The following is a 70,851-nucleotide window of genomic DNA, read 5'->3' as shown; positions in this document are numbered from 1 at the left end:
AACAAAGGAGGTATATACCCTGTGGACTACACAACACACTAACCCTGACCCAATGCTGGCCAACCCTGTATAAGCTTCCCACAGAGAAGCGCACAGCTGATCTGCAGTGGAGGATTATCACCGGGGCCATCGTTACTAACAGACACGTGGCACACCTGGATCCGACAGTGGGGAGGGAATGTCTTTTTTGTAATCAAGTTCAAGTATTTTATTGTCAGATACACAGAACAACACAGGGTCAGACTGGGCACTGAAATTATTTGGATAAGACAACGCAAAGCAACATGGCATAACATGAAATATAAGTACTCAGAACATATGTTACACTTATAAAATCAGGATGAGGATGTTAGGCATCTTTTTAGCCAGTGTTCCAGGTTACAAAGCCTGTTTCAGGTGCTGCAGGCATGGTGTAGGAGGCTTGGGGGGGAGTTTTCAGTGTCGCTGTTTATAGGGGGACCCAGGTACACAATGCAGGAGAAGATGAGATCTCTCTCTTTCCTGCTCTCCCTCCTGCTCTCTCTCTCCTGCTCTCTCTCTCTCCTGCTCTCTCCTGCTCTCCCTCCTGCTCTCTCCCTCCTGCTCTCTCTCTCCTGCTCTCTCTCTCCTGCTCTCTCTCTCTCCTGCTCTCTCCTGCTCTCTCTCTCCTGCTCTCTCTCTCTCCTGCTCTCTCCTGCTCTCCCTCCTGCTCTCTCCCTCCTGCTCTCTCCCTCCTGCTCTCTCTCTCCTGCTCTCTCTCTCTCCTGCTCTCTCCTGCTCTCTCTCTCCTGCTCTCTCTTTCTCCTGCTCTCCCTCCTGCTCTCTCCCTCCTGCTCTCTCTCTCCTGCTCTCTCTCTCTCCTGCTCTCTCTCTCTCCTGCTCTCTCCTGCTCTCCCTCCTGCTCTCTCCCTCCTGCTCTCTCCCTCCTGCTCTCTCTCTCTCCTGCTCTCTCCTGCTCTCTCCTGCTCTCTCCTGCTCTCTCCTGCTCTCTCCTGCGCTCTCCTGCTCTCTCCTGCTCTCCTTCCTGCTCTCTCCCTCCTGCTCTCTCTCTCTCTCTCCTGCTTCCTCTGTGTTTATGGATTTTTCCCGCTCTCTCTTTTCTCTTTTTTTCCTTCACTCTCTGACCATACACCCCCACACTCTCTCTCTGACCATACACCCCCACACTCTCTCTCTGACCATACACCCCCACACTCTCTCTCTGACCATACACCCCCACACTCTCTCTCTGACCATACACCCCCACACTCTCTCTCTGACCATACACCCCCACACTCTCTCTCTGACCATACACCCCCACACTCTCTCTCTGACCATACACCCCCACACTCTCTCTCTGACCATACACCCCCACACTCTCTCTCTGACCATACACCCCCACACTCTCTCTCTGACCATACACCCCCACACTCTCTCTCTGACCATACACCCCCACACTCTCTCTCTGACCATACACCCCCACACTCTCTCTCTGACCATACACCCCCACACTCTCTCTCTGACCATACACCCCCACACTCTCTCTCTGACCATACACCCCCACACTCTCTCTCTGACCATACACCCCCACACTCTCTCTCTGACCATACACCCCCACACTCTCTCTCTGACCATACACCCCCACACTCTCTCTCTGACCATACACCCCCACACTCTCTCTCTGACCATACACCCCCACACTCTCTCTCTGACCATACACCCCCACACTCTCTCTCTGACCATACACCCCCACACTCTCCCCCACTCTCAATTTCATGTCTCCTCTTTCTAGTTCTCTCTCCCCTTCGCTGCTCATCCTCCCATCATTCCAGATCTCTCCTCTGGACTTCCTTCTCCTCCTCCTCTGTTATGGTATCCTGTCAGGGGTGAGTCGGTCCACTTAGAGGCCCTAACCTCCAACAGTGTTCTCTGATGTTGCACTTTGACCAATTCACTTTCTCCAGGGCCCCACACCCAGCCCTGAAAGACAGGATAGATTTTCCTGGCTCATGCTCCTGCTGGTTGTCCATTACAGCAGCCACAGTAATGGGTGGAAAACGCCCATCATCCTCCACCCATCCCTGATCCAGCTGTCCTGGGTCTTGAAGCAACTGTATGTACGATCAGGGTGAGGCCCACCGAACCCTCTCCAGAATGTTCTGTAATAGCCGGAGAGACCTGATGGCTGTAGCTGCCACTAGCAGGAGAGAGAAAGACTTGAGAGAGAGGGAGACTGGAGAGAGCAGGAGAGACAGGGAGACTGGAGAGAGAGGGAGACTGGAGAGAGCAGGAGAGAGAGAGCAGGAGAGTGAGAGAGCAGGAGAGAGCAGGAGAGAGAGAGCAGGAGAGTGAGAGAGCAGGAGAAAGAGGGAGATTTGAGAGAGAGGGAGACTGGAGAGAGCAGGAGAGACAGGGAGACTGGAGAGACCAGGAGAGACTGGAGAGAGAGAGATAGAGAGAGCAGGAGAGAGCAGGAGAGAGAGCAGGAGAGACTGGAGAGAGCAGGAGAGAGAGGGAGACTGGAGAGAGAGGGAGAATGGAGAGAGAGGGAGATAGAGAGAGCAGGAGAGAGCAGGAGAGAGAGAGCAGGAGAGTGAGAGAGCAGGAGAGAGAGAGCAGGAAAGAGAGAGCAGGAGAGAAAGAGAGACTGGGGAGAGCAGGAGTGAGAGAGCAGGAGAGTGAGAGAGCAGGAGAGAGAGCAGGAGTGAGAGAGAGCAGGAGAGAGCAGGAGATAGAGAGAGCAGGAGAGAGCAGGAGAGAGAGCAGGAGAGTGAGAGAGCAGGAGAGAGAGAGAGCAGGAAAGAGAGAGCAGGAGAGAAAGCAGGAGAAAGAGAGAGCAGGAAAGAGAGAGCATGAGAGAGAGAGCAGGAGAGAGAGAGAGACTGGAGAGAGAGACTGGAGAGAGAAAGAGAGAGACAGGAGAGAGCAGGAGAGAGCAAGAGCAGGAGAGAGAGAGCAGGAGAGAGAGAGAGAGAACAGGAGAGAGCAGGAGAGAAAGAGCTGAAGGGAAAGCAGGAGAGACACTGCGTCTCATTAGTCATGCTGTTCATCTCTCCTCCCACACCTCCACAGCCCCCAGCCCGGCTGCCAGCCAGGCCCTCCCCCTCTCTCCTTCCCTCCCTCCCCCATGCATCCCCTTCCAGCCCCTATAATCACGCCTGCAATCACAGCCACTAATTAGGTTAATTAATTTGTCTTGGGCCTTGTAGGGACTTGGCTGATGAGGCAGCCATAATAGCCGCAGCACTGGGGCCCCTCGTAAAAGAGAGAAGGGGGGAGAAAGAGAAAATAGAGAGGAGAGAAGGGAGACAAGAGACAAGGGGGGAGAGAAGGGAGACAAGAGACAAGGGGGGAGAGAAGGGAGACAAGAGACAAGGGGGGAGAGAAGGGAGACAAGAGACAAGGGGGGAGAGAAGGGAGACAAGAGACAAGGGGGAGAGAAAGGAGACAAGAGAGAAGGGGGAGAGAAAGGAGACAAGAGACAAGGGGGAGAGAAAGGAGACAAGAGAGAAGGGGGGAGAGAAAGGAGACAAGAGACAAGGGGGGAGAGGGGAAAGAGTAAAAGGAGGGTGTCTGTCCCACCCTAAAACAGGCAGGACCAGAAAACAAGAAATCCCTGCTCACCCCTCCTCCTCTCTTCCCCTCTACTTCCTCTTCCTCCCTCTTCCTCCTCTCTTCCCCTCTACTTCCTCTTCCTCCCTCCTCCTCCTCTCTTCCCGTCTACTTCCTCTTCCTCCCCTCCTCACCCATCTTCTCCTCCTCTCGCCCCCTCTTCCTCCTCTCCTTTCCTCTAATCCTCCTCTGAAACTGTAGAAAGGTTTAAGAGGAGGAGGGGTATTAAAGGCTGGAGAGGGGGTATTAGAGGCTGGAGAGGGGGTATTAGAGGCTGGAGAGGGGGTATTAGAGGCTGGAGAGGGGGTATTAGAGGCTGGAGAGGGGGTATCAGAGGCTGGAAAGGGGGTATTAGAGGCTGGAGAGGGGATATTAGAAGTTGGAGAGGGGATATTAGAGGCTGGAGAGGGGGTATTAGAGGCTGGAGAGGGGGTATGAGAGGCTGGAGAGGGGGTATTAGAGGCTGGAGAGGGGACATTAGAGGCTGGAGAGTGGGTATTAGAAGTTGGAGAGGGGATATTAGAGGCTGGAGAGGGGGTATGAGAGGCTGGAGAGGGGATATTAGAGGCTGGAGAGGGGGTATGAGAGGCTGGAGAGGGGATATTAGAGGCTGGAAAGGGGGTATTAGAGGCTGGAGAGGGGATATTACAGGCTGGAGAGGAGATATTAGAGGCTGGAAAGGGGGTATTAGAGGCTGGAGAGGGGATATTACAGGCTGGAGAGGAGATATTAGAGGCTGGAGAGGAGATATTAGAGGCTGGAGAGGGGGTATTAGAAGTTGGAGAGAATGTAGAATCATCACATCACAATCAACTATCCATAAGAAGAGATGAACCCACTCTGATTAACACTGGGATCTGATTACAGCAATCACCCAGAGTACACCCTGGCCTGACACACACACACACCACACACACACACACACACCACACACACACACCACACACACACACACCACATACACAAACATGAATACACACACACATACACACACCACTTACACAAACACACACATGAATACACACACACATACCACATGCACATACACGCATCACATGCACAAACACACACATACATACATACACACACCACATACACAAACAAGACAGAAAGACAGAGAGTGAAGGAGAGAGAGATTACCAGGTGTAAAGTGAGAATTACCATATTTTTGGGAAATAAATCCGCGGCCTGTACCCCGATTTTACAGTTTTCTTGTGGTTGTACGGCTTATATTTTAAAGCGGTATATAGCCCGGTTTTAGAAAAAAAAAGTGACTTATTTACTGTGTCGTCTCAGTTACACTATCTGGGCTTGGAAATACAGTGACTTGCTTAAGTAGGCAAATGGCTAGTAGAAAATAACACTTCATAATAATTTCAGTAAATCAAACAGCTGCAAGACCCAGTGAAATGTTACATACAACTAGCAAACTAACGTAGCTAGCATGGCTAACGACATTGGCTTATACAACTTCGGTAGTGTTACCAAGCTCTTTGTAGGTTAGTTTTAGATATAATCGTATATGATCTTGTGGACAATAAGACACAGACGCGGTCTCTTTTCACAACTTGTATTTTCCCACTGCTCTTCTTGACATCGCCATTTGAACAGCCCTCACTGACTTCACGTAATGCTAACATCAGCATCATGCCTTCGTCAACTTCCAAGGGACAAAACACCTTTATCCGTTAAACATTCAAAGTTCTGCTACAGTAGGCTATCCTCAGGATTTGCAAGCTAGCTAAACTTATACTATATCTAAAATAATGTTGTAGACATAACAATGGATGTTGCCACTAAATGAGTGACTTGGCTTTCTTTCTGGACATACTATCCACAACTAGCCTGGCTGCCAGCCCAACTTAGCCCCGCCCACAAAAAAATTGCTAGTGAAGTTGGGTCTGGGATCGCTAGTTTTGGGAAAAGGTATGTCCGAACATGAGCTGTTCGGATCAATCAAATTGTCAAGGCGGGCTTTATACGATGATGGACAGATGATCAACAGTAACGTAATCAACCATGTCACCAAAGAGCGCTTGGGTTGAATTAGTTTTCAACAAACAACATATTACGTTGCACTGATTGGTTGTACGTCTATCCAATTTAGCGAAGAGGCATTTTTTTCCGGGTTCGGTTGAAACACGCCCCATACTCACAGCCCAACGGAGCGGTTTCAGACTCATATGCTAACTAGAATTATGAGTATGACAACGTCAGGCTAATCCACAACCGAAGTGTGCTACACAATGCTGTCCAATGTGAAAATTATCCTGGGTGGGTAAATAAACAGTGGGTCTAGATTTAAGGCCGATTTATACTTCTGCGTCTCCGTTAACGGACAGACGCACGCACGGAGTCGCACGGAGTCGCACGGAGTCGCACGGAGTCGCACGGAGTCGCACGGAGTCGCACGGAGTCGCACGGATTGGTTGAATTTATATTACTCCGACGGCTCTGCGTGCTGAAAGCAATTCACCGCCAGAACAGTAGATAGCGCTGCACTGCGATGCTAGCTAGGTTATCAAAAAGTCAGAACAAATTTACAAATTAGCCGCTTCATCAATAAAATAAGCACATTCTTAGCAACTACACTGCCCATTTCTCGTCACATATTAATTCAGATGCTGTTTTACATGTACTGTTTAGCTGAAATATGAATTGAAAAAAACTTACAACAATGGCGGTCAAAGGATTCTGTTCTCTTGTTGGTCACGGCAACCGCGCCCCCACCCCTGACGCAAACGGTTCTTAATATGGACCAATCACAGCCAAGGGGCATCCGTAAAATGACGGACTGACGGACGGATAGTCAGGAAAATCAGGAGGTGCACGCAGAGCTCTGCGAGGGGTTCGGAGAGGGCACGGAGAGGGCACGGAGAGGGCACGGAGAGGGCGTTCCTTGACGGAGAGGGCGCTCCCTGACGGAGAGGGCACGGAGAGGGAGTTCCCTGACGGAGAGGGTGTTCCTTGACGGAGAGGGCGTTCCCTGTGTGCGTGGGTGTAAAAACGCAGAAGTATAAATCGGCCAAACAAACTAAGTTCCCAGTCTGGTGGGATACGGCTTACAGAAAATGCGGCCTATTTTCTGTGAAATACGGTAACCAGCCAGACTGGAGGAGGGGCAGAGTGTGTGTGTGTGTGTGTGTGTGTGTAACCCAGGTTAAAATCTGATATCCATGAATTTTATTTAAAAACTATTAGTATTTGATGTTAGTCTAAAGTGGAGTGATGTTTTGATTTAGTTTTAAAAGAAAATAAATACAAATACCTATTTTATATAATATTTTCCAATTGGTCAGCATAAGTTAGTAGAACGAATCAGAAACCCCCAATTCAACAACCAATCAGAAACAGGTCCCTAATAAAACCTGCGTGTGCTCGTTCTTCCTTCTTTCATACTGAGACGAGGATGAGAGCAGCCACGCTGGTCAACAGATCGATTAACATAAAATCATTCAAACAACAGAGTTAAAGAATACGTTTTACGTTCATTTCGGTTATTATCGGAGTAAGATTGCGAGTATCGTGGAGAGTCTGCAGTCGTATTTATGTTAACTTACCGCATTGGTAAGGAATGCCGTTGCTGGTATTTTAAGTCATAACCTAGCTGTGAAATGTATGTCACTCAAACGGTGAACATGTTAAGTCATGTACAACATTTTCCTGATGTTTTATTTGACTTAGAGGAACGATGTTTTGTTAAGTTATGCCTTAAACTTTTGAGATGTTTTATTTGAATTTGTTTGACATTAGGCACTTTCCAAACTATCGGTATCGGCATTTATAATGGGCGATAAAAAATAAAGAACAGCTCTGGTAGGTAAAGGACAGGTCTGGTAGGTAAAGGACAGGTCAGGTAGGTAAAGGACAGATCTGGTAGGTAAAGGACAGGTCTGGTAGGTAAAGGACAGGCCAGGTAAAGGACAGCTCAGGTAGGTAAAGGACAGGTCAGGTAAAGGACAGGTCAGGTAGGTAAAGGACAGGTCAGGTAGGTAAAGGACAGATCTGGTAGGTAAAGGACAGGTCTGGTAGGTAAAGGACAGGTCTGGTAAAGGACAGGTCAGGTAGGTAAAGGACAGGTCAGGTAGGTAAAGGACAGGTCTGGTAGGTAAAGTGATTTCACCCTCACCCCCCTACACACCCCCTCTCACCCCCCTACACACCCCTCTACCCCCCTACACACCCCCTCTCACCCCCCTACACACCCCCTCTCACCCCCCTACACACCCCTCTACCCCCCTACACACCCCCTCTCACCCCCCTACACACCCCCTCTCACCCCCCTACACACCCCCTCTCACCCCCCTACACACCCCCTCTCACCCCCCTAAACACCCCTTTACCCCCCTACACACCCCTCTACCCCCCTACACACCCCCTCTCACCCCCCTACACACCCCCTCTCACCCCCCTACACACCCCCTCTACCCCCCACATTTCATCCACCTCACACTAATCCTCACATCCTTCAATACCACTATCTCACCACACCCATCTAACCCCCATCTACCCCACCCCACCTATTTCTACCCCCCTCACCCCCACCCCCCGGCTCCCCTGGGCCATCCTGCCCCATGCAGTGCTGCCCCCTAACCCCCTGTAGGTTTGCTGGTTGAGTAGGGGAGCTGTGTGTGTGTGCATTGGGTTGGGTGAGGGCCCCATCATGATTTAGGCTCCCATGCTAATTTAATCAATTCTAGTACCAGCCCTGTGGCTCATTAGAGGCAATTTGAAGGGGGCTCAGTGATCCTACCTCGAAACATAGATACACACACACATGCACAATAACATACACACACACACATTCATGCACAATCACATACACACGCACACACACACAATCACATGCACACACACACACACACAATCACATGCACACACACACACACATGCCATCCACATCCTTTAGTGGAAACACAGACACATTCTTATACCCAAACACACACACAGTAACACACATACACAGTCACAGATGCACACAGCCACACATACATACACACACACACAATCACATGCACACACACAATCACATGCACACACATACACACACACCCACAGACACAATCACATGCACACACTCACACGAATACATACACAATCGCACACACACATACACAATTGCACAAACACACCAGATAGGCCCAGATCCATATCCTTGATCCATATCCTTGGAAACACACATTCTTATACCCAAACACATACACACACATTCCACACACACCCCCATTCTTATACCCAAACACACACACAGAAACAGATACACACACAGATACACACACACACAGACACATCAGGGGCACTGTCAGGGTTGTAAAGATTTTCCTTCAGATGTCTTCCCCCTGGCATGAAGACAAAGACCTCCCCTCCCCCTCCATCTCTCCCCTCCCTCTCTCCTCTCCTCCCTCCATCTCTCCCCTCATCCCTCCATCTCCCCCTTCCTCCATTCATCTCCCCTCCATCTCTCCCCTCCATCTCTCCCCTCATCCCTCCATCTCTCCCCTCATCCTTCTCCTCCATCCCTCATCCTTCCCTCCATCTCTCCCTTCCACCTCAACCAAACAAGTTAAGCGAAGAGATTAGAGGGTTCTACATCAGACGGCCTCTCCTTCTTTCCTCTCCTCCTCTCCTCTCCTTCTCTCCTGTCCTCTCCTCCTGTCCTCTCCTTCTCTCCTCCTGTCCTCTCCTCCTCCCCTCTCCTTCTCTTCTCCTCTGCTCTCCTCCTCCCCTCTCCTCCTCTCCTCTGCTCTCCTCCTCCCCTCTCCTCTCCTTCTCTCCTCTGCTCTCCTCCTCCCCTCTCCTCTCCTTCTCTCCTCTGCTCTCCTCCCCTCTCCTTCTCTCCTCTGCTCTCCTCCTCCCCTCTCCTCTCCTCTCCTCTGCTCTCCTCCTCCCCTCTCCTCTCCTCTCCTCTGCTCTCCTCCTCCCCTCTCCTCTCCTCTCCTCTGCTCTCCTCCTCCCCTCTCCTCTCCTTCTCTCCTCTGCTCTCCTCCTGTCCTCTCCTCTCCTTCTCTCCTGTCCTCTCCTTCTCTCCTCCTGTCCTCTGCCCTCCTTCTCTCCTCCTGTCCTCTGCCCTCCTTCTCTCCTCCTGTCCTCTCCTTCTCTCCTCTGCTCTCCTCCTCCCCTCTCCTCTCCTTCTCTCCTCTGCTCTCCTCCTCCCCTCTCCTCTCCTTCTCTCCTCTGCTCTCCTCCTGTCCTCTCCTCTCCTTCTCTCCTGTCCTCTCCTTCTCTCCTCCTGTCCTCTGCCCTCCTTCTCTCCTCCTGTCCTCTCCTTCTCTCCTCTGCTCTCCTCCTCCCCTCTCCTCTCCTTCTCTTCTCTCTTCTGCTCTCCTCCTGTCCTCTCTCATGTTAAAGTCACTCCTCTGGTAACCTTCTGTGTTCATGTTTATGTAAATAGGAACAGAGAGCATTTAACCAGGCTGAGGGTCAGAGTCACACCCTGCAGCCATGACACACACACACACACACACACACACACACACTGACTGGTGACCCTGAGGTTCCTATGGGTTTGGTGATGGGGGTGGGGCGGCAGAAGGGTTGATGGGCGGGGGACAGGGGGGGGCAGGATGCCCTGTGAACGTCAGCAAAACCCCTCAGACTCAAACAGATGAATTTGTGTCTATATCTTAAAAATCAGAGGGTCACCCAGCCTCGGCCCCTGCCCCTGCCCCCGCCCCCGCCCCCGCCCGCCAGCCCCCTCATGAAGGAGCAGGGGAACAGAGGCCTGACTGTCTCCGGCCGGACAGAGAAAGTCCCGGATCTACGCACACAGACCTCTGACCCCTCGACCTCCTCACCCGCCCCCCCCACGCACACGCACACAGGAAGGAGCACGCAGGATTCTGTGTGACGCACAAAGAGGGAGGGAGGTCACTGTGTAGAACAGCTCCAGGACCTGGATGTGGTGTGTTTATAAGCTTGATCTGGATGTGGTGTATCCCATGTCACCATACACACTGTGACACAGTGTTGTATTCCTTAAAGATCCCATGACATGCTGTTTTTGGATGCTTTTCTTGCTCACCTCTCTCCAGCCTGTCTTCTCCTCCACCTCTCTCCAGCCTGTCCCCTCCACCTCTCTCCAGCCTGTCCCCTCCACCTCTCTCCAGCCTGTCCCCTCCACCTCTCTCCAGCCTGTCCCCTCCACCTCTCTCCAGCCTGTCTTCTCCTCCACCTCTCTCCAGCCTGTCCCCTCCACCTCTCTCCAGCCTGTCCCCTCCACCTCTCTCCAGCCTGTCCCCTCCACCTCTCTCCAGCCTGTCCCCTCCACCTCTCTCCAGCCTGTTCCCTCCACCTCTCTCCAGCCTGTCCCCTCCACCTCTCTCCAGCCTGTCCCCTCCACCTCTCTCCAGCCTGTCCCCTCCACCTCTCTCCAGCCTGTCCCCCCCTCCACCTCTCTCCAGCCTGTCCCCTCCTCCACCTCTCTCCAGCCTGTTCCCTCCTCCAACTCTCTCCATACCCTCTCCCACCCCTCTATAGCCCCTCCTCCATCTCTCTCTCTCTCTCTCTCTCTCTCTCTCTCTCTCCAGCCCCTCTCCCCTCCTCCACCTCTCTCTCTCCAGCCCCTCTCCCCTCCTCCACCTCTCTCTCCAGCCCCTCTCCCCTCCTCCACCTCTCTCTCTCTCCAGCCCCTCTCCCCTCCTCCACCTCTCTCTCTCTCCAGCCCCTCTCCCCTCCTCCACCTCTCTCTCTCCATCCCTCTCCCCTCCTCCACCTTTCTCTCTCCAGCCCCTCTCCCACCTCTCTCTCTCCATCCCTCTCCCCTCCTCCACCTTTCTCTCTCCAGCCCCTCTCCCCTCCTCCACCTCTCTCTCTCCAGCCCCTCTCCCCTCCTCCACCTCTCTCTCTCTCCAACCCCTCTCCCCTCCTCCACTTCTCTCTCTCCAGCCCCTCTCCCCTCCTCCTCCTCCACCTCTCTCTCCAGCACCTCTCCCCTCCTTCACCTCTCTGTCCAGACCCGTCTCCCCCAACACCTCTCTCTAGGTTCTGTGACATTTCAGCCTCCCTCCCTGGCTCCCCCTCCTGCAGCTCCCAGGGGAGTCTGATGGATGGGGGCTGTTTATGAAGCTGCTGCCACCAGAGTGATCCATCAAGCCTGCCTTCCTGTGATCTGGCTCCCAGCCTGCAGTCTGCTCTGGACGGGGTCCTGAGACACACGCACACACCTGATCACCTACACACACTCACACACACACCTGATCACCTACACACACTCACACACACACCTGATCACCTACACACTCACACACCTGATCACCTACACACACACACACCTGATCACCTACACACACACACACACACACACCTGATCACCTACACACTAGACACACACACTATGTGTGTAATCATCAGAGTCAGCGTAGCTGCACTCAGGGCGTTCACCGCGTACCTGATACTGGGGAAGTACGTGTTGGCTACTCTGGAGAGTTGGAGCAAACACCTTATACTGTGATAATTAGGTGTACGTATAAACAAGCGTAAATTGTGCATATTATATTTGATAAGGCGTGCGTACAGGCAGGGATATGAACACCTGCGTACACCTGGCCGCCTAGACGTGAGCCCTTTAGGCATGGGTCAGCCTACATCAAAGGATCACTGTTTCCAAATTCATTATTTGCCACAATGAACATCCTCAACACAAAAAGCGCAGAGCCAGTTTTCTCTACTCATCCGAAAATTAACTTTCCTTGGGCCAATCTGTCATCCATGTTCGGTTGGTTAGTCGGTGATTATTGCCGACTAAAATGTTTGCATGATGGATGCAGGTCCAGCCATGGATTGATTGTTTAACCCGAGCGACTGGAAACTACAAAGAATCACAAAGTAACCTTCAACTTCTCCCACTTGTCTCTTTCCCCAGCAGGTCTGTCTTCCCCAGCAAGTCTCTCTTTCCCCAGCAAGTCTCTCTTCCCCAGCAGGTCTCTCTTTCTCCAGCAGGTCTCTCTTTCCCACAGCAGGTCTCTCTTCCCCATCAGGTCTCTCTTTCACCAGCAGGTCTCTCTTTCCCCCAGCAGGTCTCTCTTTCCCCCAGCAGGTCTCTCTTCCCCAGCAGGTCTCTCTTTCCCCAGCAGGTCTCTCTTCCCCAGCAGGTCTCTCTTCCCCAGCAGGTCTCTCTTTCCCCAGCAGGTCTCTCTTCCCCCAGCAGGTCTCTCTTTCCCCAGCAGGTCTCTCCTCCCCAGCAGGTCTCTCTTCCCCAGCAGGTCTCTCTTTCCCCAGTAGGTCTCTCTTCCCCCAGCAGGTCTCTCTTCCCCAGCAGGTCTCTCTTCCCCAGCAGGTCCCTCTTCCCCCAGCAGGTCTCTTTCCCCAGCAGGTCTCTCTTCCCCAGCAGGTCTCTCTTCCCCAGCAGGTCTCTTCCCCCAGCAGGTCTCTTTCCCCAGCAGGTCTCTCTTCCCCAGCAGGTCTCTCTTCCCCAGCAGGTCTCTCTTCCCCAGCAGGTCTCTCTTCCCCAGCAGGTCTCTCTTCCCCCAGCAGGTTTCTCTTCCCCAGCAGGTTCAGTTGTTGATTATGGAAGACTACATGGAAGAAGTAGCAAATGTTTATAACCTCTTAACTGAGATTATAGAGAAGCACTATTAAATTCCACGCAATCGCTCCTCTTCCAGTCTGATAAAGCCCATCTGATTAGTTTTCTCACAGTAAACTAAGCTCTGCTGATGTGTTGCTGTACTGCCACCTAGTGGAGAACACGCCAGGAGCCTTACAGCTGATAGTTCAGCAGTAAATCAAACGCAAATGGAAACAGATGGACTTCTCAGAAATTAATTGCAAAGATATTTATTTAACAGGATAATCAAACAGTAGCTTGTGAAACATCAGTACAACACTAAAGGAAGGAGAGTGCCCTGCTACCAGACAGAACTCTGGTGATGATGCGTTTCCTGTGAGGCTGGGGGAGAGGGGGGGCTGGAGGGGTGGTGGAGGGGTGGAGGTGAGGGCCAGAGGGGCAGTGGGGAGGAGGGGTGGTGGAGGGGTGATGGAGGCGTGGTAGAGAGGATGGGAGGAGGGAAGGGGCAGAGGGGCGGTGGAGGGGCAGGGCAGAGGGATGGTGGGGGGGAGGAGGCACAGAGGGGTGGTGGAGGGGTGGAGGGACATAGGGGTGGTGGAGGGGTGGAAGAGAGGAGAGACAGAGGGGTGGTGGAGGGGTGGAGGGAGAGAAGAGAGATGGAGGCCTCATCGTTTCCTCTTGGTCTCAAACTTGTAGACAGCGGGGGTGTTTTGTGTCTCCTTCTGCACTTTCACCCTGGAGGTCTTATCCTGGAACAGAGATCACATCAGCCCTACTGTCCAATCAGAGATCATATCAGCCCTACAGTCCAATCAGAGATCATATCAGCCCTACTGTCTAATCAGAGATCACATCAGCCCTACTGTCTAATCAGAGATCACATCAGCCCTACTGTCCAATCAGAGATCATATCAGCCCTACAGTCCAATCAGAGATCATATCAGCCCTACTGTCTAATCAGAGATCACATCAGCCCTACTGTCCAATCAGAGATCATATCAGCCCTACTGTCTAATCAGAGATCACATCAGCCCTACTGTCCAATCAGAGATCACATCAGCCCTACTGTCCAATCAGAGATCATATCAGCCCTACAGTCCAATCAGAGATCACATCAGCCCTACTGTCTAATCAGAGATCACATCAGCCCTACTGTCCAATCAGAGATCACATCAGCCCTACTGTCCAATCAGAGATCATATCAGCCCTACAGTCCAATCAGAGATCACATCAGCCCTACTGTCTAATCAGAGATCACATCAGCCCTACTGTCCAATCAGAGATCACATCAGCCCTACTGTCCAATCAGAGATCACATCAGCCCTACTGTCCAATCAGAGATCACATCAGCCCTACTGTCCAATCAGAGATCACATCAGCCCTACTGTCCAATCAGAGATCACATCAGCCCTACTGTCCAATCAGAGATCATATCAGCCCTACAGTCCAATCAGAGATCACATCAGCCCTACTGTCTAATCAGAGATCACATCAGCCCTACTGTCCAATCAGAGATCACATCAGCCCTACTGTCCAATCAGAGATCATATCAGCCCTACTGTCTAATCAGAGATCACATCAGCCCTACTGTCCAATCAGAGATCACATCAGCCCTACTGTCCAATCAGAGATCATATCAGCCCTACAGTCCAATCAGAGATCACATCAGCCCTACTGTCTAATCAGAGATCACATCAGCCCTACTGTCCAATCAGAGATCACATCAGCCCTACTGTCCAATCAGAGATCATATCAGCCCTACAGTCCAATCAGAGATCACATCAGCCCTACTGTCTAATCAGAGATCACATCAGCCCTACTGTCCAATCAGAGATCACATCAGCCCTACTGTCCAATCAGAGATCACATCAGCCCTACTGTCCAATCAGAGATCACATCAGCCCTACTGTCCAATCAGAGATCACATCAGCCCTATTGTCTAATCAGAACAGACAGAGACCAGCCGGCAGAGGTTTACTGCCCCAGTCCTAGCCTCAGCCCCAGCCCCAGTCCCAGTCCTAGCCTCTGTCCTAGCCTCAGCCCCAGTCCCAGTCCTAGCCTCTGTCCTAGCCTCAGCCCCAGTCTTAGCCTCAACCCCAGTCCTAGCCTCAGCCTCAGTCCCAGTCCTAGCCTCAGCCCCAGTCCTACCCTCAGCCCCAGTCCTACCCTCAGCCCCAGTCCTACCCTCAGCCCCAGTCCTAGCCTCAGCCCCAGTCCTAGCCTCAGCCCCAGTCCTAGCCTCAGCCCCAGTCCTACCCTCAGCCCCAGTCCTAGCCTCAGCCCCAGTCCTAGCCTCAGCCCCAGTCCTAGCCCCAGTCCTAGCCTCAGCCCCAGTCCTACCTTCAGTCCCAGTCCTACCCTCAGCCCCAGTCCTAGCCTCAGTCCCAGTCCTACCCTCAGCCCCAGTCCTAGCCTCAGTCCCAGTCCCAGTCCTAGCCTCAGCCCCAGTCCTAGCCCCAGTCATAGCCTCAGCCCCAGTCCTAGCCTCAGCCCCAGTCCTAGCCTCAGCCCCAGTCCTAGTCTCAGCCCCAGTCCTAGCCTCAGCCCCAGTCCTAGCCCAGCATAGCTCACCTGCAGGTCTTTGCGTGTCTGGATCTTCTGTGCAATGACAAACATCTTCTTCTCTCTGTCGACCCGCTGAGACAGCAGGTGGTACTGGTGTCTACGCTGCCGAGCCAGTCTCTACAGGACATGTGACACACAAGACATGTGACTAACAGGACAGGTGACACACAGGACATGTGACTAACAGGACAGGTGACACACAGGACAAGTGACACACAGGACAAGTGACACACAGGACATGTGACACACAGGACATGTGACACACAGGACAAGTGACACACAGGACAGGTGATGCACAGGACACACAGGATTGATGTGTGCGTGCGTGAGAGAGAGAGAGTGTGTGTGTGTGTACCTTCACACTGCCAGGCTCCACTGCTCCCTGGACAGTCTTGGTCTCCAGGGTTAGGAGGGTGGGTCTGTTAAACACCCTCCCCACCAGCTCTGGGGCTGTGTCCAGGTGTCTGGCCAGGTCAAACTCCTGGACTGGGGAGGGGGGGACGGACAGACAGACAGAGACAGAGAGAGAGACACAGAGAGAGAGAGAGAGAGAGAGAGAGACACAGAGACACAGAGAGAGAGAGAGAGAGAGAGAGAGAGAGAGAGAGAGAGAGAGAGAGAGAGAGACAAAGAGCGAGATCCTTGGTCTTCAATCATTGTGGGCAACATGAAGGCAAGTACCAACACATCCTTCTAGTTTCTTGATGATTAATAAATATCTGTATAAATTCCACCACCTTCTTTCTCAGAGTCCATGAAGAAGGTGTGCTGGTTTCTCTGCTTGCCCTCAGCGTCCAGGACATGCAGTTCTGATTTCAACCTCTCAATTTTCTGTAACAGAAGCAGAACTTTTAAACCTACCGCAACAGTCAGACACACACACACACACACACACTCACTACAAACACCTCACACTGTCAGTCTGTCAACTGTAGCTGGATTTACAGACATGCTCAGATTAGTTGGTACACTTACTGCTCGGAAATAATGCTCCATTCCTCCTGAAAAGTGATGACATTGAAAACTATTGCATCATGTATACTTAATGCCTTTGGTGTGTCATAGAATAAAGCAAAGAAGCTGTAAAGAGATCAATTATTCATCATTAAAACATTTATTTTAAATGATTTCTTCTTATCACGTCATCTGGACTTTTTATTTGTCGCTCAGAATTGGCTTAACGTAGGCAATTGAAGTCCTCTAACTGAACTCTTCCCCCAGTGACTGGGCCTTTTTTAGTTCTCCCAGAGCTATGGGAAAGGGTGGGGGCTTGGTGGCTGTTTTTAAAAATAATTTTCACTGCCGATTTGTCAATCATCATTATCACGCCTGCAGCTGGTCCAGAATGCGGCTGCTAGAATGTTGACTGGTACCAGGAAGAGGGAGCATATCTCCCCGATACTGGCCTCTCTTTACTGGTTGCCAGTCAAATATAGAATTGATTTTTAGGTGTTGTTACTTGTTTTTAAAGCTTTACATGGATTGGCTCCATTGTATATTTCAGATCTTCTTAAGCTGTATCAGCTGTATATGCGTCACAAAAAATACTGTCATTTTAATAAGTGCAAGCCGGAACTTGCTTTCTATGGGAGCCCCACCTGCATGCTGGAACTAAGCAAGCAGCTAACCCTAAATGGTGAGGAGTGAATGTGCTGCAGCTGGAACTAAGCAAGATGGCCAGTTAGCGACACCAGCTGATAAAACGCATTACGCAGAATTTCACGCATACTAAGACCGCAGCAACATGACCACAGACAGCAGTTAGACATGCATTACAGACATAAAGCTAGGAATGTAAACAAATCTCTTAAATTAGGCAGCAGCATTAAGAGCTTCATTTGTAACACAACATGGATATGTTCAATTAAAAACAGTGAGTAATTGGACAAAAAGAGATTGGTCTGTTTGGTTGGCTCAAACCTTTCAAAAGCTTAAGTGATATCCTGGTTTTATATATTAGTTAGAATAAGTATAACTCAATGTTTTTAACAAATTGCAAAAGCTGAATAATCATTCAAAGCCTACTGATTAATCAGTGAAAAAATGGACGATTAGTCGCCTAATCATTCTAATAATCGTTAGATTAGTCAATTAGAGGGGAACGATGCAACAAAGAAAGATTGTGTTGTCTTGGCCGGAGAAGATTATGTCATTCGATTTGGATGTGATTCTTATAATAGGCATATTCATTTTTCAACCCAGCGTGTTAGCATGAGCGAAGTCGGCCAACTTATGGTTTTCAGGTGGTAGGCTACATGATATTCAACGTTGAACTATGAAAAATAAACCGTTGTTGGCAGTTTGCATTCAACTTTTTTCGAGTCACCCGGCACTTTGTAAATGTAAATGTACTGTAAATTAAATGCTGCCATACCACAGATTTATTTGCCATTTTGCCTAATAACACCGACAAAGTAGGCTATGGCAGAGTTTGTAGTTCTGCAGCCAATTGTGCTCGTGTGCGAAAAACTAACACAACAAAGCACAGATTAACGAATGGGAAATCAATAACACATTTTCTTTTAAATATATATATTTTTGAGTTGCTTTATCTGTCTTAAATTATATAATCTACAATTTCTGTAGAACATTTCTTTAATTCAGCAATGATGTCACAAGCGGGAATCAGATCTCACACTGCCATACATGCAGCTTGACAAGAGCATATCGACCACAAAATCGACTAGTCGACTGAGTGGGGACAGCCCTAATAGTTTCAAGTTGTTTCAGAGGATATTGTGCATTTTTCACTTTTAGTGGAGGGGTACCAACACATTGGAGCAGGTCTTTATCGAGATGTAGCGCATTGTTAGAGTGGTGAATGCCGATTCAGTGGCAGGTTCAAATCCTCCAAACACCGCTTTTGAGAAAAGCATCAGCTAAAAACTTATTATAACAATGTGAATGATAATTTCAGTTCTTCAGCGATGGTTGACTTAAATTTCTCAACCCCATAAATGTTAAGTTAAAATCTTCACATGTAGGAGCACCAGATGTTATTTAAAACGTCTCAGTTTTGTAACCGTAAAGGCTCAGCTACACAGAGTGTTTCTGTTCTCAGTCATAAAAGGGACATTATGGTACATTATTGTTCTATGAACAGCGGTTGCACAGTGAGGACAATCTATCAAACACTGCCGGAGTTTGCAAATGGTTCTGGAAAATTCAGTTCCCGTTTCCCCTTCAGCGCGCTGTTGTGAAATCATGACATTTTCTCCTGTTGCTAGCTTGAGCTAATAGTATGTGATTAATCATCGTGTGTGTTAGTTTATAGTGTACCTACCTACCATCAGCGTAAGGTACATTTCTTGTAGTTAATCTGCAAATACAGGCTTTAAAGTATGGAATATATTGTTATACAATCGTTAGTCAGATGTACATGCTTATTCTATCTTTCGACCTTTCGAGTCCCAGCGTAACAGTTAATGCGTCTAATTTAGCCTAATTGTTTATCCCAATTACAATTGATTCTAGTTCTTAGAATAATTGTATATCTGATAAGATATTTTGCACTGTTAAATAATCCTACCTGTTTATTGTAAGCTGGTAGGTTACTCATACTAGTCCCCTCAATGTACAGTAAGAATCATTTGATCCTGGGATATACAGAACAGAAATGACATGGGGGTGCATTTCAGGGAAGGGCTGTAGTGTCATGCCAAGGAAGGTGCCACATGCAGGAAACTTACTCTGGTTCCTCATACTAGTCCCCTCAATGTAACGATGTAGGACAATCTGATAGGGTATTTTGCACTGTTAAATGCTTCTACCTGTTTATTGTAGGCTGGTAGGACGAGCTGATAGGATGTCTGTTTTGGATTCTCGCAAAGACTGCGGCTTGTATTTTTTGGAGTTACATATGTATTTATATTGGAAAACAACAAAGACTGCGGCTCGAGACACCGCAAATTCTGTGGATGCGCAAATTCCTGAGAAGCGCACCTAGAAAAGTAGTTTCATTCATTAATTTACAGTTATCATTATGTTTTATTTGTTTGGTAATGTATTATTTGGTAACTATGCTTTCTGTTTTGAAAGGCAGCAACTTTTAAAAAGCAAAAGCCATCAACAAAATGTTGTACAGTTAAACCTCTAATTGTATAATGTTCATGTGATTTTCTACATCTCTAATGTTGTGAAATACATGAATGCATAATAATCCTGAAATCGTGATTATACCTCAGACTATAATCGTCCCATCCAGATCTATAATCTGTGCATCCCTCTTCACATCACAGTAAGGGTGATGATTAATAACCAGCAGCTGTCACCTGGATCTCAGCCACCCTCTTCATCTCCACGTATCGGGCATCCCTGGTCCTCATCACCTTCAGCTGCTCCTCCGTCACCTCCTCCTCTCCTCGGGGCTTGTTAGCAACATGCACCCCCTCCTGCAGACCAGAGAGTCACACCCCATCACTAGTACCACTGACCATCACTAGTACCACTGACCATCACTAGTACCACTGACCATCACTAGTACCACTGACCATCACTAGTACCACTGACCATCACTAGTAACACTGACCATCACTAGTACCACTGACCATCACTAGTAACACTGACCATCACTAGTAACACTGACCATCACCAGTACCACTGACCATCACTAGTAACACTGACCATCACTAGTAACACTGACCATCACTAGTACCACTGACCATCACTAGTACCACTGACCATCACTAGTAACACTGACCATCACTAGTACCACTGACCATCACTAGTAACACTGACCATCACTAGTACCACTGACCATCACTAGTAACACTGACCACTACTAGTAACACAAGAAAAGGCTCAAGACGCACTTGTTCCAGGAGTACAACGGCACTTAAGAATGTTTGTCTGGACCTGATGTTTCCCCCAGGATCACAATGACTCTTATTGAGAGACTTGTTGCTCTTGTTACACCTTTTTGAGGTTCATGTTGTTTAATTGTATCTTGTTTAACTACATGCTTTTATGCTTCTTCCCTTTGGGACTTATTTAGTTCTCACAATGTATGCTTCATGTTTTGGTTACCCGTAATGTTTGGGGCAATCTCGTTATGATCAGTGACCTATGCACTTATGTAAAGCCCTCTTTTGGAAGTCGCTTCGGATAAAAGCGTCTGCTAAATGCACAAATGTAATGTAAATGTAATGTAACACTGACCATCACTAGTAACACTGACCATCACTAGTAACACAGACTATCACTAGTAACACTGACCATCACTAGCAACACTGACCATCACTAGTAACACTGACCATCACTAGTAACACTGACCATCACTAGTAACACTGACCACTACTAGTAACACTGACCATCACTAGTAACACTGACTATCACTAGTATCACTACAATCAGTAGTACCACTGCCACACTTTTGGATGTTGTAGTGCTGTGTCACAAGAGTTTTTGCAGGGCCGTACAATACAATATTACAAATGTAATGTAACACTGACCATCACTAGTAACACTGACCATCACTAGTAACACTGACTATCACTAGTAAAACTGACTATCACTAGTAACACTGACCATCACTAGTAACACTGACCATCACTAGTAACACTGACCACCACTAGTAACACTGACCATCACTAGTAACACTGACTATCACTAGTATCACTACAATCAGTAGTACCACTGCCACACTTTTGGATGTTGTAGTGCTGTGTCACAAGAGTTTTTGCAGGGCCGTACAATACAATATTGTAGTTGAGATGTTTATTGTTGTTTATTGTTGTGTCTGGTAGCTGAGATGTTACTTTACACTGTGCCTGGTAAATACTGACTGTACCTTGACTCTGACTACACTAATACTGATCGAACTCTGCACTTCTGATCCTTGATTATCTGTTGTTTCTATCTGCCCTGTCTGCACTTTACTATAGATCAAAACTTCTGCTAAATGAACCAAATGAAAAAAAGTGAATGTAATATAAACTCTACAAACAAACCACCATGTCTGCGGTGACATGATGTGGTCAGTATTCAGACTCACCTGCAGCTGGGAGCTGACCATCTTGTAGTAGAACTCATCTGGGTTCCTGTCCAGCGCTTTCTTACGCAGGGCAGCCAAGGTATTCTGCTTCTTATGGTAGTCACTGATAGAGACAAAACACACTCAAACACGTCCTTCTACTTTAAAAGTAACATTCTACTCTTTCAAGTTGTTCCTGCCAGTTGGAGCTATATGGGTTTGCCGTCGCTATGACAACAAGGCGACACGGTGTCTTCCTCGATGTTTATTTCTTCAATAAGTCAACTCACTCTGCTCGAAGTTTGTAGTCTTTCTTCTTTTCCAAAAAGCCTAAATGTTTCCTGAAACCGGGCTGAAAGAGACAAAGTTAGGTAAAGAGTTTGGCTGGTGTGGATGTTATTGGCTAGACTAGAGAGTCAGCTGTCGCAGATGAGCACTCCAGCAGCTATCTAGCTACAAGGTAGCAACCAACACACAGCAGGATGCTCACCTGCGAACGTTCTTTATGATTCCGCTGTTGGGATTTTAAAGCTTTTCTGAAAGACGACATGCTGTTGAATTGTGAATACTGGAAAGCCGGTAATATTGTATAAATATGTTACAATATGTCTAACTTTTAATCCAGACTCAGGTCTGCTCTGCCAGCAAGCTCGTGCTCCTAAATGTGACGCTTCCTGTACGGAGCCACGTGGCTTGCTGCACTTGTGTAGTTTTGACGCAGCACATTCGCTAAATTCTGATATTATTTTATCGTTGTTTTTCTTCTTCTTTTTTTGGGTTGAGATAATAATGCTATAACCTTGTAAAATGTATTTCTAAATTTCAATCGTTTATATTATAGTTAAATTATGATTGAGGTAAATATTAGAACAGCAGGTGGCAGTATTGATACGTTCCTTTCATCCTACTTGTACGGTCGCAAACCAGGGATTTGACAAGCACTTTTTCACAAGGCCAGGCTATGACTCCGTCCTCCGTCCTTACATGTTTGTGACATTAAATCTCTAGACCTCAATTGTTATAGAACTACAGTGTTGTTCTAGATCTCCTGTGTTGTTCTAGAACTACAGTGTTGTTCTAGATCTCCTGTGTTGTTCTAGAACTACAGTGTTGTTATAGATCTCCTGTGTTGTTCTAGAACTACAGTGTTGTTCTAGATCTCTCATGTTTACATTTGCATGTAGTCATTTAGCAGACACTTTTATCCAAAGCTACTTCCAAGAGAGAGCTTTACAAAAAGTGCATCGGTCAATGATCATGAACAAAAAGATAGCCCCAAACATTGTGGGTAGCCAAAAACTTGAAGCATAGCTACATTGTAAAAAGCAATTAAGTGCCAATGGGTAGAACCAGAAGAGCATGTAGTTAAACAAATTACAATTAAACAACATGAACCTCGAAAGTGCTAGTCTACCTGGAGGAAAGCAAGCAACAATAATATAGTTCACAGCGAGTACAACTAGTTAAATCAGTTATAAGTAACCAACAAGAGCAGCAAGTCCCTTAATAATGGTCATTGTGTTCCTGGAGGAAATAAACTAACATCTGATTCAGCACATCTTTCTTAAGTGCTGGTGTAGTCCCGGAACAAGTGAGTCTTTAGCCTTTTCTTGAAGGTGGAGAGACAGTCAGTGACTCTGATAGAGGTGGGGAGATGATTCCACCATTGGTGGGCCAGACAGGAGAAGAGCTTGTTATTATATGTTTCATGTTATTCTAGAACTCTGAGTTGTAGAACACCAGTATTGTTCTAGAACTCCAGTGTTGTTATAAAACTCCCATGTTGTTCTAGTTCTCAAATATTGTTCTATAATTCCAGAATTTGTTGGAGTTTCCGGTTGTGAAGTGGGGAAACATGGAGGAGGTTCTAGTCATGTGTCAAAACATCCAAGCCTCAGAGCATGACCAGAACCAGAGGAAATCCACAGAAAAAGAAAAGAAAAAAACAGACCAATCCCAGTGGTGTTTTTTGTGTGTTTGCTCCTGGTTGTGTATTTTAGAGGATGGGGGGGGGGTCATCACTGGCCCTTGGGAGCCTCTCAGACCAGCACCAGCCTCCAAGCCTCTCAGCCCAGCCCCAGCCTCCAAGCCTCTCAGCCCAGCCCCAGCCTCCAAACCTCTCAGCCCAGCCTCCAAGCCTCTCAGCCCAGCCTCTAAAGCTCTCAGCCCAGCCTCAGCCTCCAAGCCTCTCAGCCCAGCCTCTAAAGCTCTCAGCCTAGCCCCAGCCTCCAAGCCTCTCAGCCCCAGCCTCCAAGCCTCTCAGCCCAGCCTCGGGCAGACTGCCCTGCTTGCTGATGTGGGAAAAAGCAGAGAAATTAAAAACTGTTTTCAAATCAGGCTGACTGTAGTTCTGTCCCATCTGGGTCTTGCTCAGCCCCTTACGACCACGAGGAATGTGTGCTATATGTGTGAGTCTGGCTGGGCGGTTGGGCTGTGGGGGTTAGAGCAGCTCTGAACAGCGTGCCTGTTTCCTAGGGCTGAAATGATTTGTCGACATTATCGACAACATCGAAAGTAAAACATTCTCACCAAATATTTATGTTATTGACTAGTTATTTGATTTCATACAAACTATTTTAAGGGCCTGCAATAACGCGATTTGATCAGTGTGCAGTAGCGCTAGACTTGTATGCAATCCAGTCGAGACAACATGGTGCTTACAAGAATGTCGGAGTGCAAACAAAGCCAAACTATCAGCGCTTAGCTGTCCTGCAGGGCAGACTAGCAGCGCTGCAGGGCGGAATAGCATCGCTTTGCTGTGCTGCAGGGCAGACTAGCAGCCCTGCAGGGCGGAATAGCATCACTTTGCTGTGCTGCAGGGCAGACTAGCAGCGCTGCAGGGCGGAATAGCATCGCTTTGCTGTGCTGCAGGGCAGACTAGCAGCGCTGCAGGGCGGAATAGCATCGCTTTGCTGTGCTGCAGGGCAGACTAGCAGCGCTGCAGGGCGGAATAGAAGCGCTTTGCTGTGCTGCAGGGCAGAATAGCAGCGCTTTGCTGTGCTGCAGGGCAGACTAGCAGCGCTATGCTGTGCTGCAGGGCGGAATTTGTTTTTCATGGGAGCACAACGTGCATGTTGGAGCATTTAAAGCGGAACCTAACCCTGTGTTTGTGGTCTCTAGCAGCAGGAACCTAACCCTGCGCTGATGGTCTATAGCAGCAGGAACCTGACCTTGTGTTGATGGTCTATAGCAGCAGGAACCTAACCCTGCGCTGATGGTCTATAGCAGCAGGAACCTGACCTTGTGTTGATGGTCTATAGCAGCAGGAACCTGACCTTGTGTTGATGGTCTATAGCAGCAGGAACCTAACCCTGCGCTGATGGTCTATAGCAGCAGGAACCTGACCTTGTGTTGATGGAACCCAGCAGGAGTTACGGCTGGAATACGTCTTTGCTGTGCTCTGCCAGACTCCTGAATGTTGAATTCACGCGTGGTCATTTGTCATGATGACGGCCCAGTCCGCTCGGGCACCTCTGGGAACACACTAGCTGGGGATCTACTATGGTCTGTTAGCACATGCCCGGCAACCTGGCAACATACAGAGGGGGAATTGAACCGGTGACCTCTGGATCTGTAGTCAAATGTTCTATACTTCTAAAGTATGGATAGAGGGAGCCAGGAGGGAGCCAGGAGGGAGCCAGGAGGGAGCCAGGAGGGAGCCAGGAGGGAGGCAGGAGGGAGGCAGGAGGGAGGCAGGAGGGAGGCAGGAGGGAGGCAGGAGGGAGGCAGGGAATATGCTGGAGGGGGGAAGGAGGGAGGCAGGGAGGCAGGCAGGGGAGAGGGAGCAAGGCAGGGGACAGGCAGGAGGGAGGAAGGAGGAAGGGGAGAGGGAGGGAGGCAGGGGAGAGGCAGGAGGGAGGCAGGGGAGAGGGAGGGAGGCAGGGGAGAAGAAGGAGAGAGACTGAGGGTTTGACAGGGTTTAGGGGTAGAGGAATGCTCTGGTGGGGAAGATCTATGGCAGGATTTTCATATGGCCATGTAAAAATAACACTGGTGACAGAGTAGAGCTGGACTCATGGTGAGCTCAGGACCAAGGCATGTGTCTCTTGACCCAGGCTGGGGCTTCTATATGCGGGGTTAGGGTTAGCCTGGCTTTAGGGTTAGGGTTAGGGTTAGGGTTAGCCTGGCTTTATCGGCGTTCTAGGGCTAACCCCAACCCCCATTTGCATCCATCAACAAACTCTAACTGCTTCTCACTGGCTAGATGGGTCACATGATCCTGAGTGGTGAAACAAGAGCCTAAATCAGAGATTCCCCTGCTGTAAAACCTCTGTCAATTCCACACACAGCCATGTGAGAGGACTGTCTCTTTGATTCCCTGACCTGCAATGTACAGGTGTGTTCACCATACACAGCCTCTGCTGCTCTGAGACGCTGGACAGATACACAGCCTCTGCTGCTCTGAGACGCTGGACAGGTACACAGCCTCTGCTGCTCTGAGACGCTGGACAGATCAGTAGGTACACAGTCTCTGCTGCTCTGAGACGCTGGACAGATCAGTAGGTACACAGTCTCTGCTGCTCTGAGACACTGGACAGACCAGGTATGGCACTGGAAGGTCCTGCTTCGTGCCAAGAGAGTCTCCTCTGGACCAGCCTCTCCTTCCTCTCCTCCTCTCTCCTCTTCCCTCTCTCATCTCTCCTCCTCTCTCCTCTTCCCTCACTCCTCCTGGAAACTCTACATCGTCTGCTATTAATTTCTGCTGCTTGTTGTCCCAGCTTGGGTGTGGGGTGGATATTACTGGATTGTCTGTTTTCTTAGAGTATACACACAGAGGAAAGTTGAAGTGGAGGGTGGGGCTTTGAGTAGGAGTTTGTGGTTGTGTGTGTGTGGGGAGGTTGTGTGGGGGAGGGGGGTGTAGTGGGAGTATGTGTTTGTGTGTTTGTTTGGGAGAGTTGTGTGTGGGGGGGATGTAGTGGGGGTGTGTGGTTGTGTGTGTGGGGGGGTATAGTGTGTGTGTGGTTGTGTTTGTGGTTGTGTGTGTCTCTGTGGGTGTGTGGGTGAGTGTGCATGGGTGTGTGTGTGTATGGGTGCGTGTGTGTGGTTGTGTGGTGGGTGTGTGTGTGTGGTGTGTGTATTCTTAGTTCTGGTCATTCTCAGGTGTTGGTCAAGTGGAGCAGGACTGCTCAGGACTTAAAAATTCAAATCTACCTGTACTTGTTACACATGGCAATACACCTGAGCCCTGAAACTTGAACTTGAATCCTTCAGTTTCTCCCTCACAAGGTTGGAGTCCTCGAGCTGGAACTGCTGCCGCGAGTATTTTTAGACATCGCAAGCCACCACTTACACATTTACTAGAACAATCCCAGATGGACTGCACATGTCCTGATGTCACTCAGTGTTTACCTTCCTCAGAAGTTGTCCAGATGGCTTCAAACTCACGGCGCCTAAAAAACACTTCAGTCACTTGGAATGATTTTTTCCTGGTATTTCACGTCATCACGGTGTCACCTGAACTCACAGTTCCTGAAGCTTCAGTCATCTTCAGCACTGGAAAACAAGAGCGAATTTTGCCCTGAAAGCTATCTTACAATGAAATAATACTGTATACATTTAGCAGATGCTTTTACCCTCAGCGATGTTCAGGGAGGGATCTAAACCTGCACTCGTCTGATCTTGAGCTAGCTATTCTACCACTGAGCTATACCCATCCCCATGTTCTACCACTGAGCTATACCCATCCCCATGTTCTACCACTGAGCTATACCCATCCCCATGTTCTACCACTGAGCAATACCCATCCCCATGTTCTACCACTGAGCTATACCCATCCCCATGTTCTACCACTGAGCTATACCCATCCCCCTGTTCTACCACTGAGCTATACCCATCCCCATGCTCTACCACTGAGCTATACCCATCCCCCTGTTCTACCACTGAGCTATACCCATCCCCATGCTCTACCACTGAGCTATACCCATCCCCATGTTCTACCACTGAGCTATACCCATCCCCATGCTCTACCACTGAGCTATACCCATCCCCATGTTCTACCACTGAGCTATACCCATCCCCATGCTCTACCACTGAGCTATACCCATCCCCATGTTCTACCACTGAGCTATACACATCCCCATGTTCTACCACTGAGCTATACCCATCCCCATGCTCTACCACTGAGTTATACCCATCCCCATGCTCTACCACTGAGCTATACCCATCCCCATGCTCTACCACTGAGCTATACCCATCCCCCTGTTCTACCACTGAGCTATACCCATCCCCATGTTCTACCACTGAGTTATACCCATCCCCATGCTCTACCACTGAGCTATACCCATCCCCATGTTCTACCACTGAGCTATACCCATCCCCATGTTCTACCACTGAGCTATACCCATCCCCATGCTCTACCACTGAGCTATACCCATCCCCATGTTCTACCACTGAGCTATACCCATCCCCATGTTCTACCACTGAGCTATACCCATCCCCATGTTCTACCACTGAGCTATACCCATCCCCATGTTCTACCACTGAGCAATACCCATCCCCATGTTCTACCACTGAGCTATACCCATCCCCATGTTCTACCACTGAGCTATACCCATCCCCCTGTTCTACCACTGAGCTATACCCATCCCCATGCTCTACCACTGAGCTATACCCATCCCCCTGTTCTACCACTGAGCTATACCCATCCCCATGCTCTACCACTGAGCTATACCCATCCCCATGTTCTACCACTGAGCTATACCCATCCCCATGCTCTACCACTGAGCTATACCCATCCCCATGTTCTACCACTGAGCTATACCCATCCCCATGCTCTACCACTGAGCTATACCCATCCCCATGTTCTACCACTGAGCTATACCCATCCCCATGTTCCACCACTGAGCTATACACATCCCCATGTTCTACCACTGAGCTATACCCATCCCCATGCTCTACCACTGAGTTATACCCATCCCCATGCTCTACCACTGAGCTATACCCATCCCCATGTTGTACCACTGAGCTATACCCATCCCCATGTTCTACCACTGAGCTATACCCATCCCCATGCTCTACCACTGAGCTATACCCATCCCCATGTTCTACCACTGAGCTATACCCATCCCCATGTTCTACCACTGAGCTATACCCATCCCCATGTTCTACCACTGAGCTATACCCATCCCCATGCTCTACCACTGAGCTATACCCATCCCCATGCTCTACCACTGAGCTATACCCATCCCCATGCTCTACCACTGAGCTATACCCATCCCCATGTTCTACCACTGAGCTATACCCATCCCCATGCTCTACCACTGAGCTATACCCATCCCCATGCTCTACCACTGAGCTATACCCATCCCCATGCTCTACCACTGAGCTATACCCATCCCCCTGTTCTACCACTGAGCTATACCCATCCCCATGCTCTACCACTGAGCTATACCCATCCCCCTGTTCTACCACTGAGCTATACCCATCCCCATGCTCTACCACTGAGCTATACCCATCCCCATGCTCTACCACTGAGCTATACCCATCCCCATGCTCTACCACTGAGCTATACCCATCCCCATGTTCTACCACTGAGCTATACCCATCCCCATGTTCTACCACTGAGCTATACCCATCCCCATGTTCTACCACTGAGCTATACCCATCCCCATGCTCTACCACTGAGCTATACCCATCCCCATGTTCTACCACTGAGCTATACCCATCCCCATGCTCTACCACTGAGCTATACCCATCCCCCTGTTCTACCACTGAGCTATACCCATCCCCATGCTCTACCACTGAGCTATACCCATCCCCATGTTCTACCACTGAGCTATACCCATCCCCATGCTCTACCACTGAGCTATACCCATCCCCATGTTCTACCACTGAGCTATACCCATCCCCATGCTCTACCACTGAGCTATACCCATCCCCATGTTCTACCACTGAGCTATACCCATCCCCATGCTCTACCACTGAGCTATACCCATCCCCATGTTCTACCACTGAGCTATACCCATCCCCATGCTCTACCACTGAGCTATACCCATCCCCATGTTCTACCACTGAGCTATACCCATCCCCATGTTCTACCACTGAGCTATACCCATCCCCATGTTCTACCACTGAGCTATACCCATCCCCATGTTCTACCACTGAGCTATACCCATCCCCATGTTCTACCACTGAGCCGTACCCATCCCCATGCTCTACCACTGAGCTATACCCATCCCCATGCTCTACCACTGAGCTATACCCATCCCCATGTTCTACCACTGAGCTATACCCATCCCCATGCTCTACCACTGAGCTATACCCATCCCCCTGTTCTACCACTGAGCTATACCCATCCCCATGTTCTACCACTGAGCTATACCCATCCCCATGTTCTACCACTGAGCTATACCCATCCCCATGTTCTACCACTGAGCCGTACCCATCCCCATGCTCTACCACTGAGCTATACCCATCCCCATGTTCTACCCATACTGTATTATCACTCTCCTCCTGTGTAGTACTTACTGTGTGCAGGGCTTCAGCAGAGTGAAGTACTCTGAACATTCATGGTCCTGCTTGTTGAATCACCTGATTAACCCTTAGTTGACCTTGTCTTGTGGTCCAGGCAGAGACAGAGAGGGGCTCTGTCTTTGGTCAGTGGCGAAAATCATTGTCATTGTAATATGTTACATGTATATTATAAATATGATTTAAATGCGATTATGTTTACAGTGATTTATTTGGGGGGACAAATCATATTTTTCCCAGGATGGGGGGGGTCGTGTGTCCTCTGTCCCCCCCGGGATTTCCGCCTATGGGTCAGCAGGATAGAGGCAGCATGGAGCCAGCATGGAGCCAGCATGGAGGCAGCATGGAGGCAGCGTGGAGGCAGCATGGAGGCAGGATGGAGCCAGTGTCTGGGAACGAGGCAGCCGTAAAGCTCTCATCATCCTAACTGGTCTTGTGATGAAGAGATCTTCTATCTTCTAATCTGCTGTTCTGGCCCAACAACACTGGTCTTCAGAGTGTAATATTAGAGTGTCTAATTAGGGGCGTGAGGGGAGTGAGGCTGGGATCAGGACCCACAGTCACCAACTGTCCAGCTGGAATCTGCAGAGACAAGCCTCACATGCCTCCCTGGACAAATACCAGAAGAATTACTGAGATGAATGATGAATGAAAAGCCATCATAACAATATTATGTATATTAATTATACATAATTAATACTAATAACATAATAGTATGTTTTATTATTTCATAACATGTGACTAGGTGGAAGAGCAGAAGCACAGACAGTATGAGATACATTTCAGATTTAAAAAAACAATAATAAAAATACTGGCACGGTTGTTGAAGACGTTTTATTTCAATTTAAACATCCCGTCTTGGCAAGTACTGTGTCCATAAGATAAAAGGGTTTCATAAAACCTGCTGTTGCCTACAACGCTATCTCTGCCTTCATATTCGGAAAGTCAAGCCTGCTTCCTCCAGACACTTTTCACTGAGATGAAAAGACAAGCTCTAAACCTTCCCTTTTAACAGCTTCTTCACCAGCCCCAGGCGGTGAGGGGTCCATCTCCTCCTCAAGAGGTTTACAAGATGGGCAGGCTGCTGCTGTGAGGTTTACAAGATGGGCAGGCTGCTGCTGACCTGCAGGTGAAGAGTACCATACATGTGTCTCCAAAAGATTTTAACCAGGTTGACATACAGGAGTGGGGATTTGAACCTGCAACCTCTTGATCAGCAGTCAACTGCTCTAACCGCCAAGCTAAGCCACCCCCACGCCCTGGAGAGAGAGTGTGGTGAGAGAAACCTGGCAGGGAGGTGTGTGTCTGACCTCAAGATCAACACACACCTCCAACACACAATGTTATCATGTTGGGGCTGAGCTTGAGTCAACAGTAACAACAGTCTGACAAACCTGGGGTAGCAGAGATGATGCTGCTCTCTGTAGCTCTGGGCAGCAGAGATGATGCTGCTCTCTGTAGCTCTGGGGTGGCAGAGAGATCTGATCTAGCCCTAATCTCAGGGCTCCCTGAGGACCAACAGCAGCTGCTTTTTCACACATCTGCTCCCAAACTCTGAGTCACGGTGGAAACCAGAAGAATGAGAGAACAGGGAGCAGTCAAACGGAAGTGCCTCCAGTCTATAAGACAAAGAGCGGGAACTCAATTCTGCCCAGTTTTAGAAAGAACTAATGGGTACTTTACCAACGATATACGGTATAAGGAAATGTGTTCTTAAGGAAACTTTGTTTAATTCCGCCTAGATATTTGACAGACTAGATATTTGACAGACTAAGACATATTGAGTCCTGGGTGTAGATTTGTTTGCGGAGGTATCCAGACTCGTTTACTATTCAGATAGAATGGCTGCTTCCACTGTCAGTTGTACACGAGTCCTGCAAACAATAAAACATGTAATCTGGCTGAAGGATATAGCCTTCCATACTGCTCGGATTCCTAAACCCGCCAGCTGTTTAGTCTGAGAATTCCGTTCAGATTTTCTAAAGTCAATGTGTTAATTTTCGGTCAGTAGTTTTTAGACGAAATCTAGTGAAATCTTCAGCACTTTCAGCCCACTGCCAACCAATCATGCCAAGCAATGTTTTTCTCTCTCACTGTATCTGTCTCTCCCCCCCCCTCTCTCTCTCTCTCTCTTTCTCTCTCTCTCTCTCTCTCTCTCTCTCTCTCTCTCTCTCTCTCCCTCTCTCTCTTTCCCAATATCGGGGCGGGATCTTGTGACTCACTAGCAACTTCCGAGGCAGAGTTGGACAAAAGTAACCGGTAGATCGCGTCGCTCTTCGTCAGTCACTCACCGAGTTTGACTACGGTGAACACGGAACACTAAAGTTGTGCCTCCAGCGCTGAAGTAGAGACGTGCGGACCAGCTGCAATCCCTACATCCCTCTAATGTCGAGCGACAGAGAGCGAGAGGTGGCGGGGTTCGACTGTCAGGTTGCAAAGGTGAATTCAACCGCAGATATAACTTCTGGTAAGCGCATTATACAACATAAAGGCTTATTTTTCTTCAAGCGTCCTGATCATTTTGGTGCCACTTACCCACTTTCCTTTTTCTCGAAATTGTACTAAACCTTCATAAATGTTTCACCCTTAAGTACGCCCATCTTGCTTGATAAATATGTATAGACTTCAAAAGTATTTAAGGTTATAAATCATTGAAATGTACAACTGTATTTACCTACTCAGATCCTTCATGTTTGATTCAGTAATGGAAAAATTGACTGGAGTGAAATGAACTGTCCATATAAATTAATGAACAGTGTATGAATGCGGTATTAATGTTGGAACAAGGAAAAAGTTGGTCAAATTGGTCTTGGTGGTCAGGGAGACTAACATGCTTTGTGTTTCTGACAACGCAACAGTGTATGCATATAATATATATAAGCTCAAACAAGTTGTTGTTTGCCAGTCACTTAGAAGTGAGTCATTTACGGAGTGCATGTCATAACTCCTTTTAATTCATTTAAAGTCTGTGTTTGTAATTGTATGAAGTCAGTGGATTCTTCAGTATGTAATGTAAGTGTCCATGTGCCGTTGTGGTCTTAGTCAGTCACATTCCTGCTTTCTTTGTGATACATGAAACACACAGGAGCGGACAGAGCTGGGCGTCTCTGCCCCCGCAACACGCTCCACTTACTCTGAGAGAAAATATGACAACTCAGTGATGATACACTCAGCTGAGGGCTTGGAGGCAGGAGTTAAAACCAGAGAGGAAGAAGGACTACTTCCTGTCAGCTGTGATGAGGCTGGGCTCTGCAGGTTCAGCAGAAAGCCCTCATTATATCATCCCTTGTGGAATGAAGTGATATGTTACTGTGCTCCTACATGTGTAATTGTGTCCACTTATTCCATCAACAACAGCAATAACATGTTCAAGTAGACATCACATCCAGTAAGCCATGGAACACCCAGGAGTGTATTTAGCGTGTGTGCTAGCCTGGCGGCTGGTGACTTTGGGGGGCCAGTGAGCCGTCATAGTGTCACAGTTTAGTGTCCATCTCAGCAGTCCCAGAGGCTGACGGGCGTCTGAGGTGTGTGTGAGGTGTGTGTGAGGTGTGTGTGAGGTGTGTTTTGAAGGTGTGTGTTGCTGCTCCTGCTGGTCTCAGGAGAAAGGCTGTCTGCAGCTGCTGCAGGAGTCATCAGCCCGGTCAGGATTCACACACAGGTCCCCTAATCCTATATGGACATCATCTAATTTGGTATGAAGAAACCAACAGTATTTTTCAATGATTGTTACTGGCATGTCAGCACCTGATTGAATTAGAATAGATTGATTCAATTAGAGGTCATTCAGATTGGCTGAATTGTGTTTTGTCTAAAGCTGTTTACAGAGGGCTTAGCTAGTCTCTGAAGGGCTGTGGTGAGGAGAGGAACTTATACACCTCCTTCCCTTTCTCTCTCTCTCTCAATCTCTCTCCCTGTCTCTCCCCATCTCTCCCCCTCTCTCTGACTCTCTCTCTCTGACTCTCTCTCTCTCTCTCTCCCCCACCACAACAGCCTCCTCCTATGAAGGCTTGTCTGGGCGACTCCAGTATGAGCAGTTTTTCATGTTAACAGTGTCCTGCTGCAAGCAGGGAACCATATAAGGCTGCAGCTGGAGGCTTGGCGTCGTCCTGGCAGGTCTGGGGTGGAGGAGCATCTCAGCATCACTCCCCTCTGCATCTCAGCATCACCCCCCTCTGCATCTCAGCATCACTCCCCTCTGCATCTCAGCATCACTCCCCTCTGCATCTCAGCATCACTCCCCTCTGCATCTCAGCATCACTCCCCTCTGCATCTCAGCATCACTCCCCTCTGCATCTCAGCATCACTCCCCTCTGCATCTCAGCATCACTCCCCTCTGCATCTCAGCATCACTCCCCTCTGCATCTCAGCATCACTCCCCTCTGCATCTCAGCATCACTCCCCTCTGCATCTCAGCATCACTCCCCTCTGCATCTCAGCATCACTCCCCTCTGCATCTCAGCATCACTCCCCTCTGCATCTCAGCATCACTCCCCTCTGCATCTCAGCATCACTCCCCTCTGCATCTCAGCATCACTCCCCTCTGCATCTCAGCATCACTCCCCTCTGCATCTCAGCATCACTCCCCTCTGCATCTCAGCATCACTCCCCTCTGCATCTCAGCATCACTCCCCTCTGCATCTCAGCATCACTCCCCTCTGCATCTCAGCATCACTCCCCTCTGCATCTCAGCATCACTCCTCTCTGCATCTCAGCATCACTCCCCTCTGCATCTCAGCATCACTCCCCTCTGCATCTCAGCATCACTCCCCTCTGCATCTCAGCATCACTCCCCTCTGCATCTCAGCATCACTCCCCTCTGCATCTCAGCATCACTCCCCTCTGCATCTCAGCATCACTCCCCTCTGAACCCTAACGGTGCGTTCACACTGCAGACTTTTTTACCGCTCTGCACCGCTGGCCTTCCCACAGTGCTCCACGCTCGGGGGCGTGTTAAAAAAGTTAATACAGAGTTGTAGTTCTCTAGTAAGGTCACTGTTGTAGTTTGTGTAAAACGGTGTCATGGACAAGTGCGCAGACTTGGGTTCATATATCTACAATAGCAATCATAATTGATATATAGGTGCTCCTGTCTTGATCAAAATACAGATTTTACACAACATGATGCAAGGAATCAGATACGCTGACGAGATGTTGCATGATCGTGTCAACTAGGCTATAGAGGGTTTTCACGGACGTCACATTCTGGGCAGTAACCCGGATGCGCGGCCATCTTGGAGGCACTCGATGTAAACAACTCAACGGAGTACAACGAAAATAACGTAAATTCTACACTCTTTGGTACAACTGTAGCCATGTCTAAACGACCAAAAAGGTCACCAAAACGTGTCCAAGATCCAAAGGCATACAGGGAAGGCCTTGGACCGCAAGAAAACCGTCGATATGTTGGGAAAATTTGATTTATTGGCGGTGCAGATCCCTACCAGTTAGCTCCCTCTTCTTGGATCTGTGACGACCCTGTGATTCTGCCTTCAGTCGAACATCCAGATATTGTGAACTACCTGGTTTTCTCGCCGAGCCCATATACAGCGGAAGACCTTAAAGCTTACAAAGGTTTGGAGGCCTACAACCAGATGGTGTGTGGATGGGTGAGGGAGATGCAGTACCAAGTCCTCAACGACCGTTGTGTTGTGAAGGCCAAAGTAAGTAATGCAATAGCGTCTTAAATCAACCTAACCATAACTGTATGATATCATTGCAATACTCAAGGTGTAGCCAAGTGACACTCAATTGTGTTTTTCTTTTCATTTCAAAGACCCCCAGTTTGCTATGTACACTGTACACTATCTGAGTTAGTTTCATAAGATAAGATAAGCCTACATGTTATTATCTTGGACACGTTTTGGTGACCTTTTCGGTCATTTAGACATGGCTACAGTTGTACCAAAGAGTGTAGAATTAACGTTATTTTCGCTGTACTCCGTTGAGTTGTTTACATCGAGTGCCTCCAAGATGGCCGCGCATCCGGGTTACTGCCCAGAATGTGACGTCCGTGAAAACCCTAGGCTACAGTACTGTACAGAACTTCAAACATTTTTTCCAGTAACATTCGCTCGGTTATGGCCACTACACATTTTCTGTATGGCTAGCGAGTGACTGCCAACCAGCATTTCAACGTTGAATGTCAATCGTGTGCTGGGTAAACTAGACTACTGTAGCTAGACTAGTAGTATGCGGCTAGCACAGAAGAAAGCTAAGTTACGTACTGTAGCTAGCTAAAGTGACGAGACTGAATTTAACACACCAGGGACATCGACAACCTCGGCAACCCTGTGCCAGTTATACATGTTTTGTTAACGTCTCTTTAATCGTACAGAGGCGTATAAAACAAGACTGAGTGCGTAGACACACATACGATGAGTTGCTCTTCCATCTTAAACTTGTCAAACTTAGAAATGTTTACCATGACAAACAGTTGCTACGTTACAAGAAACAAGAAACCAACCCGATTGGCCAACGCTAGCGTTTTCACGCTTTTCATTTACATAAAGTTGAGAAAATCCAACTTTCGCCGCCCCGCTCGCCTTCCCACAATGCCCTACGCGGGCGTCAACGCCTGGTTTCATTGAAAATGAATGGGAAGCCGACGCCCCGCTCTGCCCGCCCCGCTGCAGTGTGAACGCACCGTTAGTGCGGTCAGACTGTCCCACCCTCCTGAAGGGTTGCCAGGTTTCTTGTAAGGTGTGTGTGTGTGGTGTGTGTGACCAGCTCAGTGGCTGGGTCTCTTCCCAGCATGCAGCAGTGATTCTGACACTCTTCCCAGCATGCAGCAGTGATTCTGACACTTCCCAGCATGCAGCAGTGATTCTGACACACAGATGAACATGAGAAACAGCAGAACATGTTTATGAACATCTACATGTTTATTGCTGCATGTCTCTGAGGATTAACGAGGTGGTGAGTCCAGGGGGAACACCCCCCCCAGGGGGAACACCCCCCCCCCAGGGGAACACCCCCCCCCCCCCCAGGGGGAACACCCCCCCCCAGGGGGAACACCCCCCCCCAGGGGGAACCCCCCCCAGGGGGAACCCCCCCCCCAGGGGAACACCCCCCCCCCCAGGGGGAACACCCCCCCCCCCAGGGGAACACCCCCCCCCCCAGGGGGAACACCCCCCCCCAGGCCCCAGAGAACCATCAACAAACGCTGACGTGGAAGCTTGGTAGCAAACCTTCACTACGCAGACACACACACATATAGTACACACACACATATAGTACACGCACACACATATAGTACACACATATACACACACATTAACATACACACACACACAGATACACACACACGTTAACACACACTGAAGGGTTTCCCTCTTCCTCTCTTTGTTTCTGCTGCAGCTTGGAGTCCTCCTTTTTGTGTGTTTTAATGTGTTTGTACAAGTTGGTGGTGTTGCCATAGTAGCAAATAGCCTTCCAACGCACATTGCAGTTTGCAAGGTTTTAATTTACCGCCGTAAAATAATTGTACACAAACATTCCTCTTTCTTTCTGCCATCATGACACCTCTCACTCATGTACTGAGGGTATTCTCTGGCTTGTGCTTGATGCCCTGACATCACCAAACTGAGCAGAGGAGGAGGAGCATGGTGTGCATACCAGACTGGAGAGCCACAGGCTTCAACGCTCATTTGAAACTTTACATTTCATTCTAAATAAATAAAATCACTGAGATAAATATCTGTATCTATCAACATCAGTATCAAAAGTATTAATACTTCAGGATCGATCTGCTCACCCCCAGTGTCCACCATGGTTATCACAAAGGACTGAGCCTGCTGAGTCTCCACCAGGCTCTCTCTCTCTCTCTCTCTCTCTCTCTGTCTGTCTCTATGTCTATCTCTCTCTCTCTCTCTGTCTCTCTCTCTCTGTCTGTCTCTATCTCTCTCTCTCTCTCTCTCTCTCTCTCTCTCTCTCTGTCTGTCTGTCTGTCTGTCTGTCTGTCTGTCTGTCTGTCTGTCTGTCTGTCTCTCTCTCTCTCTCTCTCTCTCTGTCTCTCTCTCTCTCTCTCTCTCTCTCTCTCTCTCTCTCTCTCTCTCTCTATCCCCCTCAGCCCCAGCCCAAGTGGGAAACAGAACAGTCTTGATTACTCTAGTTTCCACATCTGCTAAGAATGAAGACGAATGATTGTGACATCATGGGAGATGAGAGGTAATCAGAGGAATGTGTGTGTGTAAGTGTAGGTCTGTAAGTGTGTGTGTGGTGTGTGTGGGTGTGTGGGCTCGTGTGTGGTGTGTGTGTGGTGTGTGTGGGTGTGTGGTGTGTGTGGTGTGTGTGTGGTATGATATGATATGAGATGATACTTGGGTGTGTCAACTGTCTTGCTTGATTATCTCCAAGTGTCTCTTTTGATTAGCTGCTTTAACAAGTTAAAACTCATCAGTGTTCCTCAGGGGGCAGATAGAACTGTGAGTGTATGTGTTTGCATTTATTTGTGTGAATGTGTGTATGTGTGTGTGTGTGAGAGAGAGAGTTTACATACGGGTGTGTGTGTGTTTGCATGTGTGTTATTGTTAATCAAAAGTCTCCTATCACTGTTATGGCTTTAATGACCCCAGATGCCGCTGGAAGAGCTGTTTTGACTGGCGGGTTCAAGGACTGCTGTTAGTTGCTGGTAGTGATGGATCTGTGCAGGCTGTGTGTCTGTGTGTCTGTGTGTCTGTGCAGGCTGTGTGTCTGTGTGTCTGTGCAGGCTGTGTGTCTGTGTGTCTGTGTGTCTGTGCAGGCTGTGTGTCTGTGTGTCTGTGCAGGCTGTGTGTCTGTGTGTCTTGGCTGGCTGTGTGTCTGTGTGTCTGTGCTGGCTGTGTGTCTGTGCAGGCTGTGTGTCTGTGTGTCTGTGCTGGCTGTGTGTCTGTGTGTCTGTGTGTCTGTGCAGGCTGTGTGTCTGTGTGTCTGTGTGTCTGTGCAGGCTGTGTGTCTGTGTGTCTGTGCAGGCTGTGTGTCTGTGTGTCTGTGCTAGTTGTGTGTCTGTGCAGGCTGTGTGTCTGTGCAGGCTGTGTGTCTGTGTGTGTGTGTGTCTGTGCAGGCTGTGTGTGTGTGTGTCTGTGCAGGCTGTGTGTCTGTGCTGGCTGTGTGTCTGTGCTGGCTGTGTGTGTGTGTGTCTGTGCAGGCTGTGTGTCTGTGCTGGCTGTGTGTCTGTGTGTCTGTGCTAGTTGTGTGTCATCGCAGGCTGTGTGTCTGTGTGTCTGTGCTAGTTGTGTGTCTGTGCAGGCTGTGTGTCTGTGTGTTTGTGTGTCTGTGCAGGCTGTGTGTCTGTGCTGGCTGTGTCTGTGCTGGCTGTGTGTCTGTGCTGGCTGCGCAGCTGTTGATTGAGCTGTTTGCTGTTGCTGCAGAGTAAACACTGTCAGGTCCACACAGGATTACAAAGTTACACCATCAAGAATGTAGCTCCTTATCAGGAAAATATACACAGTTCTCTCTCTCTCTGCCCTTCTGGATGTCTCTGTCTGTCTCTATCTCTCTCTCTCTGAAAATCATCTCCTCTCCCTTCTTCTCTTTTTCTCTCTCCCACCTTCTATCTCTCTCTCTCTCCCCACCTCTCTCTCTCTCTCTCTCTCTCTCTCTCTCTCTCTCTCTCTCTCTCTCTCTCTCTCTCTCTCTCTCTCTCTCTCTCTGTCTCTCTCACCTCTCTCTCTCCCCACCTCTCTCTCTCCCCCCACCTCTCTCTCTCCCCCACCTCTCTCTCTCCCCCCACCTCTCTCTCTCCCCCCACCTCTCCCTCTCTCCCCACCTCTCTCTCTCTCTCTCTCTCTCTCTCTCTCTCTCTCTCTCTCTCTCTCTCTCTCTCTCTCTCTCTGTCTCTCTCACCTCTCTCTCTCCCCACCTCTCTCTCTCTCCCCACCTCTCTCTCTCCCCACCTCTCTCTCTCCCCCGCCTCTCTCTCCCCCACCTCTCCCTCTCTCCCCCACCTCTCTCTCTCCCCACCTCTCTCTCTCCCCACCTCTCTCTCTCCCCCACCTCTCTCTCTCCCCACACCTCTCTCTCTCCCCCCACCTCTCTCTCCCCCCACCTCTCTCTCTCCCCCCACCTCTCTCTCTCCCCCACCTCTCTCTCTCCCCACACCTCTCTCTCTCCCCCCACCTCTCTCTCCCCCCACCTCTCTCTCCCCCCACCTCTCTCTCTCCCCCACCTCTCTCTCTCTCCCCCACCTCTCTCTCTCCCCCCACCTCTCTCTCCCCCCACCTCTCCCTCTCTCCCCCACCTCTCCCTCTCTCCCCCACCTCTCTCTCTCTCCCCCACCTCTCTCTCTCCCCCCACCTCTCCCTCTCTCCCCCACCTCTCTCTCTCTCCCCCCACCTCTCTCTCTCCCCCCCACCTCACTCTCTCCCCACCCCACGAGTAGGCAGTACGAGTTTCTGCGACACTCGCTGATCACGAAGCAGCCAACTGAAATAGCAATGACAAAATGGCATGACATCAGTACAACTGTGCTGAAGAATAACTGATGAGTGCATGTGTATGAGTGTTTCATAGGGTAGCACAAGTGATGAGTGCATGTGTATGAGCACGTTTTTCAGTAGTTTTGCCCTAGACGCCCCCCCCCCCCCCCAAGGCTGGTCCTGTCACCTTCACAGGCCCCTCCCTCCCTGCCTGCCTCCATGCCTCCTTGCCTCCCTCTCTCCCTCCCTGCTTCCTGCTTTCTGCCTCTCTCTCTTCCTCCCTGCCTCTCTCTCCTCCTCCCTGCCTCTCTCTCTTCCTCCCTGCCTCTCTCTCCTCCTCCCTGCCTCCCTCTCCTCCTCCCTGCCTCCCTCTCTGCCCTCAGCTGCCATACATGGGAGGACGTGTCCTCGAGGAGGTGAGATGAGGAGGGAGGAGGTGAGAAGGAGGAGGTGAGATGAGGAGGGAGGAGGTGAGATGGAGGAGGTGAGATGAGGAGGGAGGAGGTGAGATGGAGGATGGAGGAGGGAGGAGGTGAGTAGGAGGAGGGAGGAGGTGAGATGGAGGAGGTGAGATGAGGAGGGAGGAGGTGAGATGGAGGATGGAGGAGGTGAGATGGAGGAGGTGAGATGAGGAGGGAGGGGGTGAGATGGAGGAGATGAGATGGAGGAGGGAGGAGGTGAGATGGAGGAGGTGAGATGAGGAGGGAGGGGGTGAGATGGAGGATGGAGTAGGTGTGATGGAGGAGGTGATATGAGGAGGGAGGGGGTGAGATGGAGGATGGAGGAGGTGAGATGGAGGAGGTGATATGAGGAGGGAGGGGGTGAGATGGAGGATGGAGGAGGTGAGATGGAGGAGGTGAGATGAGGAGGGAGGGGGTGAGATGGAGGATGGAGGAGGTGAGATGGAGGAGGTGAGATGAGGAGGGAAGAGGTGAGATGGAGGATGGAGGAGGTGAGATGGAGGAGGGAGGAGGTGAGATGAGGAGGGAGGGGGTGAGATGGAGGATGGAGGAGGTGAGATGGAGGAGGGAGGGGGTGAGATGGAGGATGGAGGAGGTGAGATGGAGGAGGTGAGATGAGGAGGGAGGGGGTGAGATGGAGGAGGGAGGAGGTGAGATGGAGGAAGGGAGACAGAAAACTTCTTTCCCTCTCTGCCTCTCCCTCTCTGCCTCTCCCTCTCTCCCTGCTACTTGTCATGCTTCAAAAGGATAGAGGGGAGAGAAAGAGAGAGGTTAGAATTTTTATTTTATTTTTCAATAGTGAAGAAAAGTTTACAAGGAGAGAAATAGACAATGTTTTCAAGCATGTGATGCAACATGAAACTTGATTCACAAAATGCATATTTATTTCTCAAAGAATTACAAAGACACCAAACTCCAAAACACATGGTGTCTGGTTGTTTACCAGAGCCTGTGATGCCTGAGGCTAGCCTGTGATGCCTGAGGTGCCTGTGATGCCTGAGGTGCCTGTGATGCCCGAGGCTAGACTGTAATGTCTGAGGTGCCTGTGATGCCTGAGGTGCCTGTGATGTCTGAGGTGCCTGTGATGCCTGAGGTGCCTGTGATGTCTGAGGTGCCTGTGATGCCTGAGGCTAGACTGTGATGCCTGAGGCTAGCCTGTGATGCCTGAGGTGCCTGTGATGCCTGAGGTGCCTGTGATGCCTGAGGCTAGCCTGAGGGATGTTTTAGATAGATGAACAGAGGGATCAGGGCCCCTACTTCCTGCTCTGCTACCAGACACCTGGGCGGTATTCCAGAAAGCGGGTTCAACAAACTGCGAACCTAACCCTGAACTCTGAGTTGATTTACTTAAAAATGGGAAACCCCAACTTTTCGGTTCCAGAAAAGCTGATTTGGATGCAGAGAAGCCTACATGTATGGTAGCTACTGTAGTTCTCTCCCCATGTACTTTTATTTACAGGCTTGTGTGGAATTGTCAGTTACACTGACATTATGAGAATAATGAATGTAAAAACGATTTGCACATTCTGATCCTGTTGAACAGAGCATGGATGCTGTACACAGTGAGATGTTCCTTTAATGGCAGGTGAATTCTGCATGAGGAACTGTTGAATTTAATGTAAGCTTGTGTATTCCCAGTTACCAGTAAAGGAGTTGTACAAACTGCATCTCATAAAGCAAGTGCCAGAAAGTGACCAAGAGATGGTATACTTGGTGGGTGGGTGTCAGATGGCTGAGCGGTTAGGGAATCGGGCTACCAATCAGAAGGTTACTGGTTAGATTTTTGGCTGTGCCAAATGACGTTGTGTCCCTGAGCAAGGCACTTCACCCTACTTGCCTCGGGGGAATGTCCCTGTACTTACTGTAAGTCGCTCTGGATAAGGACGTCTGCTAAATGACTAAATGTGAACGTATACTTAGGGCAAAAGAATAAAGGCTAATCTTGAAATTGATATGCACAGAAATTGATATCAGTCACCATGGACACTGACCAAAAGTTTGCGTTACCTCTCGATCTGGAACGAAAAACCCAGAGTTAGCCTCATTTCAGGGTTAACATACTCAGGGTTTTCAGTAAACCCGCTTTCTGGAATACCCCCCTGAGACTAGGGTGCTGTCGTTGTTGTTGGTGTTGTTGTTGTTGATGATGTTATTGTTTACTTCTGCTGTTGTCCATCACGTTATTCTCCAACCTTAGCAGGAAGTGCTTCTCTGAGATTGACCACACGGCTCCTCTGATTGGAAGTTGATGAGACCTCACCAGGCTTCTCTGTAGTCACCCAGCCTGGAGAGGGTGATGTCCAGAACCACACAGTGGTGCCAGATTCTCCCTCTGATCTCAACATCTTTCTTCTGCCTTCCCACCATCCCGAACGTCTGGCAGACATGATCTCTGTTAGATGTGTGCTTGTTCTCTGGTAGCAGGAGACCAGGGGGGGACAGACCCTAGCCCTGCTGCAGTACACAGAGGACTGGGTCTGGGACACACTAACACCATGACCTCATCCTGCAGGCGTACCACCCCCCTCAACTGCCCCCATCCCTTATCCTTTCATCCCTCATGATCTCATCCCTTCCAGGACTGTGGGGTGTGTATAAAATGTCTGGGGTGTGTGGTTTGTGTAGTGTACAGGGTGTGGAGGGAATGTAGAGTACAGGGTGTGGAGTGTACAGGGTGTGGAGTGTACAGGATGTGGAGTGTACAGGGTGTGGAGTGTACAGGGTGTGGAGTGTACAGGATGTGGAGTGTACAGGGTGTGGAGTGTACAGGGTGTGGAGTGTACAGGATGTGGAGTGTACAGGATGTGGAGTGTACAGGATGTGGAGTGTACAGGGCGTGGAGTGTACAGGGCGTGGAGTGTACAGGATGTGGAGTGTACAGGGTGTGGAGTGTACAGGGTGTGGAGTGTACAGGATGTGGAGTGTACAGGATGTGGAGTGTACAGGATGTGGAGTGTACAGGATGTGGAGTGTACAGGATGTGGAGTGTACAAGGTGTGCCTGTGTGGACCTGGTGGAAGGTAGATCGATCAAGACAGATAGCCATGTCTGTTAGTGAGGCTCCATAGATCAGTCTGCTATTGTCCTCACCGAAGACCTGCGCTTCCCCTTGACTCTGAGTTCACTGCCAGACAGGAGACTGCCTATTTGTCAGTAGTAGTTGGAGAAGACAAATGGTGTTTTTTTGCCTGATAACAAGACTCTGTGTGACAGAGATAAGAGTCTGAAGGATCGCAGTTCACCTTGAGGAAAGTCAGGAAAATACATACAACTCTACTAAACCATAACTGCAAGAACTTGCGGTCCTCTAATGGAAAAGCCAGTTAGATTAAACAACAACAGATAAATGATAAAAATAATACAAATATTGTTCTGTCTGGAGTATTTCCAGTGACTACAAGATTTGGTAACCATGGTTCAGGCAGGAGGACTCAGTATAGTATTTACTTGATACTTTATTCACACGGTACAACACATCATTGTAACATTTGATTTGGCTTTATGGTTCTGCTTGCATCGGCTCCCTGCCGCACCTAACGGAGACACCGTCTGGACCTCCGAGCAGAGAGCAGCGACGCATTCCCCCTACGACAGGAAACACAGAACCAAGGGTGGAGGCTGGGGAGGCGGAGGCAGCAGATTAAACAGAAGCACCCTGTGTCGCACTAGCAAAGCAGAGTGCAGCGATATCCTGATTAAATAGCCCGCCCTGCTAAGAAGGTGTGCCCCTGTGATATGACGCGCTGCCAGTGACACGCTGCTAATGAGGCGCTATGTCTTGCGTCCCCCTGCATGAACCAGCTCCGCTTGTTTTTCTTTCCACGTTAGTCCGTTCTAATCCTGATTCCTTGGCTTTCCTATGCATTAGTGAACGAATATAATTAGTGTATAATTTATTGAGTGAATGTAGAAAGTATTTAATGTAGAATGTAATAAGTGAATGTACAATGTATTTAGTAAATAGGGAATGTAATTTGTAAATTAAGATTCTATTATATGGTAGTCTGGTCTGTTCTGGGTCTGGGTCTGGGAAGGAAGAGGGCGTAGAGGACTGGAGGGACTGGGAAAGTAGAGGACTGGGGGTTGGGGGGCTGGGAAGGTAGAAGACTGGGGGGGTGGGGGGCTGGGAAGGTAGAGGACTGGGTGGGTGGGGGGCTGGGAAGGTAGAGGACTGGGTGGGTGGGGGGCTGGGAAGGTAGAGGGTGTAAAGGACTGGGGGGGCTGGGAAGGTAGAGGACTGGGTGGGTGGGGGGCTGGGAAGGTAGAGGACTGGGGGGGTGGGGGGCTGGGAAGGTAGAGGACTGGGGGGGCTGGGAAGGTAGAGGACTGGGGGGGTGGGGGGGCTGGGAAGGTAGAGGACTGGGGGGGTGGGGGGCTGGGAAGGTAGAGGACTGGGGGGGTGGGGGGCTGGGAAGGTAGAGGACTGGGGGGGCTGGGAAGGTAGAGGACTGGGGGGGCTGGGAAGGTAGAGGACTGGGGGGGTGGGGGGGGCTGGGAAGGTAGAGGACTGGGGGGGCTGGGAAGGTAGAGGACTGGGGGGTGGGGGGCTGGGAAGGTAGAGGACTGGGGGGGCTGGGAAGGTAGAGGACTGGGGGGGTGGGGGGCTGGGAAGGTAGAGGACTGGGGGGGCTGGGAAGGTAGAGGACTGGGGGGGTGGGGGGCTGGGAAGGTAGAGGACTGGGGGGGCTGGGAAGGTAGAGGACTGGGGGGGCTGGGAAGGTAGAGGACTGGGGGGGTGGGGGGTGTTTAGAGAAAAGGAGATGGAGAAGTTAGAGGGGGAAGGAGGGAGGGTGTTCCTTTGCATGGCAGCTTGATTTATGAACACCTTTGAAGTGAGCTCATTCCAGCCACACAACAAGCTCTGCGTGGCGGAGTAGGGGCGTTCTCCCTGCGGTACCAGAGAGGGAAACAAACGACCCCAGGGTCAACCCCCCCCTGCACAGCACCGTGCACTGATGCACTTCCTGGTTCCAGGACCATTCATCAGCATGCATGTTAAAACGAGCCAGACAGACTCCCAACAGACACTGGACACCCCCCCTTTCTTTCTCTCTCTCTCTCTCTCTCTCTCTCTCTCTCTCTCTCTCTCTCTCTCTCTCTCTCTCTCTCTCTCTCTCTCTCTCTCTCTTTATTTCTCTGTATAAGGTGTCATGGCTCCGTGGGGGAGAGAGACACTGCTGCACGAGCTAGGGAGGACTCCCTCCTCTTAATGTTTGTGTGTGTATGCGTGTGTGTGTGTGTGTGTGTGTGTGTGTGTGTGTGTGTGTGTGCGTGAGTGTGTGTGATAAAGGGAGGGGCAAGTAGAGGCAGGGGCAGAACTTTTCAAAAGCTTCTGATGTTTAGCCATCCCAGTCAACTCCTTTTTGGCAGTTACAGTATCAGGGTCAGGGCTCTGACAGGTGGAGGTGTGTCGTGGGTGGAGACAGAGGGCAGGTGGAGGTGTGTTGTGGGCAGCAGCAGTGTTCAGGAGCAGCAGTGTTCAGGAGCAGCAGTGTTCAGGTAGCAGCAGTGTTCAGGTAGCAGCAGTGTTCAGGAGCAGCAGTGTTCAGGAGCAGCAGTGTTCAGGTAGCAGCAGGTAGCAGCAGTGTTCAGGTAGCAGCAGTGTTCAGGTAGCAGCAGGTAGCAGCAGTGTTCAGGTAGCAGCAGTGTTCAGGTAGCAGCAGGTAGCAGCAGTGTTCAGGTAGCAGCAGTGTTCAGGTAGCAGCAGTGTTCAGGTAGCAGCAGGTAGCAGCAGTGTTCAGGTAGCAGCAGTGTTCAGGTAGCAGCAGGTAGCAGCAGTGTTCAGGTAGCAGCAGTGTTCAGGTAGCAGCAGGTAGCAGCAGTGTTCAGGTAGCAGCAGTGTTCAGGTAGCAGCAGTGTTCAGGTAGCAGCAGGTAGCAGCAGTGTTCAGGTAGCAGCAGTGTTCAGGTAGCAGCAGGTAGCAGCAGTGTTCAGGTAGCAGCAGTGTTCAGGTAGCAGCAGGTAGCAGCAGTGTTCAGGTAGCAGCAGTGTTCAGGTAGCAGCAGGTAGCAGCAGTGTTCAGGTAGCAGCAGTGTTCAGGTAGCAGCAGGTAGCAGCAGTGTTCAAGTAGCAGCAGTGTTCAGGTAGCAGCAGGTAGCAGCAGTGTTCAGGTAGCAGCAGTGTTCAGGTAGCAGCAGGTAGCAGCAGTGTTCAGGTAGCAGCAGTGTTCAGGTAGCAGCAGTGTTCAGGTAGCAGCAGGTAGCAGCAGTGTTCAGGTAGCAGCAGTGTTCAGGTAGCAGCAGGTAGCAGCAGGTAGCAGCGGTGTTCAGGTAGCAGCAGGTAGCAGCAGTGTTCAGGTAGCAGCAGTGTGCAGGTTGCAGCAGTGTTCAGGAGCAGCAGTGTTCAGGAGCAGCAGTGTTCAGGAGCAGCAGTGTGCAGGTTGCAGCAGTGTTCAGGAGCAGCAGTGTTCAGGAGCAGCAGTGTGCAAGTAGCAGCAGTGTTCAGGTAGCAGCAGTGTTCAGGTAGCAGCAGGTAGCAGCAGTGTTCAGGAGCAGCAGTGTGCAGGTAGCAGCAGTGTTCAGGAGCAGCAGTGTTCAGGAGCAGCAGTGTTCAGGTAGCAGCAGTGTTCAGGTAGCAGCAGTGTTCAGGTAGCAGCAGGTAGCAGCAGTGTTCAGGTAGCAGCAGGGTTCAGGTAGCAGCAGTGTTCAGGAGCAGCAGTGTTCAGGAGCAGCAGTGTGCAGGTAGCAGCAGTGTTCAGGAGCAGCAGTGTTCAGGTAGCAGCAGTGTTCAGGTAGCAGCAGTGTTCAGGTAGCAGCAGGTAGCAGCAGTGTTCAGGTAGCAGCAGTGTTCAGGTAGCAGCAGGTAGCAGCAGTGTTCAAGTAGCAGCAGTGTTCAGGTAGCAGCAGGTAGCAGCAGTGTTCAGGTAGCAGCAGTGTTCAGGTAGCAGCAGGTAGCAGCAGTGTTCAGGTAGCAGCAGTGTTCAGGTAGCAGCAGTGTTCAGGTAGCAGCAGGTAGCAGCAGTGTTCAGGTAGCAGCAGTGTTCAGGTAGCAGCAGGTAGCAGCAGGTAGCAGCGGTGTTCAGGTAGCAGCAGGTAGCAGCAGTGTTCAGGTAGCAGCAGTGTGCAGGTTGCAGCAGTGTTCAGGAGCAGCAGTGTTCAGGAGCAGCAGTGTTCAGGAGCAGCAGTGTGCAGGTTGCAGCAGTGTTCAGGAGCAGCAGTGTTCAGGAGCAGCAGTGTGCAAGTAGCAGCAGTGTTCAGGTAGCAGCAGTGTTCAGGTAGCAGCAGGTAGCAGCAGTGTTCAGGAGCAGCAGTGTGCAGGTAGCAGCAGTGTTCAGGAGCAGCAGTGTTCAGGAGCAGCAGTGTTCAGGTAGCAGCAGTGTTCAGGTAGCAGCAGTGTTCAGGTAGCAGCAGGTAGCAGCAGTGTTCAGGTAGCAGCAGGGTTCAGGTAGCAGCAGTGTTCAGGAGCAGCAGTGTTCAGGAGCAGCAGTGTGCAGGTAGCAGCAGTGTTCAGGAGCAGCAGTGTTCAGGTAGCAACAGTGTTCAGGTAGCAGCAGTGTTCAGGTAGCAGCAGGTAGCAGCAGTGTTCAGGTAGCAGCAGTGTTCAGGTAGCAGCAGTGTTCACTTAGCAGCAGTGTTCAGGAGCAGCAGTGTGCAGGTTGCAGCAGTGTTCAGGTAGCAGCAGAGAGGTCTGAATTGTGGGTGTTGTGACTGCCCTGGCAGGAGTTTAGCCCTGCAGGGCTCAGGTTGCTCCTGCACGCCTCAGCCGACACACCCCAGATGTTCCGCTGGAGCGTATGCAGGGTTTCTCTCCTTTCCTTTCAAAGGGAAGACAGCTTAGAGCCCGAGCTGGAGTCTGGTTTTACTTTACTGATGTAAACTAACTAGCCGGTGAAGCCACCTCCCTGAAATTAGTTTTTTGCAGGTTGGGATGTCTGAGTGTGAAAATCCTAAGACAGCTCCTTCATGGTGGCTGAGATGCAGTGTGACATGGAGAGTTGTAGTGTTGTTGTTTGGTGTCAAATGAAGCATCATGGCAGCTTGTGTGTGTGTGTGTTTGAGTGTGTGTGTATATTTCCTCTACCGTCATTCACACAAACTGACTCCCTCAAGAGTCCTCAGTGTCCTATCTCCCCCCGTCTGAATGATGGCTTCAGAGTGTCTCCCAGCTCAGCCAGCCCATAATTATCTCTAAGAGTTGTGTTTAGCTCCAGACCAGTGACATTCTCAGACATTATTCTCAATCACTATAAAACTCCCGTTGAAAGTGAAGTCAACTCTAAACTGGTTTTGTCTCTATCCTCCCCAGAATAAACAACTGACACGTCTGCCACATTTGTTTTCACAGAACACATTTTTGCTGAACTGGCCTCTCTTTTTCTCTCCTGTCCTGTCCTCTCCTGTCTTCTCTCCTTTCCTCTCCTCTCCTGTCTTCTCTCCTCTCCTCTCATGTCCTCTCCTTTCTTCTCCTGTCCTGTCCTCTCATGTCCCCTCTCCTCCCCTGTCCTCTGTCCTCTCTCATTTCCTCTCCTTTCCTCTCCTTTCCTTTCCTCTCCTCTTTTGTCCTGTCCTCTCCCCTGTCCTGTCCTCTCTCCTGTCCTGTCCTCTCTCCTCTCCTGTCCTCTCATTTCCTCTCCTTTCCTTTTCTCTCCTGTCCTCTCTCCTCTCCTCCAGTCCTCTCCTCACCTGTCCCCTTTCCTGTCCTCTCCTGTCTCCTCTCCTCCTGTCCCCTTTCCTGTCCTCTCCTGTCCTCTCCTGTCTCCTCTCCTCCTGTCCCCTCTCCTTTCCTCTCCTTTCCTCTCCTCTGCCCCCCCTCCTGTCCTCTGTCCTGTCCTCTCTCCTCTTCTGTGTCCTCTCCTTTCCTCTCCTTTCCTCTCCTTTCATTTCCTCTAATTTCCTCTCCTTTCCTCTCTTCCCCTGTCCCCTCTCATTTTCTCTCCTTTCCTTTGCTCTCCTGTCCTCTCTCCTGTCCTACTGTCCTGTCCTCTTCTGTTTCCTCTCCTGTCTCCTCTCCTCCTGTCCTCTCCTGTCCTCTCTCCTGTCTCCTCTCCTCCTGTCCTGTCCTCTGTCCTCTCCTCTTCTGTCTCCTCTCCTGCGGTTCCTGGTTGTGCTGGTCAAAGTTCAGCTAGAGTTACACAGCAACACAGAAGCTCTTATCAGAAGCAGCTGAATCACCGGCCACAGTGCTCATTACGAAGTGGCGAGGCATCCAGATGACGCTGGGCGGGCAGCGCTCCTCTGCAGGTGCTGATTAGTGACATCTGTCTGGAGGACTGTGTTTACAGGACAGCCTTGTCATCAGCTCCCTGGCCAGCAGTGGTTACAGGCTCAGGGACAATGACAGGCTGGGGTGAGGTGTGACAGTGTGTGTGAGTTTGTTGGTGTGTGTGTGTGTGTGTGTGTGTGTGGGTGTGTGTTGGAGAGTGTGTGTGTGTGTTAGCGAGTGTGGGTGTGTGTAGGCGTGTGTGTGTTAGAGAGTGTGTGCTTAGAGACCTGCTATGGTTGGTTAGTGCTAACTGGTTTAAATTGTTGTACTCGCTGCAAAATATTTTATTTTTTACTATTGCTTGCTTTTTTACAGGCACACTTGCACTTATAGTGACTCATGTTGTTTAATTGTAACTTGTTTAACTACATGCTCTTATGGTTCTTCCCTTTGGCTCTTATTTTTGGTTGTTCACAAAATGTGCTTCATGTTTTGGCTACCCGCAATGTTTTTGGGGCTATCTTGTTGTTATTATCAGTGACCTATGCACTTTGTAAAGCTCTCTCTTGGAAGTCGCTTTGGATAAAAGTGTCTGCTAAATTAATAAATGTAAATGTAAATATATGTGTGTGTGTGTTAGAGTGCGTGTGTGTGTGTACCAGGGTTTTCGCCTACGACGCTGCAAAGAATGTCAGCCTTCTTCTGTTTACCAACAGCACCCAATCAGAAGCTGTTTACCCCAATGGAACGTAAACTGTGGCTCAGATTGCTCAACGCGACCCTATGAAACGGCAGCATCACCATCATCTCCCTCTCTCTCTCTCTCTCTCTCTCTCTCTCTCTCTCTCTCTCTCTCTCTCTCTCTCTCTCTCTCTCTCTCTCTCTCTCTTTCTCTCTCTTCAATGTTGATGTATTGGCCATCTTGGTAACCTCTAGACTCAATGGTGCTAGTGTGTTGACTGCCTGGGCGACAGCTAGCAGCTGTCAGGGTCAGCTAGCTGGCTGGCCTGCTCTGTGTGCTGTGTGCTGTGTGCTGTGTGCTGTGTGCTGTGTGCTCAGTGCTGTGTGCTGGGTGTTGTGTGCTCAGTGCTGTGTGCTCAGTACTGTGTGCTCAGTGCTGTGTGCTGGGTGTTGTGTGCTCAGTGCTGTGTGCTCAGTGCTGTGTGCTGGGTGTTGTGTGCTCAGTGCTGTGTGCTCAGTGCTGTGTGCTGGGTGCTCAGTGCTGTGTGCTCAGTGCTGTGTGCTGGGTGCTGTGTGCTCAGTGCTGGTTGCTGGGTGCTCAGTGCTATGTGCTGTGTGCTGTGTGCTGGGTGTTGTGTGCTCAGTGCTGTGTGCTGGGTGTTGTGTGCTCAGTGCTGTGTGCTGGGTGTTGTGTGCTCAGTGCTGTGTGCTCAGTGCTGTGTGCTGGGTGCTCAGTGCTGTGTGCTCAGTGCTGTGTGCTGGGTGCTGGGTGCTGTGTGCTCAGTGCTGGTTGCTGTGTGCTCAGTGCTGTGTGCTGGGTGCTCAGTGCTGTGTGCTCAGTGCTGTGTGCTGGGTGCTGTGTGCTCAGTGCTTTGTGCTGTGTGCTCAGTGCTGGTTGCTGGGTGCGCAGTGCTATGTGCTGTGTGCTCAGTGCTTTGTGCTGTGTGCTCAGTGCTGTGTGCTCAGTGCTGTGTGCTCAGTGCTGGGTGCTCAGTGCTATGTGCTGTGTGCTCAGTGCTGGGTGCTGTGTGCTCAGTGCTATGTGCTGTGTGCTCAGTGCTGTGTGCTGTGTGCTCAGTGCTTTGTGCTGTGTGCTCAGTGCTGTGTGCTCAGTGCTGTGTGCTCAGTGCTGGGTGCTCAGTGCTATGTGCTGTGTGCTCAGTGCTGGGTGCTGTGTGCTCAGTGCTATGTGCTGTGTGCTCAGTGCTGTGTGCTGTGTGCTCAGTGCTGTGTGCTCAGTGCTTTGTGCTGGGTGCTGTGTGCTCAGTGCTATGTGCTGTGTGCTCAGTGCTGTGTGCTGTGTGCTGTGTGCTCAGTGCTGTGTGCTCAGTGCTTTGTGCTATGTGCTGTGTGCTGTGTGCTCAGTGCTGTGTGCTCAGTGCTGTGTGCTCAGTGCTGTGTGCTGTGTGCTGGAAATAATTTTTTTGTCCACCGGCCACTGTGGCTGGTGGATTTCAAAATCTACCAGCCACTCAATGTTTTTACCAGCCACTTTTTTGTTTTTAACCGACGTGTAACTGCATGTGAAAATTAACACTACAAGATCTACAATACTTAAGCAGTTTATTTAATCTCAATACTCAATGAAACACTGACACTTTCTTTTTCTCTCTTATACATACACAAACCACGAACTGATATACATTTCATTAAATGAGAATGGCAGATTAAACAACAAACTTACATTCCTCCACCCATCCTCCCCACTCCCAGTACAATCCCAGTACAATTTACTCCTGCTCATCAGTATCAGACTGTGAAGTTTCAGATTTGCTTTCCTGAGCGTTCTTCTTCCAAGACAGGGCAAACTGCCCCCACGAAGCGGAGCGGTGTAGCTTCATTCTGAAGGGGCTTATTTCCCCGATAATGACAACGGCTTCTATACATTATCCCGCTTATTACACGTCTGCTTGCCAAAAAAAAAACTTAACACAGTGTGTCTTTTTTACAAATTATATGTTACCATTCGTAGTGTTGATCAGCAGAGAAATAGTTTGCCAAAGACATTGATCTTTATAGACGTTGAACATTCTTCAGGCTTCAAATCAGCTGAGTCGCTAAGCAACAGAGTACGGGGTTGAAAAGTTACCGGACTACATGCGGAGTGTTACGAAAGACGTGAATCCGAGGCAAAAGGCCACTTCTCTTGACAGCGGTCATTAACATAGACATATATACATGTCTATGGTCAGTAATACATAGCATTGCTCTGTTATCGAAAAATTATTGACCGCAGAATGTTGGGAAGCCCCATTCAAGTGAATGGAGGAACAGCCGTGTAATAATTGTATTTACCCGCCACGGTGGCCGGTAGGTGAAGCGAGTTTACCCGCCAGAACACCAAATCACCCGCATTTGGCTGGTGGAAGGTGCATTTGGCTGGTGGGGGTGCATTTGGCTGGTGGGGGGTGCATTTGGCTGGTGGGGGGTGCATTTGGCTGGTGGGGGGTGCATTTGGCTGGTGGGGGGTGCATTTGGCTGGTGGGGGTGTTAATTTCCATCCCTGCAGAGGAGCCCTACTCAGAGACAGGAAGTTGTAAACACTGCTCCAGGGTCATTGTCCTTGAGAGGATGAAGGGCCCTCTTCTCTCTCTGGGAGGAAGGAGGGGAGGGGGTAGGGGTGGAAATGGTTGGGAGTGAGGTGTGTGGTTGGGGGAGGAGGGGTGTGTGGTTGGGGGAGGAGGGGTTTGTGGTTGGGGGAGGAGGGGTGTGTGGTTGGGGGAGGAGGGGTTTGTGGTTGGGGGAGTAGGGGTGTGTGGTTGGGGGAGGAGGGGTTAGTGGTTGGGGGAGGAGGGGTGTGTGGTTGGGGGAGGAGGGGTTTGTGGTTGGGGGAGGAGGGGTGTGTGGTTGGGGGAGGAGGGGTTTGTGGTTGGGGGAGGAGGGGTGTGTGGTTGGGGGAGGAGGGGTGTGTGGTTGGGGGAGGGGTGGCTGGGTGATGTGTGGATGCCAGGGTCCTGGGTCACACACTGATGTCAGCTAGCTGCCCATGGGAGCGGGGGACCAGGCCCTGGGGGGAGGTGAATACCCTCCTTCCTCCCCCTCTCTCCTCCCCCTCTCTCCTCACCCTCCTTCCTCCCCCTCTCTCCTCCCCCTCTCTCCTCACCCTCCCTCCTCCCCGCCCTCCTCCCTCTCTCTCCTCACCCGCCCTCCTCACCCGCCCTCCTCCCCCTCCCTCTTCACCCTGCCTCCTCACCTGCCCTCCTCCCCCTCCTTCCTCCCCCGTCTTCCTCCCCCTCCTCCCTCCTCCCCCTCCTTCCTCCTCCCCCTCCTTCCTCCTTCCCCGTCTTCCTCCCCCTCCTTCCTCCTTCCCCCTCCCCCTCCCTGAGCTGCTCCAGCTCATGTGCTCTGACAGCCACAGAACAGATCCTGTCTTCTCTGGGTGTGTTTACCTAGCGGCTGTGGCACATTCCCTCATGTGAACTTCCCTTGCAGCCATCGCAAGCAGCCTGCTGCATTATCTTAACTGATTGCCGTCCGGATGGTCAGAGCTACAACTCTCCTCTCCAGAGACCATAAATCCACCCTGCAGTTCAGAGAGCGGCCAAGAGCCGGCCAGAGCTGGTCCTCAGCCCGGCACATCTCCAGGACCCTGCGTGAGGCCTTCCACGTCCCAGAACAAGCCCTCCTCCTTCAGTGTGTTTGGACATCTCACATACTGTACATTACTGCTGCCTGGCTGTGGTGCTAACATTACTGCTGACTGGCTGTGGTGCTAACATTACTGCTGCCTGGCTGTGGTGCTAACATTACTGCTGACTGGCTGTGGTGCTAACATTACTGCTGCCTGGCTGTGGTGCTAACATTACTGCTGACTGTCTGTGGTGCTAACATTACTGCTGACTGGCTGTGGTGCTAACATTACTGCTGACTGGCTGTGGTGCTAACATTACTGCTGCCTGGCTGTGGTGCTAACATTACTGCTGACTGGCTGTGGTGCTAACATTACTGCTGACTGGCTGTGGTGCTAACATTACTGCTGACTGGCTGTGGTGCTAACATTACTGCTGACTGGCTGTGGTGCTAACATTACTGCTGACTGGCTGTGGTGCTAACAGCAGTGAATCAGCCCTGAGTGCTGTTTCATCAGCAGCTTAAACTGTCTGTCTGTCTGTCTGTCTGTCTGTCTGTCTGTCTGACTGGGAGAGGCCTGTCTGACACAGAGGAACTGGGAGAGGCCTGTAGACAGATGGTGTACAGGTGATGTAAAGGTGGTGTGTACAGGTGGTGTGTACAGGTGGTGTAAAGGTGGTCTGTACAGGTGGTGTACAGGTGGTGTGTACAGGTGGTGTACAGGTGGTCTGTACAGGTGGTTTACAGGTGGTTTAACAGGTGGTGTACAGGTGGTTTACAGGTGGTGTACAGGTGGTGTACAGGGGGTCTGTACAGGTGGTGTACAGGTGGTGTACAGGTGATGTAAAGGTGGTGTGTACAGGTGGTGTGTACAGGTGGTTTACAGGTGGTGTACAGGTGGTGTGTACAGGTGGTGTACAGGTGGTCTGTACAGGTGGTGTACAGGTGGTGTACAGGTGGTGTACAGGTGGTTTACAGGTCAAAAGAAACGTTTTTCATTTCTGGCACATTCAGTGAAGTTTGGCTAGCAACAGAGCTATAGTAGGCTAGCTTGCTTGTAGCACAATTCAGCTTCTCCACACAGGGCTCTAGACTGAGACCAAATGGTCGCTTTTGGCTTTTTTACTATTACTAATAATAATAATACATTTTATGTATATAGCGCTTTTCAAAACACTCAAAGTCACTTTACATGGTTAAAATAAACATAAAACAAGCACATCATATAAAATCACAGCATTTTTACACATTAAAAGCAGATCTAGAAAGGTGCGTTTTAACTAATGATTTAAAAGTTGACAGGTTGGTGCAGTCTCTGATGGGTTTGGGGAGTGAGTTCCAGAGGGAGGGAGCGGTGATGGAGAAAGCTCTGTCACCCAGGAGTGGTGCTTGGTCCTGAGTGGGGAGGTTGGCATCAGAGGAACGGAGGGAGCGGGAGGGAGTGTGGTGGTGGAGCAGGTCGGTGAGGTAGCGGGGGGCCTGGTTGTTAAGGGCTTTGTGAGTGAGTAGGACTTTAAAGATGCGTTGTGGGACGGGGAGCCAGTGGAGCTTCTTGACTTACTGACAATGATCGCTTCCAGCAAACTTCTTTTGAATTAGCCATTTCCCCCTAAATAAATATCAAGCTTATTTACGTGTTTGGGGGCATATTTTCAGTTAGCAGATGGTACTGTTTGAATCGCGATTCCATCTGAAAAATACTGCTGGTGACTACGTCGTTAGAATAGCTTCTTTCAAAGGGGGTTCAGCTTGTTTAATAATAAATGGACCCATCTGCAACCGACGCAAGCAAGCAGACCCTACCCTCTCTAGTTGATTTTGTTTTAACTCCTTGTATCTCAGGACTTAAAGTCACAATGACCCCCCTCCCCCGTCCTGCAGTCCAAACTGACTCTGTTTGTACTCCTCTCTCTCAGCTGAACTGACTATGTTTGTACTCTGTCTCAGCTGAACTGACATGACCCCCCCCCCTTCCTCTCTCTCAGAACTGGAGCAGGTCACCATGAGTGATCGCTTCGACTGTGGGAACTGCAAGGAGTCTCTTTACGGGCGCAAGTACATCCAGACAGACGATCAGCCCTACTGCATCCCCTGCTACGACTCGCTGTTCGCCAACACCTGCGACGAGTGCAAGGAACTCATCGCCCACGACGCCAGGGTGAGGCTAATACAGAGGCAGCCATTTTGAACCTGCCATTCTGAGGACCGTATCTCAGGACGCTCACTTCTGAGCTGGTTAGCTTCAGGACGCTCACTTCTGAGCTGGTTAGCTTCAGGACGCTCACTTCTGAGCTGGTTAGCTACAGGACGCTCACTTCTGAGCTGGTTAGCTTCAGGACGCTCACTTCTGAGCTGGTTAGCTTCAGGACGCTCACTTCTGAGCTGCTTAGCTTCAGGACGCTCACTTCTGAGCTGGTTAGCTTCAGGACGCTCACTTCTGAGCTGGTTAGCTTCAGGACGCTCACTTCTGAGCTGGTTAGCTTCAGGACGCTCACTTCTGAGCTGGTTAGCTACAGGACGCTCACTTCTGAGCTGCTTAGCTTCAGGACGCTCACTTCTGAGCTGGTTAGCTTCAGGACGCTCACTTCTGAGCTGGTTGAGCTTCAGGACGCTCACTTCTGAGCTGGTTAGCTTCAGGACGCTCACTTCTGAGCTGGTTAGCTTCAGGACGCTCACTTCTGAGCTGGTTAGCTTCAGGACGCTCACTTCTGAGCTGGTTAGCTTCAGGACGCTCACTTCTGAGCTGGTTAGCTTCAGGACGCTCACTTCTGAGCTGGTTAGCTTCAGGACGCTCACTTCTGAGCTGGTTAGCTTCAGGACGCTCACTTCTGAGCTGGTTAGCTTCAGGACGCTCACTTCTGAGCTGGTTAGCTTCAGGACGCTCACTTCTGAGCTGGTTAGCTTCAGGACGCTCACTTCTGAGCTGGTTAGCTTCAGGACGCTCACTTCTGAGCTGGTTAGCTTCAGGACGCTCACTTCTGAGCTGGTTAGCTTCAGGACGCTCACTTCTGAGCTGGTTAGCTTCAGGACGCTCACTTCTGAGCTGGTTAGCTTCAGGACGCTCACTTCTGAGCTGGTTAGCTTCAGGACGCTCACTTCTGAGCTGGTTAGCTTCAGGACGCTCACTTCTGAGCTGGTTAGCTTCAGGACGCTCACTTCTGAGCTGGTTAGCTTCAGGACTCTTACACTAATGTACCCTAGCAGTGTGTTTGCATACTGGACACTGGACAGATTGCCAACAACAATCTTCAGTAAACACATAACTAACACATAACTAACACATAACTAACACATAACTAACACATAACTAACACATAACTAACACATAACTAACACATAACTAACACATAACTAACACATAACTAACACATAACTAACACATAACTAAAACATAACTAACACATAACTAACACATAACTAACACATAACTAACACATAACTAACACATAACTAACACATAACTAACACATAACTAACACATAACTAACACATAACTAACACATAACTAACACATAACTAACACATAACTTACACAAACACATAACTTACAAAGAACATTTCATAAAACTCACATTTTCTGCAAAATATAAATGTTTGCACTAATTATGTATAATATGTATGTACTTACAGATGAATGGTATCCAAGGCAAATAACAAAAAGAGAAGATAACTGCGAGGCTGTACATAAGTGTTAAGTGCCAGGCTGTGTATAGCTGAGTCTGGATGCTAAGTGACGATTTTTCCGATTTCCCACTCGTTATGTTAATGATTAAACTATCCACTAGTTCAGTGGTTTTCAACCTTTTTTTTCGGCGACCCACATTTTCAAAATGACAAACCATCGCGACCCAAATGATATGAAAAGGGGTGTTTGCAAATGTACAATTTCCCTACAGTTATTATTAATTTGTTCAAGTTTTAACATAATAATTAGTTCTAAAGTATCTACGACACCACAGCTGCCTTGCTAATGCATGCACAGTCTGTGTTTGATGTGATGCTAGTTCGGAAAGAAAGATTTTGGGCCTTTATTTGAGCGCAAAATAGTTTTTGAGCTTAATGTTAAATAAACACAGCCGTTTTTTCATTGGTAAAACCTTGTCTAGTGAAGGTGATGTCTTTTTCAGTCCCACCCTAACGTTTCTTAGCTTGGTTTTCCATCGTTATTCTTCTCCCGGTGCTCCCGATGGCCTGTCTGCTACTGCGGGGCTGTGCCACGGTGGTGGATTTTCAAGTCATAGCATTTTAAATTCTCGTGCTGTCAGGGGGTGCTGCATCACCCTCAGCACCCCTAGTTCATGCTGTCAGGGGGTGCTGCAGCACCCTCAGCACCCCTAGTTCATGCTGTCAGGGGGTGCTGCAGCACCCTCAGCACCCCTAGTTCATGCTGTCAGGGGGTGCTGCAGCACCCTCAGCACCCCTAGTTCATGCTGTCAGGGGGTGCTGCAGCACCCTCAGCACCCCTAGTTCATGCTGTCAGGGGGTGCTGCAGCACCCTCAGCACCCCTAGTTCATGCTGTCAGGGGGTGCTGCAGCACCCTCAGCACCCCTAGTTCCGGCGGCCATGCATATGTAACCTATGTATTTGTTTGAAGCTCATGATCCGATGTTTCTGGTTGGACCCTGGACCTCTGTTGACTTGTCTGGCTCTGGCACATGCGTTGTTTTAGTACCTTTTCTGAAGCCAGGCTAACATAACGACTTAACTCCGAAACTCGTCATACTTTATACTTTTTATACTTTTATACTTATTCTGCGAGCTACACGTGAGTGCGCTATCCTTCCAAACTTCTTCTTCTGCAGGTATAGGCTACGTCCGATTACAGCACCTAGCACCAGCTTGTTGCGCAATCATTTCAAAATAAAAGAAAATACCATATAAAACGGCAATTAAACAGGAAACAAAGCACTATTTGAAAATGGTTGTTAAGTCATTTACAAAAAACTAAGACAAAATAATTATTAAAACATATTTGCCGACCCAATTTTCATCCCCCGACCCAGACTTTGAAAAACACCGCACTAGTTGGCAGTTTACGCAATGTGACACAATAATAACCAAATCACAGTTTGGACTTAAAAACGAATATGGAACTCTAAAGGCAGCGCAATTATGGTCAACTTTTTCATTCAGAAACTATGTTACGGTACATCAAATCATGCAGTGTCAATATCTTTGACTGCAAGGGAAGCTTGGCTTCCCCTATAATGTCCATACATTTATGATGAAATATTTACTATTGTGTGAACATTTTGAATGCGTTAGAACACATTCATCTCGAAAACGAGTTTGTTCAGAATTTGCTACATGTAGAAGCAGGTCTGCTGACTCGACTTCCTTATCATACATTCCCGTAGCGTCACAGTGCATTTCCCTGTTGAAGCCCAGCGTCCATGGATTTCAATGGGGCTGCTTTGAACAGTTTTTTTCAGTGCTTCGAAATAAGGTCATTGGATACATGCTGCGAATATGAACCGCCCTGGATGCTCAGCGTCTCTGGGGGTGAATGGAGGAGTGGGCTGGCCTGGATGCTCAGCGTCTCTGGGGGTGAATGGAGGAGTGGGCTGGCCTAGACGCTGGCCTTCCGCATGATGATTGGAGGGTCTGTCAAAAGACTGCATCTCCTTTTGACTAACAGTAATTTTGTACTATACAAAGTCACCAAAGCTGTTCGAGCTCAGTCCCATCGCGGGTTTTGCAAGTGAAGTCGAAAGACAAACTGCAGCAACCTATTTCTTGTTATTTGCGCAATTGCTAGCCAATTGTCATCATACATTTCATACAATTATACACCACAATCCTTGTTTCAGTTTATCCTAATTCCCACATTTCCTTTGAATTTAATATAGTCCTCACACAGACACAGTGTCCCCCCCTCACACAGACACAGTGTCCCCCCCTCACACAGACACAGTGTCTCCCCCTCACACAGACACAGACACAGTGTCCCCCCCTCACACAGACAGTGTCCCCCCCTCACACAGACACAGTGTCCCCCCCTCACACAGACACAGACACAGTGTCCCCCCCTCACACAGACACAGTGTCCCCCCCTCACACAGACAGTGTCCCCCCCTCACACAGACACAGTGTCCCCCCCTCACACAGACACAGACACAGTGTCCCCCCCTCACACAGACACAGTGTCCCCCCCTCACACAGACAGTGTCCCCCCCTCACACAGACACAGTGTCCCCCCCTCACACAGACACAGTGTCCCCCCCTCACACAGACACAGTGTCTCCCCCTCACACAGACACAGTGTCCCCCCCTCACACAGACACTGTGTCCCCCCCTCACACAGACACACACCAGGAGCTGTTCTTCGAGGACAGACACTACCATGAACACTGTTCTCTCTCTCCTCCAGGAGCTGTTCTACGAGAACAGACACTACCATGAACATTGTTTCCGGTGTTTCCGCTGCGAACGCTCGCTAGCAGACGAACCCTTCACCAGCCAGGAGGAGGCGCTGCTGTGCAACGACTGCTACTGCAACGAGTTTTCCTCCAAATGCGTGGCCTGCGACAAGACCGTCATGCCAGGTAACCCTCCGTGCCAGGCCTGTACTGATGTGTTCCACAGGGCTCTACTCTAGACGCTGTACTGGTAGACTGACAGTAGACGCGCTAGCTGGCTCAAACGTTTTTATTTACATTTTAGTCATTTAGCAGACGCTCTTATCCAGAGCGACTTACAGTAAGTACAGGGACCTTCCCCCCCGAGGCAAGTAGGGTGAAGTGCCTTGCCCAAGGACACAACGTCATTTGGCATGGCGGGGAATCGATCCGGCAATCTTCTGATTACTAGCCCGACTCCCTCACCGCTCAGCCATCTGACTCCCGTATTTGTGCTTTTTTGTGCTATATACACCCTAAATACTCCCTATATACTCCCTATATACACCCTATATACAGCCTATATCAGGGGTCACTAATTGGCAGACCGTGGTCCGGGTCCGGACCCAGGCGGTTTCCTATCCGGGCCTATAACTGATATATTATTGTGAAATAAATTGTTCCTACTAGATGTGGTTTTCTATCTTCCGTGTCCAATCAGGAGCTGTAATAACTGTAATCACCATCTCAACTCTCTCTCCATAATGTTGGCCGCAACCTCTGTGGGGCACGCAGGTTGTGTGTCATTTGCAACAACGCAGGCTAATCGATTTGCTAACGCTACCTGTTTCTTCCTTAGCTAAATACATGGCGTGCTCTACCCAACAAGAAGCAAAAAGTTGATTCTGAAAATCGCACATTTCAAACAAGTAGCCTATGCATTTGTGCTGCCGGTGGGGAGCACAAAACCGATGTGTTTAATCTGCATTGAGAGGGTTGCCCTTGTCAAAAGTAGTAATGTGAAACGTCACTATGACACACATCATAGACACAAAATTCCCCCCAGAACTCTGAGGTAAGGGCCAGAAAAATAAACCATCACTGTTCCGGACCTTGGACTGAATGGAAATTTGGCGAGTGGACCTTTTGGGTTTCTAATTGAGTACCCCTGTCCTATATACTCCCTATATATACCCTATATACTCCCTATATACTCCCTATATACTCCCTATATACTCCCATATACACCCTGTATACTCCCTATATACTCCCTATATACTCCCATATACACCCTGTATACTCCCTATATACTCCCTATATACTCCCTATATATACCCTGTATACTCCCTATATACTCCCTATATACTCCCTATATACTCCCATATACACCCTGTATACTCCCTATATACTCCCTATATACTCCCATATACACCCTGTATACTCCCTATATACTCCCTATATACTCCCTATATACTCCCATATACACCCTGTATACTCCCTATATACTCCCTATATACTCCCATATACACCCTGTATACTCCCTATATACTCCCATATACACCCTGTATACTCCCTATATACACCCCGTATACTCCCTATATATACCCTGTATACTCCCTATATATACCCTATATACTCCCTATATACTCCCTATATACTCCCTGTATACTCCCTATATACTCCCTATATATACCCTATATACTCCCTATATACTCCCTATATACTCCTTATATATACCCTATATACTCCCTATATACTCCCTATATATACCCTATATACTCCCTATATACTCCCTATATACTCCCTATATATACCCTATACATTCCCTATATACTCCCTATATATACCCTATATACTCCCTATATACTCCCTATATACTCCCTGTATACTCCCTATATACTCCCTATATATACCCTATATACTCCCTATATACTCCCTATATACTCCTTATATATACCCTATATACTCCCTATATACTCCCTATATATACCCTATATACTCCCTATATACTCCCTATATACTCCCTATATATACCCTATATATTCCCTATATACTCCCTATATATACCCTATATACTCCCTATATACTCCCTATATACTCCCTATATACTCTCTATATACACTCTGTATACTCCCTGACTCCCTGACAGGCACTGACTACGAGCGCGCACTGACTGCGAGCGCGCACTGACTGCGAGCAGGTACTGACTGCGATAAATTCACAGACTGCCTGACTTGCATTCCACAAGCCATATCCTTGGTGCTTCCAGAGACCAGCTGAAGATGAAGATCCACAGGATCTTTGTCAAAATGTCACTTTCCAAGATACTTTTGGTTGGTCAGTAGGCGGTGCTTTTATACGTGTTGATCTGTTATCTCAAACATAATCTGCTACAGGTTAGGTGTGCAGCATGAAGTATCATGGTGATCTATCCTGGTAAGAAGTGAACCACCATCGTCGTGACACTGAAAATCCAGAGTTAAACCTGAAGATCCCTCACTAACCCTAGATCCGGCTTCGCAGTCAGGGCTCTGGTTAGATTACAGCCGTCTGCAGATTCTCACCACAACAGACCTTCTTCTCTCACTTTTCCCTTCAACACGTTGACACTGTTGCTCTTATCTCAGTCTGCTGTGACAGATCACACCCTCCAGATCCCAGTTTCTCTACCCCCTCCCTTTCTCCCTCTCTACTGTACTCACCCCTCTCCCGTGTCTGTCTCCTTCCCCCAGGCTCCAGGAAGCTGGAGTATGGGGGCTCTACATGGCACGAGGCGTGCTTCGTGTGCCATAGCTGTGAGCAGCCAATCGGCTCCAAATCTTTCATCCCGGACAAGGACGAGCACTACTGTGTGGCCTGCTATGAGGACAAGCTCGCTCCACGCTGCACGCGCTGCAAACAGGTAGGGAGGGAGGGAGGGAGGGAGGGAGGGAGGGAGGGAGGGAGGGAGGGAGGGAGGGAGGGAGGGAGGGAGGGAGGGAGGGAGGGAGGGAGGGAGGGAGGGAGGGAGGGAGGGAGGGAGGGAGGGAGGGAGGGAAAGGATGAGAGGAAGAATAAAGGAGGGAGGGGGAGAAGGAATAGTGAGGAGAGAGATGAAGAGGAGGAGGGGGAGAGATTGGGAGGGGAGAAGGGGGAGGATGAGACCTGGGCAGGGTACAGGTGAGCTGGACCAACACATGGAACCATTGTCATGACTTCCACCAGGCTGACCTGCTCTGGATGGGTTTTTGCTCCTCTGTGTCCAGAGCCTGGTTAAAGGCGGCGTGACCTACCGGGACGAGCCATGGCACCGGGAGTGTTTTGTGTGTGCAGGCTGCCAGGTGCAGCTGGCCGGGCAGCACTTCACCTCCCGGGACGACAGCCCCTACTGCCTGCAGTGCTTCAGTAGCCTCTACGCCAAGAAGTGTGAGGCCTGCGCTAAGCCAATTACAGGTAGGCCTGCCGCCATCACCTAGCAACACCTAGTAATCACCTAGCAACACATGCTTATTACCTAGCAATACCTGTTAATCACATAGCAATACCTGTTATTCACCTAGCAACACATGCTAATTACCTAGCAACAACTGTTAATCACCTAGGAACACCTGATAATCACCTAGCAAAACCTGTTAATCACCTAGCAACAGCTGTTCATCACCTAGCAATACCTGTTAATCACCTAGCAATACCTGTTAATCATCTAGTAATGCCTGTTAGTCACCTAGCAACAGGTGTTAATAGAGAGGGGTGAGTGACATAGCTGCCCTCTGGCTGCAGGGTTCGGCGGGGGGAAGTACATTTCGTTTGAGGAGCGACAGTGGCACCAGGCCTGCTTCCACTGCTCCCTCTGCCACGGGTCCCTGGTTGGGGCTGGATTCTTCCCCGACGGAGACAAGATCCTCTGCCGAGACTGCAACAGTCTATAGACACCCCCTGTCTACCCCTGTCTCATGCTGTCTCCCCCCTGTCTCACCCCTGTCTCACCCCTGTCTCACCCCTGTCTCATGCTGTCTCCCCCCTGTCTCACCCCTGTCTCACCCCTGTCTCCCCCTGTCTCACGCTGTCTCACCCCTGTCTCACCCCTGTCTCACCCCTGTCTCACCCCTGTCTCATGCTGTCTCCCCCCTGTCTCACCCCTGTCTCACCCCTGTCTCCCCCTGTCTCACGCTGTCTCACCCCTGTCTCCCCCCTGTCTCACCCCTGTCTCACCCCTGTCTCCCCCCTGTCTCTCCCTGTCTCACCCCTGTCTCCTCCCTGTCTCCCCCCTATCTCACCTCTGTCTCACCCCTGTCTCACCCTGTCTCATCCTTGTCTCCCCCCTGTCTACTCTCAACCCTCCCCCCTGTGTCCCCCATGTCTCCCTCCTCTCACCCCTATCCCACCTGTCTCTCTCCTCTCAACCCTCTCCCCCCTGTCACACCCCTCTCACCCCTCTCCCACCTGCTGTCTCTCTCCTCTCCCCCTCTCCCCCCTGTCTCCCCCTGTCTCTCTCCTCTCCCCCCTCTCCCCCCTGTCTCCCCCTGTCTCCTCCTCTCACCCCTCTCCCCCCTGTCTCCCCTATGTCTCCTCCTCTCCCCCCTGTCTCCCCCTGTCTCCTCCTCTCACCCCTCTCCCCCCTGTCTCCCCTATGTCTCCTCCTCTCACCCCTCTCCCCCTGTCTCCCCCATGTCTCTCTCCTCTCAACCCTCTCCCCCCTGTCACACCCCTCTCACCCCTCTCCCACCTGCTGTCTCTCTCCTCTCACCCCTCTCCCCCCTGTCTCCCCCTGTCTCCTCATCTCACCCCTCTCCCCCCTGTCTCCCCCTGTCTCCTCCGCTCACCCCTCTCCCCTGCTCACTACTTCTCACTCGTATGTCCTGCTCTCAGGTCTCAGCTCTCATCATATGATGCAACACAAAAACACCAAAAACACATTTTGATTTTGAGTGTCGCAAATGTTTTTTATTGTCGTTGGTCGGCACACAGTATATGAAAACTATAAAAGTGCCTTTATGATTATTTGAGCTTTGATGCTGGCGAGTCAGAGGGACGATATTCTTTTGTTGTCGGGGCGGCTGTGGCTCAGGGGGTAGAGAGGGTTGTCTGTTAATCGCAAGTTTGGCGGTTCGATCCCCGACTCCTCCTAGGTCATATGCCGAAGTATCATTGAGCAAGACTCTGAACCCCAAGTTGCTCCCGATGGGCAGAGTGGCACCTTGCATGGCAGCTCACTGCCATCGGTATATGTGAGTGGGAGTGTGAATGGGTGAATGAGAGGCAAAAATGTAAAGCGCTTTGAGTGCCGCTAGAGAAAAAAACGCCCTATATAAATGCAGTCCATTTACCATTTGTTTGATTTAACTAAAGATGCTGTTCATCTACAAGTTTAAAGTCAATTCTATTACAATGTCCAGTTATGTGTTGATTAAGTCTCATTAAAAATCTAAATGTAATGGGTCCAGCATTATGTGTGTGTGGGTCCTTGACCCTCGGTGGTGATCAGCAGGTCCAGAAGGTTCTGGGGCCTCTCCCTGGTCCCTGGCCCCTCTCCCCTGGTTCCTCTCCCCTTGTCCCTCTCCCCTGGCCCCTCTCTCCTGGTCCCTCTCCCCTGGTCCCTCTCCCCTGGTCCCTCTCCCCTGGTTCCTCTCCCCTGGTTCCTCTCCCCTGGCCCCTCTCCCCTGGTCCCTCTCCCCTGGTCCCTCTCCCCTGGTCCCTCTCCCCTGGTCCCTCTCCCCTGGTTCCTCTCCCCTGGTTCCTCTCCCCTGGTCCCTCTCCCCTAGTCCCTCTCCCCTGGTCCCTCTCCCCTGGCCCCTCTCCCCTGGCCCCTCTCCCCTGGCCCCTCTCCCCTGGTTCCTCTCCCCTGGCCCCTCTCCCCTGGCCCCTCTCCCCTGGTTCCTCTCCCCTGGCCCCTCTCCCCTGGCCCCTCTCCCCTGGCCCCTCTCCCCTAGTCCCTCTCCCCTGGTCCCTCTCCCCTAGTCCCTCTCCCCTGGATCCTCTCCCCTAGTCCCTCTCCCCTGGCCCCTCTTCCCTGGTCCCTCTCCCCTGGCCCCTCTCCCCTGGTTCCTCTCCCCTGGTCCCTCTCCCCTAGTCCCTCTCCCCTGGTCCCTCTCCCCAGGTTCCTCTCCCCTGGCCCCTCTCCCCTGGTCCCTCTCCCCTGGTTCCTCTCCCCTGGCCCCTCTCCCCTGGCCCCTCTCCCCTGGTCCCTCTCCCCTGGTTCCTCTCCCCTGGCCCCTCTCCCCTGGTCCCTCTGCCCTGGTTCCTCTCCCCTGGCCTCTCTCCCCTGGCCCCTCTCCCCTGGCCCCTCTCCCCTGGTCCCTCTCCCCTGGTTCCTCTCCCCTGGCCCCTCTCCCCTGGCCCCTCTCCCCTGGCCCCTCTCCCCTGGTCCCTCTCCCCTGGCCCCTCTCCCCTGGTCCCTCTCCCCTAGTCCCTCTCCCCTGGCCCCTCTCCCCTGGTCCCTCTCCCCTGGCCCCTCTCCCCTGGTCCCTCTCCCCTGGCCCCTCTCCCCTGGCCCCTCTCCCCTGGCCCCTCTCCCCTAGTACCTCTCCCCTGGCCCCTCTCCCCTGGTCCCTCTCCCCTGGTCCCTCTCCCCTGGTTCCTCTCCCCTAGTCCCTGGTCCAGAAGGTTCTGTTCCAGGAGTTCCAGCCGTCCGGGACCTGAGGAACCGCTCCAGCAATGAACGTCCCGGGGCGGTGTGAGTGAGAATGTGCGTGCATTCCGATGTCTACACGTGTTTGACCTATCTTCTGACAGTAAAAGTCATCTAACAGTGTGCATTTACATGTCTACACGTGTCAATGGGTGTGTGTGTACACAGTAAACTTGTGTTTATGCTGACTGGTGGGTTTCATCACAGTGAAGAAGTACAGGGTTAGGGTTAGCCTAACCCATGAGCCAGTAACATGATGAAGTACAGGGTTAGGGTGAGCCTATTATGAAGTACATGAGCCAGTAACAGACAGCCAGATACGTTGTCCTCCCCCCTGTCCTCCCCCCTCTCCTCTCCCCCTCTGGTCCCCCCTCTGATTATTACTTTTGTCACTTGTATTATTGTTTTTATTGATTTTATGTAAAGTACCTTGAGCTACAATTTTTGTATGAAATGTGCTATATAAATAAAGTCTTACTTACTTACTTACTCTCCTCCCCCCTCTCCTCCCCCCCTCTGCTCCCCCCTCTGCTCCCCCCTCTCCTCCCCCCTCTCCTCCCCCCCTCTGCTCCCCCCTCTCCTCCCCCCCTCTGCTCCCCCCTCTCCTCCCCCCCTCTGCTCCCCCCTCTCCTCCCTCCCTCTGCTCCCCCTTCTCCTCCCCCCTCTGCTCCCCCCTCTCCTCCCTCCCTCTGCTCCCCCTTCTCCTCCCCCCTCTGCTCCCCCCTCTGCTCCCCCCTCTCCTCCCCCCTCTGCTCCCCCCTGCTCCCCCCTCTCCTCCCCCCTCTGCTCCCTTCCTCCCCCCATTTGCTCCCCCCTCTCCTCCCCCCCTCTGCTCCCCCCTCTCCTCCCCCCTCTGCTCCCCCTCTCCTCCCCCCCTCTGCTCCCCCTGCTCCCCCCTCTCCTCCCCCCCTCTGCTCCCCCCTGCTCCCCCTCTCCTCCCCCCCTCTGCTTCCCCCTCTCCTCCCCCCTCTGCTCCCTTCCTCCCCCCTCTGCTCCCCCCTCTCCTCCCTCCCTCTGCTCCCTTCCTCTCCTCCCCCCCTCTGCTCCCTTCCTCTCCTCCCTCCCTCTGCTCCCTTCCTCTCCTCCCCCCTTCTCCCCCCCACTATCCTCCCTCCTACATTGCAGATTATTTCACCATAAAAGGAGATGGAAAGCTGGCACATGGATGAGGGGAGAGGCTGCTGTTGAAAGTAGAGAGAGAGTAGAGAGAGAGAAAAAACAGAGGAAAAAGAAAGAGATGGACAAAGAGAGAAAAGGAGAGAGGGAGAGAAAAGGGAGAGATAGAGAGAAAGACAGAAAGATAAAGAGAAATTGAGGAAAAAATAAATTGTGTGTGAGAGAGAGATAGAAAAGGGAAGGGAAGGAGAGAAAAGTAAAGATCAGAATCAGAATTTGGTTTAATTGCCATGTAGGTTTACACAAACACGGAATTGACTTTGGCAGGAAGGTGCCAAACACAAACATATACGGATCTTGTATTAAAAGTAAAAAGTACAATATTTTAACTAATTCTAAGAACTAAACAATTCAATATAAAATATATATACAAATAAGAATAAGGTGCAGAAGACAACAAGGTGACTTGCGCATAGTGCAACAGGTGTCAGATGGACTAATAATAGATCATAGTTAAATGTCAGTGGGAGTCCTTGGCCTTGATGAAGAGGCCAGTAGAGGATGGAAAGAAGCTGATGTTGTGGCGTGAGGTTTTGGTCCTGATGGACCGCGGCCTTCTGCCGGAGGGGAGTGACTGAAACAGGGAGTGTCCAGGGTGGGAGGGGCAGCCACAATCTTCCTCGCTCGCCTCAGGGTCCTCGAGGTGTGCAGGTCTTCCAGGGTAGGTAAATTGCAGCCAATCACCTTCTCAGCAGTGTGGATGATACGCTGCAGCCTGCTCTTGTCCTTGACAGTGGCAGCAGCGTACCAGATGGTGATGGAGGAGGTGAGGATGACTCAATGATGGCTGTGTAGAAGTGCATCATTGTCTTTGGCAGAATGAATTTCTTCAGTTGCAGCAGGAAGTACATCCTCTGTTGTGCTTTTTTGGTGAGGGAGCTGATGTTCAGTTCCCACTTGAGGTCCTGGGAGAGGATAGTGCCCAGGAAGCGGAAGGACTCCACAGTGTTGACTGGGGAGTCGCACAGGGTGATGGGGGTGAGTGGGGCTGTGTTTTTCCTGAAGTCCACAACCATCTCCACTGTCTTAAGAGCATTTAGATCTATGTTATTCTTGTTACACCAGGTCACCAGGTTGTCAGCTTCCCACCTATAGTCGGACTCATGCCCACCAGAGATGAACCCAATGAGGGTAGTGTCGTCCGCAAACTGGAGATGCAGCTGTTGGTGTACAGGGAGAAGAACAAAGGGGAAAGGACGCAGCCCTGAGGAGATCCAGTAGTCAGACATGTGTTCCCAGCTCAACACACTGTTTCCTGTCAGACAGGAAGTCTGTGATCCATCTGCTGGTGGAGTTGGGCACGTTCAGCTGATAGATAGATGAAGAGAGAGGAGACAGAAAAGGAAAAATAGAGAAGAAGAGAGAGAGGAGATTGAGAGATGGAGAGAAGAAAAGAGAGATAGAGAAAAGGAGAGAGAGATAGAGATAGACAGAGACAGAGATAGGTAGAGAGTGAGACAGGACATGCACATCTGGAGCTGCTCTGTGGGGTGGTCGGCTGATCTCGTGGATAAACCTGACAGGGAGGTGAGAGGGTGAGCTTTTTGAGAGGTATGTGTGTTTTGGTTTGACCCATCGCGAGTTATCTGTGTTCTTGCAGTTTTGCTCTGCTCTACTGTACTCTACTGTACTCTAGTCTGATCTACTCTGCTCTACTGTGCAGAGTAGATCAGAGGATTAAGATCATTACACAAAGTTATATTTTGTAATACTGAAGAGCATTTTCCATGCTTGATTAAAGTATATTTAACACTAAATCATAAATAAATGTTATGGTCATTATACTCCATAATGGACAAACACAAACGGATCCACTAACTGTTCTGCTAACTGTTCTTCACTGTACAAGTCTGGAAGACTGGAAAGATATCAAATCACACAGCGCCCTCTTGTGGCTGCGTGAAACAGCTGAAGAGACAGAACCAGGTCAGGTCTCGTTAGGAAGGACCACATCCAAGCCCAGCAGCCCCAGGGGAGATGATGATCTCCTGCTGGAGGGAATGTCTCACAGTCCAGAGGAGCAGAGAGCTGCTCCCATCACAGTTGCTCACCAGCAGCCTGGACTCTGCAGGGCTGGTCTCTACAGGGCTGGACTGGGCTGGTCTCCAGACTGGTCTCTGGGCTGGTCTCTACAGGGCTGGTCTCTGGGCTGGTCTCTACAGGGCTGGACAGGGCTGGTCTCCAGACTGGTCTCTGGGCTGGTCTCTACAGGGCTGGACAGGGCTGGTCTCCAGACTGGTCTCTGGGCTGGTCTCTACAGGGCTGGTCTCTGGGCTGGTCTCTACAGGGATGGACAGGGCTGGTCTCCAGACTGGTCTCTGGGCTGGTCTCTACAGGGCTGGTCTCTATAGGGCTGGTCTCTACAGGGCTGGTCTCTACAGGGCTGGTCTCCAGACTGG

General features: G+C 50.3%; 2 protein-coding genes across 3 annotated transcripts; one reads left to right on the top strand and one right to left on the bottom strand.

Annotated features, from left to right (window-relative positions):
• Positions 1 to 13,328: 13,328 nt before the first annotated feature.
• utp11 (UTP11 small subunit processome component) lies at positions 13,329 to 22,298 on the bottom strand. Of its 2 annotated transcripts, none has more exons than XM_084702165.1 (8): positions 22,102 to 22,297; positions 21,902 to 21,963; positions 21,633 to 21,735; positions 19,912 to 20,031; positions 16,378 to 16,471; positions 15,996 to 16,126; positions 15,647 to 15,757; positions 13,329 to 13,824 (listed from the first exon to the last, which is right to left on the bottom strand). In XM_084702165.1, the coding sequence occupies exons 1-8, from the start codon at positions 22,159 to 22,161 to the stop codon at positions 13,741 to 13,743; spliced, it is 765 nt and encodes a 254-aa protein (XP_084558291.1). In that variant the 5' UTR covers positions 22,162 to 22,297; the 3' UTR covers positions 13,329 to 13,740. The 2 variants fall into 2 exon arrangements, with proteins under 2 accessions (XP_084558291.1, XP_084558292.1); XM_084702166.1 differs by having other exon boundaries at positions 13,757 to 13,847; positions 22,102 to 22,298.
• A 10,049-nt stretch (positions 22,299 to 32,347) lies between these two features.
• fhl3a (four and a half LIM domains 3a) lies at positions 32,348 to 65,138 on the top strand. The gene is made up of 6 exons (XM_084702164.1): positions 32,348 to 32,547; positions 56,316 to 56,488; positions 60,702 to 60,876; positions 63,402 to 63,571; positions 63,915 to 64,101; positions 64,429 to 65,138. The coding sequence occupies exons 1-6, from the start codon at positions 32,466 to 32,468 to the stop codon at positions 64,575 to 64,577; spliced, it is 936 nt and encodes a 311-aa protein (XP_084558290.1). The 5' UTR covers positions 32,348 to 32,465; the 3' UTR covers positions 64,578 to 65,138.
• The last annotated feature ends 5,713 nt before the right edge of the window (positions 65,139 to 70,851 follow it).

The sequence above is a fragment of the Hypomesus nipponensis genome, chromosome 2 (assembly GCF_054491055.1).
Source record: "Hypomesus nipponensis isolate SF chromosome 2, ASM5449105v1, whole genome shotgun sequence".
In the NCBI taxonomy this organism is placed as follows: Eukaryota; Metazoa; Chordata; class Actinopteri; order Osmeriformes; family Osmeridae; genus Hypomesus; species Hypomesus nipponensis.
The sequence above is the reverse complement of the archived record's forward strand: the minus strand, read 5'-3'. Positions and strand labels throughout refer to the sequence as shown.

Coding starts and splice junctions, on each gene's coding strand:
- utp11 (XM_084702165.1), bottom strand. CDS start 22,161: ATGTCGTCTTTCAGAAAAGCTTTAAAATCCCAACAGCGGAATCATAAA. Junction 20,032..21,632: donor TGGTCAGCTCCCAGCTGCAG/GTGAGTCTGAAT, acceptor TCTGGTCTGCAG/GAGGGGGTGCATGTTGCTAA. Junction 13,825..15,646: donor AGACACGCAAAGACCTGCAG/GTGAGCTATGCT, acceptor TCTCTGTTCCAG/GATAAGACCTCCAGGGTGAA.
- fhl3a (XM_084702164.1), top strand. CDS start 32,466: ATGTCGAGCGACAGAGAGCGAGAGGTGGCGGGGTTCGACTGTCAGGTT. Junction 32,548..56,315: donor AACCGCAGATATAACTTCTG/GTAAGCGCATTA, acceptor CCTCTCTCTCAG/AACTGGAGCAGGTCACCATG. Junction 64,102..64,428: donor CTGCGCTAAGCCAATTACAG/GTAGGCCTGCCG, acceptor CTCTGGCTGCAG/GGTTCGGCGGGGGGAAGTAC.